The following is a 64,243-nucleotide window of genomic DNA, read 5'->3' on the forward strand; positions in this document are numbered from 1 at the left end:
CATTCATTCATTCATTCATTATCCAAACCGCTTATCATACACAGGGTCGCGGGGATGCTGGATCCTATCCCAGCAGTCATTGGGCGGCAGGCGGGGAGACACCCTGGACAGGCCGCCAGACCATCACAGGGCCCACACACACACACACACACACACACACACACATTCACACCTAGGGACAGTTTTTCAGTATGGCTGATTCACCTGACCTACATGTCTTTGGACTGTGGGAGGAAACCGGAGCACCTGCAGGAAACCCACGCAGACACGGGGAGAACATGCAAACTCCACACAGAGGACGACCCGGGATGACCTCCAAGGTTGGACTACCCCGGGGCTCGAACCCAGGACTCATCTAAGTGACCTCTTCAGACTGAAGAGGTCACTTAGATGAGTGAAAAAACATCTGTCAATAAACGTTGTATCCAGATGAACTGATTCAACCTTTGATAGTGTTTAGTAGCTTCGAGCTTAGCCTAGTTTAGCAGTTAGCTTTATTGCATTTGCAGTCAAAGCAGCCTTGTTAAAATGTTGGAGTGCGGTGACTGTTCCGTAGTTACAGATAGGTTGTCTCTACCAGACAGACGTGTTCGTGAGTTAGAGAAGCTTCTTTCGGCTAGGATTACATTAGACATGATGGGCACTACAGATAGTCCCGGGGCCTGACAGCAGACGTGCTAGTATTAGTACTAGCTCAACCTCATTGGCAGATGCAGTGGAGTTTGTCCGTTTGCCAGGAAGGCTCACAAGCCACCGGTCATGTGGTCTTGTCTGCAGTTACCTCTCCTGACTGCAAACTGGGGTTTTTTGCCCCTCACCAGTGCTGTTGGTAGTCCAACCAGCCAGCATGTCTCTCCCACTCCTGTCGACAGGGTAAAGCAACACATGCTAACGATAGGAGACTTCAATACCCAAAATATCAGACTAGATTTGCCAGCCTGGTTCACTGTTTACCCAGGGCCAGTGTCTCTAACATAACGGATCATCTTAGGGTGCTGGCATCATGTAGGGAGAATCAGAGAACCCAGGCACACAGTACGACTACTTTCAGTAACATTGTTATTCATGTCAGCACCAATAATCCTAGGATGAAGTGAACGGAGATCACAACAGCTAGCCTAGTCAGGACGCTTGAGCTGGCCATAAAGGTGTGTCAGCAGTGATTATTCACCCAGCTCACTGAAAACTCACCCATCTCACTCTACGAGCTCCAACCTGTCAGCGGGTAAAAACTTCCTGACAGACAGGAGACAGCCGGTGAAGCTGGGGAAAATCACATCCAGCACCTGGACAATCAGCACTGGCACTCCCCAGGGATACGTGCTCTCCCCTCTGCTCTTCCCCCTCTACACAAATGAATGCATCTCAGGAGACTCATCTGTTAAACTCCGGCCTTCATCTGGGATAGTGATGAGTCTGCATACAGATAGGAGGTTGAACAGCTGGCCCTCTGGTGCAGTCATAACAACCTGGATCTGAACACACTCAAAACTGTGGAGATGACAGTAGACTTCAGGAGGAGCCCCCAAACATTGCCCCCCCACCACCACCATACTTAACAGCACTGTGTCTAATGTGGAAACCTTCAGGTTTCTGGGATCCATAATCTCCCAGGACCTAAGGTGAGCGTCCAACACAAACAAAATCATCAAAAAGGCTCAGCAGAGAATATACTTTCTTTGTCTGTTCAGGAAGTTCAACTTGCCTCAAGAACTGTTGATTCAGTTCTACTCTGCAATAATACAGTTTGTTCTCTGCATATCAATCACTGTCTGGTTTGGATCAGCCACAAAACAGGACAAGAACAGACTACAATGGACAGTCGGGATAGCAGAGAAAATCATTGGTGCCAACCTGCCCTCCATTTAGGACTTATACATCTCCAGAGTCAGAAAACGGGCAGGCAATATCACTGCAGACCCATCACACCATGGTCACTACCAGTGGTGGATCTAGAGATTTTTTCCTGGGGTGGCAAAGGGGTGGCAAGACTCCCCTGTGGTAGGCACTGCAGTGCACTGTACACCAAAACAACCAGAAACAAGAACACTTTCTTTCTGCAGGCTGTCACTCTGATGAAAACTTAACATTGTCATAATAAAGCTGACCACACTGTATATACTGTATGTTGTACATGTACATGCATATTCTGTCATGTCCACCTACTACCTCATGCATATAAGTCATCTGCAAACGTATTTATTCCAACATATTTGTATTCTCCACCACTGCACTACTGCCTTCCCGTTTCACCTGTATATAGTCGTTCCTTGTATATTCTTGAAGATTGTTGTGCTGTTATTATATGTATGTATGTATATGTAGAGCCGCTAAATCAGAGTCAAATTCCATGTATGTTCAAAAATACATGTACAAATAAAGATGATTTTGATTCTGATTCCAATTCTGATTAATTATCTCTCATCGCTTACCCATGAGGGTAGGCTCACCTAAATTAACCACTGGCTGGTTCACTACTGTAATGAGCAGGGATTCAGTTTTGCTGATAACTGTTCTTCTTTCTGGGGCCACCCTTATTTCTCTAAAGTGGACAGCATTCATCCTACTGGGGATGGTGCCGCTTTTTTTGTCTAGCAATATAGATAGCTGTCTATGTTTAGTCTGACACTAGAGCCTTGTCTTTCAGCAGGTCGCAGGTGATTAGAGGGCCTGCTAGGTTAAAACCTATTGCAGATGTGGAGTCAACTAGTTTAATGTGTCTAGTCAGGGAATTTCTCAGACTGACAGCTTGGTCTATAACATTGACACCATCTCCCTTACCTACTGTATTGCTCCCAAGCTCTCTCTCTCTCCTAAATGTGTGAATCACCAACGGGGGTGCCCAACCCTTTTTGAACCAAGATCTACTTTTACATTTTTCAGCCAGCCGAGATCTACCAGCCCAAATATGGAACCACATTACTGTAATACCCATTCAATACACACGACAAACAGAAAATAGTACAGCCACTACACTGTATAGTTATCTGTTAAAAAAGTAGAAATAAATGTCATTCTCTACCTTAGTGGGACCGTTGGCACTGGGAGGAGGAGGATAGTCTTTCGTAGTCAGGGTTGTAGCAGCTGGTTGCAAGCCTTAGGCAGGCCAGAAGGCAGTCATCTATCATTGTGGCTCTGTACTTCAACTTGATGATCTTCATGTGAGAAAAAGCAGATTCACACAGGTACTACTACTACTTTCGGCTGCTCCCGTTAGGGGTCGCCACAGCGGATCATCCGTTTCCATTTTGATTCACACAGGTAGGTTGATCCAAAAAGTGCTGCGAAGTTCATGGCACATCTCCTGAGGATGGGGTACTTTTCCTGCAGCAGTAGCTCCCAGAATACTCCCTTCATCTCTTGTGTCGCCCTGGATTTAATCTCAATGTCAGTTTGAAGAGTGAGGATCTCATTCTCCACAGCAGGGCTGTCCAGGTGAAACAGTGATGCCACTTGGGAGGCAATGTCATCCACATCAATACTTCCAAATGGAAAACACAGACAGCTGGCAACAGGTCCAATGGATGCAAAGTCAGTAAAGCGCCTATCAATCTCTGACAAGATGCTCTGAACTTGCTCCTCATAATGTGCATTACCACGTTGTTCTGTGTCGTTACCCTGACGTTTAAGTTCTGCCTGCATGTAGGCAGTTTCGCAGGTCACTGCATTGCAGCCTACTTGACAGCAGTCGGAGCTTGTTTTAAAACGCGTTCACTGAGCTGATCGTGTTTATTACGCATTTATCCTTTCCCTGTAGTTCTAAATTCAGCTCATTCAGCATGCTGGTGAGATCGGTTAGGAATGCCAAATCCAAAAGCCACTTGTTGTCCTCTAGCTGTGTATATTCGGCATGTTTAGTGAGCTTGAGAAAATCTCTGATTTCAAGCAACAACTCACTGAATCTCTCCACAAAATGTGCCTCTGCTCAGCCACCTTACATCCGTATGCAGCAACAGATCTGTGTGTTCTGCCCCCGTCTCCTCCACGTGTGCACGAAATAGCCTCCTATGCAGGCTCCTTGCCCTAACCGAGCGCTCAATCTTCATAGCAATATCCATTACTTCTTTCATGTTTAAGATCTTCCCACACAGCGCTTAATGGTGAGTTATGCAATGATAATTAAGGAAGTCGGGGAAAGAATCACTTCGTTTGCACAATCCAACGAACCCATTAGTACGGCCTACCATCAGTTGTAATGCAGATGGGTTTAAAAGGGGGCCAGTTTATTCTGGTTAACGAATTCCATGGACGCTTGAAACATATCTTCGCCTCTAGTCTGTCCTTTAAGTCGCAAAATGGCGAGCAGCTCTTCTTCTGCGCCCATGATATCGTCAAAGGCCATTCTAATGAAAATGCAGAACTGCGCCACGTCCGCCATATTGGTTGACTCGTCGAACTGGCGCCACGTCCGCCATATTGGTTGACTCGTCGAACTGGCGCCACGTCCGCCATATTGGTTGACTCGTCGAACTGGCGCCACATCCGCCATATTGGTTGACTCGTCGAACTGGCGCCACATCCGCCACATTGGTTGACTCGTCGAACTGGCGCCACGTCCGCCATATTGGTTGACTCGTCGAACTGGAGGAGAAAACACTCGCAGGCCTCAACGTCCTTCTTCAGTTGCTCATGAAGACTCCCGCCATTTCCTCGCAGCGCCGTGTGACAGTATTCCGGGGCAGTTGGACGTCTTTGATGGCATTCACGATGTCCGTTTTGTTCTTGAACTCACCGAAGAGTCCATCCGCAGCCACAGCAAACGCCTCTTCCACAGCTTAGCAAGAACATGACTGACGCGATGCGACGCTGTCGTTGCAGCCTCACCCTCGGCGCCGGGTCTCGTAAGAGTAGACTGCTGCGTTGCTAGCCGAGGCTTCAACCCCTGCAGTTTTCTGGTAGGTAGAGTTGTTTTCACTGGGGAATCTGTATCACGGCTTCTGGGCACCGTTTTAAAATGGCGCTCCCAATGACCCTTCTTCGGTAGAGCCACACTAGCGCTTGCAGATCAGACGGATGGATTTTGCGTTGGAATAAACGAAAAAAATAAGCTTCCTCCCATTCACTGTGGAAATGATAAGGTTTCGATCTTTTGGCTTCTGCCACTTTTGTTGTTTGTCGCTGAACACACACAATAAAGTTAAAGAGAAGTCGGTCCTGTTGCCGTTAGCCGCGTCTCTCGTCTCTCCTCGTTGACGCTGATAAGTTGACGTCAGAGCTCGCGAGTGAGAGACCAATAATATCTTGAGTGATGTTGAATCTGACTAATACAGGACCAGTGCTGACCATGAAGAGGCAAGGTCAGCACTGGTCCTGTATTAGTCAGATTCAACATCTGACCTTGCCTCTTCATGGTTGGTCAGATTCGATGTCAATCAAGATGTGAACACGAGGGACTGCCGTTTTTGTTTTGTTTTTTCAAAATCTAACTCAATTTTTCAAAATCATCTCGCGATCGACTGGTTGGGCACCCCAGCGCATAATCTAATAATCATTCCTACCATTGGTGGTGTTGAAATGTGCAAAGAAGCACCTACAGAACCAAACATCTAATGTTATCAAAGGTGTGACAGCACATCACCCAAAGCATTGGTCTTCAAAATTGCCAACTAATAATACAAGTTGTCTGATTCCAATTAATTTTTAATCTAGTGGTAGCTCTAAAGTTCTGCCCACTACTGGTCATGGCAACAAGACCCTTACACTTGGTTTTCTAAATATCAGATCACTGTCTACCAAAGCCTTACTACTACATGATCTGATTCTTCAACATAGTAGTTTTGATATAATTGGGTTATGTGAAACATATGTGAAATCAAATGTTTTCTTTCCCTTAAATGATGCTTCCCCGCCCATGAAGCTCGGGGCAAATTAACAAGGTGGAGGTGTCATCTTAATATATAAGTGTATTTTCAATTTAACGTCTAAACTTGAAACTAAATTCAAATCTTTTGAGGCTCTTACTGTTTGTCCATCTCTGTCAGCCACGAGCACTCGGCTCAGTCCACATTATGATACGACCTCCTGGCCCTTACTCAGTATTTCTTGAAAATTTTGGAAAATTTATCGCAGATCTTGTTACCCCTTCTGATGATATTCTAATTCTTGGTTATTTCAATATTCATCTAAATCAGGCTGGTGATCCTCTAAGTAAAGCCTTTCTGGCACTTGTCGATACTTGCGTGTTCGCTGAGTTTGTTCAAGAGTCGACTCATTGCAGTGGTAACACCCTTGATTTAGTTTTATCTGAAGCGATAGCTGTTTCTGATCTGACTGCTTGCCAACAACATCCGCTGTGTCAGATCCTTTTCTCATTAAATTTCAAGCATCATTGGCCTGCCCTGTCAATGTCGGCAAAGACGTAATTACCACTCATCACATTGGTCCCTCCACTGTAGCTGCATTTGGCCAGCAGCTGCCTGAAGATTGGGTCTTTTCACTGTAGAGACAGACTGTTGAAAATCTCACTAGTGACTTAAATGTGGCCTCAATGTCTCCTCAATTCAGTTGCACCTTTCACTAAAGAGGCCTACACCCTGGTTTAATGATTAGACACGTGCTCTTAAGCGGGCCTACAGGAGACTGGGATGTAAATGGTGAAAGTCAAAATTGGAAGTTTTTTTTTTACCTATCTTGGCATGAGTGTTTATTGAAATAAAAGTGTGCTTTATCTGCTGCGAAAGCAGCGTATCTCTCTTGCTTAATCAATATTGACAAAACAATCTCTCTCTTTGTCTTTGACACTGTAGCTAAACTTACTAAAACGAAGCCGTCTATTAGCTGCTCACCATTCACAGTCCATGAGTTTCTAGACTTTTTCTGCAATAAGGTTGACAAGATCAGAAACTAAATCAGTTCTTGAACTCCAGCTACTCCTGCAAATCCTGATCAAATTTATATCTATACAGTGAGTCACGGATAGTCCCTGTTATTACAGCTTTTGAGACTATCTCTCTTGATACTTTGTCTAAGCTCATGTCAGCTTCTAAACCAACTACTTGTCTGCTTGACCCTTTGCCAGCAAAACTTTTTAAAGGTCTCTGGCCTTTTCTGGGACCTACAGTACTAGACACTGTTAATTTATCACTTACTACTGGCACTGTTCCCAACAGTTTTAAGACAGCTGTGGTCAAACCTCCATTTAAGAAACCACATCTCAATCCAGAGTCTCTTAATAACTATCAACCAGTTTCTAATCTTCCATTCTTTTCTAAAATACTAGACAGAGTTGTGTATCAAAGACCCATATAGAAGAAAACTATCTATATGAACCTTTTCAGTCAGCATTAGGGCCTGTCATGCCACTGAAATGGTTCTAACTAGAGTGGTAAATGATCTTCTACTTGCTCTGGACTCTGATTTCACCTCTGTGTTTCTATTACTGGACCTCAGTGCAGCATTTGACAACATTGATCACCGTATATTATTAGACCTAATTAATTGTAATTTTGGTGTCTCTGGCCTAGCTGTCTCTTGGCTCAAGTCCTACTTATTTGGAAGAACACGGTGTGTTTACTATAATAATATTAAATCAAAATTCTCTATTAAATATGGTGTACTGCAGAGCTTGATTCTTGGCCCTCTACTTTAGTCTGTTTACATTTCACCCCTTGGTCAAGTTATATGCAGTCATGGAATAAATGTCCATTGCTATGTGGATGATACTCAGCTGTATGTACCTATGAGGGCTAATGATCATACTCAAATTGCTCATTTAGAGGCCTGCTTGGCTGCTGTGAAATTTTGGATGTCACTAAATTCCCTGCTTTTAAATTCAGATAAAACTGAGATGCTGGTGTTTGGCCCTGCTAGACAAAGACAACAATCTATAATAATAACAACAACAACAAAACGACAACAACAATAATAATAATAATAATCAAGTGAACATAATAAAATAATAATAATGTCAATCAAGTGACATCTGCCGTATAGTGCCGCAGGTCCATAGTTTGGACCTGGCTCTACAGGATCTAAAGCAGGAAATTTAAATAAGTATAATCATAATAAGAATAACAACAACAACAATATTATTATTATTATTAAACATTTTATTTAAAGGTGCCTTTCATGACACTTTTTTCTCACTTAAGTTTTATTGAGTTTTCAAAAAGATATAAACAGAGCAGTACAACAACATCAACACAAAAAGAATACAGTAAGATATAAAAATAGATAAAAATGTTAAAAAAATCATAAATAGTTGTCTGGAAATATTTCAATATTCACAAAAATATTTCAATTAGGCATTCGATTAGTCAGTGTCATTTCCCATATAAATGTTCCATATGTCCCAGTTCTTTTTAAATATTTTCTCTTGGACTCTCAAAATGTATGTCAACTTTTCCATAACAAAAACGTCTTGGACGGTTTCCATCCACTTTTCCTTATTTGGGGTGTTAACATTAAGCCAAATTTTGGTAACGGCTTTCTTACTTGCTGCAAGTAAAACTTTAGTCAAGTAGAGATCTTCTCTCATCACAACATCATCAGTGTTACCAAGATACATCACAGGGCAGGTATCTGGGATTTCATATCCCAAAATATTGTTGATACCTACGTTTACATTCTCCCAATTATAACCTTATCTTTGTGCATTTCCAGTAAATATGCGAGTGGTCAGCCTCCATGCTCCCACACAGCCTCCAACACTGTTGTTGTGCAGCAAGCTGCCTGTTTTTTATTTTGGGTGTTATGAAAAAGCGAGTTAAATTCTTCCAGCAGAATTCCCTCCATATTTGTGAGTTTGTGGGTGTACGTTGTGTCTCACACATTTGATACCATCATTCCTCTGTTATCTGAATCTTTAGCTCTACTTCCCATTTTGCTTTTATGTAGAGCATTGAACCCCCCCCCCGTTTCCCCCCAAAGCTTGGCACAAAGCAGAGATGACCCTAAGCCACATCTGTTTGTATGCATCCCCAAGCACCCCAATCACATTATTTGAAGTTTCATCTGGTTCCGACCTTATCTGTTTTGTAAAGTCGTCTCTTAGCTGCACGTATGTAAAAAAAAAAAACAAATCTGTTTTCGGTGCCATATTTTGCCTTTAAATCTTGGAAGCTCATAAATTCACCATTTTCTAGAACTGTACACATTGCCGTAATGCCTTTTTGTGCCCATTCCTTGAATATTGGGTCATACACACCTGCCTTCTTTAAGGGTCCATTTAAAACAGGGCAGAAGCAGAGGTGTTAGCTCCTTCTTAAAGGCCTTATACCGTTCTAATGGAAATCCATCGCTGCCTAGTGATTTATTGGACTTTAGTCTACTAATTGAAGCTTCCAGCTCCTCGACTGTAAATTGTGACATAATGGGGTCATTCTGTATCTTACCAATAGATGGCAGGTCGAGTGAGTTAAGAAAACTTCTTATTGTTTTTTTTTTCTCAGCTGACGGCGGTTTGGAATAGAGTTTCTTATGGTACCCTTCAAATATTTTTTCTATCTCGTCTGGCTCATGTAATAATTGGTTTGTTTGAGGGTCCCTTATTTTATTAATTGTGTTAGAGGTCTGCTGTTTACGCAGGTGTCTGGCCAGGAGTCTAGCTGCTTTTGGACCTGCTTCATAATAAGTCTGCTTTACAAATCTTGCCCATTTTTTCTATATCTCCCCTGAGGGTCTCATCTATCCCCTCCCTGGTTTCCTTAATTTGTGTAATACCGTCTGGTCCTCCGTGTTTTATGGTTTTTTTTCTCCAGTTCTTTCAATTTTTCTACATTGCGTTTGTAGGTGGCTAGCTGGGCCTTTTTCTTTTTTTTTTGTGGTGATGATGTCAGGGCGATCAGCTTTCCACGAATAACTGCCTTCATAGCATCCCACGATATTACAGGGTCCACTTCCCCGTTATCATTCTCTTCTATATACCTTTTTATCTCTGCCCTTATCTGTTCCACATTTGCCTTATTATTCAAAATACCCACATTGATCCTCCATACCGTATTTATTTTGCTACTGTTCAGGTGAATTGTCAAGCTGATCGCGTTATGATCTGATACATCTGCCACCCCAGTTTTACACTCTTTGACCATGTGACTCTCACTGGTACTCATTAAAAAGTAGTCAATTCTGGAGTAGACAGAATAAGGTATGAGTAATGTGTATAGTCCCTTTCCAGAGGGTGACGTTCTCTCCAAACATCAGTTAGACCCATTTCCTGTATTGATATGTTGATAAACTACGTCAAATGCATCTTGTTTTTCTTGAGACTTGTTGCATCAAAATTATGATTCATGACCACATTAGTTAAGTCCCCTCCACATAACAAAATACCTTCAGCCTCTGCCTTTCATGACACATAAGGTCACCTTATGTCAAATACAATAAAACAATGCAGTAAAAAAGAAAAATTAGTGCAAGCAACAATAAAACACACAATAAGCAATAAAGCATATACCAGCAGGAGTTAAAAAAAAGAATTTGATGCTGTTAATGCTATTAAAATGAGTATGCTAGTTTAGAAAGGTGGGTTTTAAGAGCAGTTTTGAATTCTGTAATGGAGTCCAATTAGCGGATGTGACAACGAATGGAGCTCCAGAGTTTGGGTGCAGAAAAGCAGATAGCCCTGGCACACATTGTGCTGAGGTTGATGGCTGGTAGTGCCAAAAGACCTGCTGGGGAAGATTGCAGGGAGTGAAATAGAGTATAAGTGTGAAGGAGGTCTGTGAGATAAGCAGGGGATAGATTGTGAAGAGCTTTGAATGTTAATAATAATTTTTTATAATTAATCTGCTGTGACACAGGAAGCCAGTGTAATTGAATCAGCAGGGGAGAGACATGGTCCATGGAATCGGAACGCGTAATAAGCCATGCTGCAGAATTCTGGAAGAGTTGAAGTTGGTGAAAAAGTTTGCTGGGGATGCCAGTCAGGGTGGCATTGCCGTAGTCAATGTGTGATGTGACCAAAGCATTGACTAAGACTTCCGGGGAGTGTTGTGTTAAAGCAGGGCGTAGTCTGGACATGTTTGGCAGATGGAAAAGGGCAATCCGGGTGACCTTGTTTATATAACTGGAAAAGGAAAGGGTACTATCTAGGATAACACTAAGGCACTTAGTCTGAGCAGAGACAGGTATGGTGGCTCCAGCAATGGGGAATAAACAAATATTAGTTTTTGGGAGTGTAGATTTAGTGCCAATGAGAAGTAGCTCAGTTTACTACTGTTGATTTTCAGATAATTATCTCAACTATACAGATGACTAACAATTATAATTGTTAGTTATCCATATATGTATATCATGGAGACAAGCAGTGAGGGTAATGAAGGGAAGAGTGGAGGTGGGCTTAGTGGACACATAAAGCTGTGTATTATCGGCACAGCAGTGGAAATTGATATCATAGAGCCAGAAGATGTTGCCAAGAGGGAGGAGGTAAATAATAAACAGGAGTGGCCCCAACACTGAACCCTGTGGAACTCCATGAGGAACTATCAAACTTTATGACTGGCAATTCTGAATTTGTACAAAATGGGTCCTGTGTGTAAGGTAGGGAGCAAACCACTGATACACAGTGGTTTGATCAAGTAATGGTAACACTTGACAACTCTGATTTCACAAAGAGTGGCAGCCAAAAATCTTGGTTTTATGTTTGATCCCAGCCTTTGCTTTGATAAGCACATTAAAGAAATCAACAAGACTGCCTTTTCCCCCCTTACGTATCATAGCTAAAATTTGGTCTTTCCTGTCTATGGCTGATGCAGAGACTCTAATACAGAGGTAGCTAACCATGTGCCTTGGAGAGCCACGTGTATGCAGGTTTTCATTCCAACCCGACTCCACACAAGGTGATTTCACTGATACATTCTTCCTCTGGTTGAAGGGTTGCTAATCAGTGAAGGTTGATGCTAGATCCAACGGGGTGTAGGTATGGAAGTAGATGTGATTGGTTGTTGGTTAGGGTTAAGGTTTAAACTCTTTTTGAATTTCCATTCTTAGCAAGCATTAACGTTAGCTATCATTACAGTATGATCTGGCAATGTTAAGGTCAGTTGTAAGCTAGCTAGCTAAATGTTTCAGTGTGCATCGTTTGTTTCAAGTCAGTGTGCTCCCAAGGTTCCGCAATGTCTATTGGCCGATGCAACAGCCAATCATGGCTGGTTGGCTGTTGCGTCTAGCGTCAACCATCAGTGAAATCACCTGGTGTGGATGTCTGTGAATGTTCTCATTCATCCAGGTCATAATTATCCAAAGGATTTGAATCAAGTGCAATTGGACTTGGTTATATATCCGTGAAGACGTTTTGCCTCTCATCCAAGAGGCTTCATCACGACTCCAAAGAGGCTAAATATCTGAGTTTCATCACCAGCCAGTCAGACTAGCTTGGTCTAGTCAGAAAGGCACGAACTGATGAAGCCTCTTGGATGAGAGGCGAAACGTCTTCGTGGATATATAACCAAGTCCAGTTGCACTTGATTCAATTCCTTTGGATCACCTGGTGTGGAGTCTGGCTGGAATGAAAACCTGCATACACATGGCTCTCCATGGTACATGGTTAGCCACCCCTGCTCTAATACATTTATTTGTTTCATCCAGACTTGATTATTGTATTCTGTTTTCAGGTCTGTCACGTGATAGAACTAAAAGTCTTCAGATGGTACAAAATGCTGCAGCTAGAATCCTAACTAAAATTGGAAAATTTGACCATATTACACCAATTCTTGCCTCCCTTCATTGGCTTCCTATCCATGTTAGATCAGTCTTCAAGGTGCTTCTGCTGACTTTTAAAATCCTAAATGGGCTTGCCCCATCATACCTATCTGATCTCCTTAAACCCTATTTTCCATCTCGAGCTCTCTGCTCTCAAAATACAGGGCTCTTGTGTATACCCAAAGTTAAAAAGAAGTCAGCTGGTGGTAGGGCCTTTTCCTATTGGGCCCCGTTCTTATGGAATAGCCTGACTGCAGCCATCAGACAATCAGATTCTGTTGAGTCCTTTAAATTCAAAGTTAAAATTCGTATTTGCCTTAACCTACAATTTGCTGCCTTTATATTGAGTACTTCACGACCTGTACTGCATGGCAGTTCAGTTTCTGTCTCAATAAATTTACAAAGCACTGTTCTGCCCACGACATTATAGATTATTGATTATTGCAACTGTTCTACTCTCTCTCACATTGCTTTTCTCCCTCTGAATTATGGCTACCCATCTGTTCTCCCATGTGTGTGAATGGTGTGATGCGAGTCTCCCCTGTGTGCACGTGTAGACTGTACTCCTGCTAGGTCTCCATGGTGATAGTGGTCGCCACCTGGACACTGCTTGGCATCCTCCTCATCATATTTTTTTATATCTTATAAATCCATATAATCTTTTTTTATCCTGTTTCGCTGTTATATCACTCTGTCTCTCATATATGAGGGATGCGTTTTCTTGTCTCGTCTCCTGTGTATGTGAATGGTGTGATGTGAGTCTCACCTGTGTTCATGTGTAGTCTGTCCTCCTTTCATGTCTACATGGTGATGGTGATCATGTCGCTCAGGTCCTGGGCTGTTCCGTTGGCATCTGGACACTGCTTGGCATCCTCCTCGTCATATTCTTCATATATCTTATAATCCCCATTATAATTCTGTAATCCCCTTTCAGTGTTGTATTGTGTAAATTGTGTAAACACAACATCCATTGCACGCTGTCCGTCTCGGGAGAGAGATCCCTCCTCTGTTGCCCTCCCTGAGGTTTCTTCCTAGTTTTTCTCCCTGCTAAAGAGGGTTTGTTTTTTTTAGGGAGTTGTTCCTTATCCGATGCGAGGGTCTAAGGACAGGATGTTGTGTTGCTGTAAAGGCCGCTGAGGAAAATTTGTAATTTGTGATATTGGGCTATACAAATAAAATTGACTTGACTTCATAGAACAAAGTAAAAAGTCAGCTTATTGGGTTTGTTTTATGTGAAAAACGCCCTTCATGGAAAATCAGCTGACATATTGACATAGAGTAGCGACATTGCCTCACAAGATAATGCAAACAATACTGTACGGTCCTTATGGTACATAACAATGTAAACATGTATGGTACAACAGCACTGTCCTTATGGTACTATCAATGACACAGTTCATCACTTCAAATCGAGAATGAAAAATTCCCCGTCTAAAATGTGAGAACTGCAGTAATCAGCAGCTAAACCTGAGAGAAGAAGAAAGAAATAAAGTCATTCAAATGAGACTGGCTACAGTCACAAAAATGACTCAAAGTGAAAGATGTTTCCGGCAAGGGAGGTTTATCTACTTCAGAGATCGCATCACACCAGCGTGTTGCTGTACGTGCATGCATAAGCATATCTGTGGCTGAGTTTATGTATGCCCATGCATCCCCGTGTGTGTGTGTGTGTGTGTGTGTGTGTGTATCTATGGTGTGAAATACATCCTAAAATACATACTTTCGAAGTTGTAAATGTCCGAGTCCCCACAATGTTTTCAGAAAGGGTGGACAACCTGCACTTAAATACTTCAGCAGAATAATTAACACAATAACACAAAAGACAAACAAATCACATTCATATTTAAAAACAAGCTGAAATGAAAATAGCAATTTGTAGTCATTTGTTTTGCCACCAAGAGAATCCAAATAGACGACAGGTTGAGCCGGTGGCACACTGCATCTGTTTTGAATGACGTGTGTGTCGGATTGCGATCATTCATTGTCTACCGCAGTGTGACAGTGGAACATATTATCTCATTCATTTTTCCTCAAGTGACAGTGCTCTTTTGATCTTTCTCGTGATGACATGAAAGAACAGAGCCGTCATTCATAGCTGCACCATTCATGAATATTTTGGGACGGCTATTGATCCTGTCCGTCAAACTCTCCCCATGTGTCATCACACACACTAGAAGTTAACATGGAAAATGAACGCCAGCTCATCGCTCTCAACCCTACGTGGTGAGGTGTGGCTGTGAGTTGTCTCTAGAGGTCTACTTCTGTTCAAAACACAGCAGTTTCCATCTCAACACATACTGGGATGTTTATTCCTCAGTCGGATTCAGAATGCGAAACAGATTGTCGTTTCATTTTATGTGTGCAAGTGCATGAAATGAAACGAAACATCGTTTCCCCCCAGCCCACAGCAGTGCCACACAAAGACAAAAACACATCCAAAAACCACAAGAACACATATATCCAAACTAACACATATACGTACATCTAAACTAAACTAAAAAATAATCACTGTCCAAGAGAGCGAACGCCAGCCAGGATGACTGTCGGTCTGCATGAGCTAACAGTTAGCTTAGCCTGCCCCGCTTCCGGGTCCTGTCAGACCGCCCTCGGCCCTCCTCTTCGGGCGCAGCTCCGGTCAGGGCCGTGGTGCTTGGGCCCACCAGACACACAGCAGACCTGGCTTCCTCAGCCGATCCAACGCCAGCTAGTTTTATTGTTTGTTTTCTGTAACAGCCAGCACCTCTAGCTGTGGTACCGAGCACAGATATATGGGTAACAACCAGTTCTTATCAGTCCTCTCTATGTTATAAATAATAGAAGAATAAAGAATTTCAATGTGGACCAGAGTCTCAGGAATTCTTGGTCGCTCGGGAGAAAATGGGTACCGGCAGCAAAGGTGAAACAAGACACAAACTCAGCAGTCACGTTAGAAAGGTAAAAAAAATAAAATATTCATTTTCTGCTCTCTTTCTGTTCTCTTTTCCTCCTCTTTTTAAACTCAACTCAAATCAAATAAACATACACATTCAAGAATAATTCAATTTATGTTGTATGTGTCTTCAAGCATCTCCCCCTTTCTTTCGATCCAGCTCATGGGTTTGGCTCGCCACTCCAGGACCAACGGCACTTCTCTCCAACGGAAGCAAGCCGGGCTGAAGAATCCATGGAGCTATATGCAACTTTTTTGTTCATAAAGTGTTCTTGCGTTTATGCAGAAAAAATGGCACCCACTGGTGAGTCAAGTAGTTTCACTTCTGGAGGCCTCAAGTAGTCTGGGGAAACCAGTCTTCTCACATACCACGTATATTATATACACATCTGGTCTCACAAGTGAGGGATCATCCATGACAAGGTTTGAATTAAAGGATTTTAATGCGCTATGTGGAGGCAACGAACCAATGCAAAGTGGATGTTGCCTCTGCAGAAAATCCCTTATCTGACACCTTGGAGTGGATTATCCAGTTTGTACCATGGTCATTTGCCAAGGGAGTAAAATGAAAATGTTCACTTATTTTTGTTTTGGACTCGGAATTAAAAGGCTATGAAGCAAAAGTTAGCCACTAAGCTAACTTGAATGTTCAGTGTGTGACTATGGTTGCATTAAACTTGAGCCAAACTACATGTGCATTATACGGTTTTAACGTACACCCTCCAGCCAATCAGGGATGAGTTTTCTCTGTGACTATGGTGTAATACTGTTAATCACAAAGAAGGCTCTCGCACACTAAGAGAGGACAAGCGCTAACCTGTCTTCACAATAGTTTTGAATAGGTTAATAAATGGCGGTAGAAAACAAAAAAGATGTTTCCGTGTCAAGCCACCAATACTGTTTATACTGTATATTAAGGACCCGTGAAGTGTGACATAAATGTCATGCCCAAGAGAGGGATTCCAGGCCCAACCCAGTTTAAATCCTATTCAAAAATATGAAGGGGGTGTAAAATAATAGCCTGTAACAATACTGATTCTTTTTTGCTTTTGAAGACTGCTCTCTTATGCGTTTCTAGATAGGTTGAGGGGCATCTTGACCAGTTTTTAAGCTGCAATAAGAAATCACTTGCAACTGTTAGCTTAGTATAAGCTGTAAAAGTCCCTGACATCTACCAGCAGCACATGCATGACACTACTAGTGTTCCCTCTCCTAGTCCAGTGATGTAACATCCCACAATGGCATATATATAGACCGTGCAGACAGCGTGGTTGCACTGGGACCCGTGGGGGGGGGGCACCAACAATGTGTTGGGCGGAGAATGGGCCCTTGCAAGTGATTCAGATTGCCGCCTCGGAAATACGCCTGTGTTCAAAGAACTCTACTGTACCATTTGCTATATATGCCATCTAAAAAGCAAACCCATCTCCGTCATGGGTTTCTTTTTTTTTTCTTTTTTTTTTTGGTAAAATTGCTACAGTCTGTAGCAATGTATAATAGAATTATATGCTTATTCTGCATAAAATATAAAGGAATCAGGAAGCAGGAAATATAATTTCCCCCAACCCACAGCAGTGCAACACAAAGACAAAAACACATCCAAAAACTACAAGAACACATATATCCACACTAGAACACATATATCTAAATTAAGAACACATATATCCAAACTAGAACACATATATCCAACCTAAGAACACATTTATCCAAATTAAGAACACATTTATCCAAACTAGAACACATATATCCAGACTAAGACATATATCCAAACTAAGAACACATATATCCAAACTAAGACACATATATCCAAACTAAGAACACATATATCCAAACTAAGAACATATATATCCAAACTAAACACATATATCCAACACATATATCCAAACTAAACACATATAACCAAACCAAGAACACATATATCCAAACTAAGAACACATATATCCAAACTAAGAACTTATATATCCAAACTAAACACATATATCCAACACATAGTTCCAAACTAAACACATATATCCAACACATAGTTCCAAACTAAACACATATATCCAAACTAAGCAACAACAACAAAAAATACTGTCCAAGAGAACAAACGCCAGCCAGGATGACTGTCGGAACCGCCAGTCTGCATGGGCTAGCAGTTAGCTTAGCCTGCCCCACTTTCACATCCTGTCAGACCACCCTCAGTGTTTCCTCATCGGGTGCAGCTCTGGGCAGGGCCATGGTCCCTGGGCCCACAGGATGCAGCAGACCAAGCTCTCCCAGCCAATCCAGCACCAGCTCTCCCAGCCTTCAAACAAAAACACAAACCTAGACACAAATGTGGACAAAGACACTGCATAGACAGTACTGGGTGAGGCCGCAGCAGGTGTAAGTTCGTCATGCCAACTTCCCGCACCGGTACTGGGTGAGGGCCTTCGAGGCCGCTGCAAACGTGAGTTCAATCATCCGCTCCCATGGCTTCTTATACCATTGCTATGCTGACGATACCCAGCTCTTCCTATCATTCCTGCCAGATGACCTCACAGTCTCGGCATGGATATCATTATGCCTTGCTGATATCTCTGCATGGATGAAAGGACACCACCTTCAGCTTAACCTATCTAAGATTGAGCTCCTTGTCATCTCAGCCAGTCCATCCTTACAACAACAGATCAATATCCAGCTTGGATCATCAACCTAACTCATGCCCACAAAGTCTTCCCGAATCCTGGGTGTCATAACTGATGACCAACTAACCTTTAAGGTTCACGTGGCCTCAATTGTTCGGTCGTGCCGATTTGCCCTGTACAACATCAGGAAAATTAGACCCTACCTGTGTGAGCATGCAGCACAACTCCTGGTACAGACTCTTGTTATATCACGCATTGACTACTGCAACTCCTTACTGGGAGGTATCCCTGCATGCACTTTCAAACCTCTACAAATGACCCAGAATGGCATGTCTGGTCTTCAACCAAGCCAAAACAGCACATGTCACTCCACTGTTCATATCCTTCCACTGGCTCCTAGTTGCTGCCAGCATCAAATTCAAAACCTTAATGCTCACTTACAAAACAGCAACTCAAATGGCCCCCGTCTACCTGAACGTCCTCATTCAGGTATACACTCAGTCAAACTCACTAAGCTCTGCCAATGAAAGGTGTCTGGCACTTCCGTCACAATGTGTCCCTAAGTCACTAGTCAGACTCTTCTCTTCTGTGGTTCCCCGGTGGTGGAACGAATTACCAAACTCCATTCGATCCACTGAGTCCCTCTCCATCTTTAAGAAGAAGCTAAAGACCCAGCTCTTTATTGAACACCTCCACACCTGATTGTATTAATATTGGAAAAAAAATCACTTCTAAGCACCTTATGCATTGCCTTTGTGCACTGCGTGTTGACGCCTATGTGCTGTCGGATTTGAACCTAGTTTTTTGGCACTTACTTGCAATGCCGCCTCCTGACTAGATCCTTGCTTGTGTTGTATTAACTTCCAGATGTACATCGCTCGGGATAAAAGTGTCTGCTAAATGAAATTGTAATTATAAAAAATATGCAATAACCCTGTTGTATGCCATTTTTACTTTTATTTCTGAAAATATTCTAAAAGCAGAACCACTGGCAAAGAGGATCTGAAAACCTTATTCGTTTTTGCCATAGGTGAAAAATCTGAGAGCCCCAAAATTATGAGTACACTCTGGAAAGCATCAAGGAAATAACGCTCAGAGCCAACAAGGGCTGTCGCAGTGCCAAACTTGCATGTGTAGCTTTAATAACCCACTATCTTATCCACGATGTTAATTTTATCGAATGGGCTCCATCTCACAGGATCCACAAAGTGTATTAAGATTAGTGAGAACAAGGCCTCAGACACCCCCCAGCCTTCTGTAGTGTGTGCAGATTTCCAATTTGAAAAGCTGAACATCAACCACTAAAATGAACAACCACAAAAGTATTCATGGTTCAGACATTGGCGGATTCATTATTGTCTTAAATTTCCCAGTGATAGAAAGTATCAACAAGCACATTTGTTAGCAAATAAATCTGCAAGACTGACGCTTTAATAGGCTGAAAGAAATTCACGGCTGAATCACTTCTGAACACTTATGTTCCTAACCATTTAAAAACAACTTTAATGTTAACACACATTGGTGAAGATAACACCGAGCATCGTTGTTACTGACTTTGCATGACATGAAACATCAAGATGAGACAAGATCTCCATTAACCAGAATGTAAGCGTACATGTAATGTGGAAAATGCATCTTAAGGTATGAGATTTGGCAAGCCCTGTTTATCAAATCTCATACCTATGCCGTGTCCGCTATACTAAGTATACAGAGTCTCTTCATGAACTGATTAACTTGCTGGCACCACCCAGGGGTCATTTACTTCACTTTATTCTAGTCATCAAGGTGTGAGATGAGGTTAGCCTGTTGGTGCTGGTAGAAGTGGGTTTCTTTCTTTCTCGCAGTGTAAAAAGTGATTCAATGTCTAATTTATTGGGCAAAGTTTTGATGGACATGCCAACTGTACCACCTGTAAATATTTCAACGATGATGACACATGCCAGACAAGGACAGAAACTGTGGCAGGCAAAATGCTGTTTTCCAATACACCAATAGTTACTCAAAGAAAGTTGAATCAGTTCATCTGGATACAACGTTTATTGACCGATACGTTTCATCACTCAGCTAAATCTAATTTTACCCGGATTATTGGGCATGCATCAAGACCAATAGTTGTATTATAGCAATTGCTTTATTAACTTTATCCTTACATTCAGCACAGCAAGCATGAAAAAAGTAAAACATTGCTGTGCCTTGGTTGTTGACTTGTCTAAAACATATGGAAATGAAGCCATGGCGTGTCAGGCCAGGACTCCGCAGCCTACACCCATCTACAGGCCAGTGGCCACTCTTTCTAGGATGAGGATGTGCACATCCTAGGGAGGAACGCTGGTTTGAACGGGGAGTCACAGAGGCCATCTATGTTAAGAGGGAATGGCCATCCTTGAACCGGGGGAGGGGGGGGGGGCTAAGCGTACATCTGTCACCATCTTCCAATGCTGTGATTGCAAACATACCCGAATCCTCTGTGAATAGTACACATGGCCATTGAAGCGCTAGTTAATGCTCACGCCCATATTTGCACATGAAACTGGTTGTTGTTTTCAGTCGCTATGCCACTGTATTGTTTATAAGGGTGGGGATTCCTGCAGTCGGTTGAGACTGAAGATGTGATGAAACGTTTCTCTCAATAAACGTTGTATCCAGATTGATTCACCTTTCCGTGCTTTCCTTACCTGGATTATTGAGCATGCATAAAGACAAATAAAAGCCATGATTTACTAAACACCAACATCCCCATTTGCCACAACAAAATGTTTCTATGAGTTGATGCGGTTTCATTCTCATACGTGAGGAAGTCATTAGTGGATCACATTCCCAAACATCAAAGGAGATTGAATCAGTTCATCTGGATACAATGTTTATTGACAGAGAAATCTCTCAATAAACATTGTATCCAGATGAACTGATTCAACCTTCTCTGATTTTGCCACCTGGATTATCATTGGGCACGCATCAAGACACATTCCCAAACAGTTTTCGGGGCTAAGCTCTTTTTTTAAGTCAAAACCTTCACATCACCTTCGGGCCGAGTGGTCGGGTTAGACAGTGTGGTGACGCATTTAGAATCGCGGCACTGACTGAGAGCATTTAACGGCAACACTTAGCCATAATGAAATGAGTCAAAATAGAAAAGTGGACACGGGTGTGCAGGAACTTCAGCACAACGTCACCACAGAAGCACGATATGTCATGAAGCAGAAGTCAACTCAGTTTTATTTGTGTAGCCCAATATCACAAATTTGCCTCGTGGGGTTTTAAAGCAACACAACATCCTGTCCTTAGACCCTCGCATCAGATAAGGAACAACTCGCTAAAAAACAAAACAAAACCCTTTAACGGGGAGAAACTCCAGGGAGAGCAACAGAGGAGGGATCTCTCTCTCCTGAGACGGACAACGCGCAATGGAAAATGAAGTAAACGTTACAATGTACAGTAAAGCATCGGTGAAGCCTCTCCACACGCGGCATGAAGATACGTTCACGTTATTTACTGTACACCGGGTTACGGCATCTAACATTATGTCTCACACTCTCAGCACGATGAACCGGGCCTGCAAAACAAAGCCGGGTTTACTTCCGTGGAATCGCACAGAAACGAGAGACCAGCAGAACCGGGGGGGGGGGGGCTGATCAAAACCTTTCCCGTAAATGAAAAGAAAGTTGGGCAACAGTGACAGAGCAGCTGCATTTTAAACCATGTGTTCAGGGTTTCTTTAGAATACGGCAGGTTTATTTACGGGCCTCCCTGAGATAAATCCAACCGTCCTTGTCACATGAAAGAAAGGCGTAAATGTGACGCTGTGATATTTTCATTTGTTAAACAAAAAGTAGGGGAGTAAAAAGGAAGAAAAAAAAAAGTGCAACCGTCCCATTTAAGCCGTCTGTGAAAGCATCATTTGATTTGTGTTGCCGTGGAAAAGAAGCTCTGGGATGCCAGCCGCCCCGCTTCCCTCCGCGGCCTTGGCCGTGACTGGCCAGGATATCGTGCAGACGGCAGAAGTGTTCAATAGTTGGGGTTATTTATACCATTTGGCTGCGCGTATCTGAGGAATCGGGGGGGAATTCTGGCTCGTCAGCGTGAGTAATGGTATCTGGGAACGGGGGGCCCCCGCCGGAAAGGTTTTGACGGTGTGAGTGGGTTCGCGCCGTAATCGCTCGGACAACGTGAATCGGGGAAAGGGACGTAAATTCCCGTGTTGTTTTTGGGCCTTGTTGTGGATGTGCAACTCTCGTCACGTCGGCGCCGTGAGTCGGCGCCGTGAGCCGTGCCACATTAGAGGTACGCACAGCAGATGCGCTGCTGAAGGGCTGCCCGCGACACACGCATTTACAGCATCCGCGGTGGAAAGTTTTATTCTTAGGACGGGGCTTTTTTCTTTTTTTCCCCTTCTCTCTCTCTCTCTCTAGTCCCTCCGACAGCGGATGTACAGTGACTACAAACAATAGTGAAAGCCTTGAGGGCATCTTCAGAAATACCACACACACACACACGCACACGCACACACACAATCACTGGGTTGACACTTCTTCTGGTTCCAGCTGCTATTTCTATCTGTCTGCTGTCTGTGAGGTCACAGGCTTTGATGCAATAACCGGGTTGTGGTGTGCTGATTTAAAAACCATACATCATGGAATGTGTGTGTGTTTGTGTTTGTGTGTGTGTGTGTGTGTGTGTGGGTCTAGCCTTGGAGCCTTGGTTTCTGAGTGTGTGTGTGTGTGTGTGTAGGAGCCCGGACGTCCTGACTTCCGATGTCGGATTCTGCTGAAGACTTAAGTGTTGACTGTCTTCATGCTTGCTCAACAATCCAGGTAAGGAAATGACAGGAAGTTGAACCGGTTCACCCGGACGCAACGTTCGGCGGGAGAAACGTTTCATCAGTCATCTGAGTGACCTCTCCAGTCTCATCTGACAGCACGTACCCCCCCCCCCAAAAAAATAAATTTTTTAAATACAGTGGTATCTACCAACAGGGGGATCGCTGGTTCGAATCCCCACGTTACCTCCGGCTTGATCGGGCGTCCCTACAGACACAGTTGGCCGTGTCTGCGGGGGTGGGAGGCCGGACGTGGTTGTGTGTCCTGGTCGCTGCTCTAGCGCCTCCTCTGGTAGGGGGTAGCGTGATCCTCCCATGCGTTACACCCCCCCTGGTGAAACTCCTCACCGTCAGGTGAAAAGAAGCGGCTGGCGACTCCACATGTATGGGAGGAGGCATGTGGTAGTCTGCAGCCCCCCCCCCCCGGCTCTGAGGAGGGGGTGGAGCAGCGACCGGGACAGCTCGGGAGAGTGGGGTAATTGGCCGGATACAACTGGGGAGAAAAAGGGGGTGAAAAAAATACAGTGGCATTACAACGCAAACCAACGATTGGCTTCATGTGCAAACTGCCGCGACCATTAACCATTAACCATTAACTATTAACCATTAGCCATTAACGGTTAACCATTAACCATTAACTAGAGCTAGTGGCCATGAACACTACTGACAGATGACTGGGGAGGAGTTGCAATCACAGCACGGTAAGATGGAGACAGATGCACTCTTAGTCCCCCCCCCCCCCCCGGGGTAGTGTTTAATTCATAGTTTATATTGTTTAATTTACATTAACATTGTGCATGTGTGTGTGTGTGTGTTAGTAGGCATCAAACAACCAATGACTGAGACATTATGACAGGGAGCATCGTCATGGAGCCGTCCTAAGAGATTTATTTTCCGGATGACTGGCTGCAAACCACACCCTTTACCTTTATAAAAAAAATATCCCAAGTCCCAAGATAGTCCACATCTCACTTAACGACAATTCATTTAGACTAATTAGTTTTCTGTGTGTGCATGTGTGTATGCATGTGTGTACACTTTTATTGACATGGTTAGCCTCCCTACATCTGAGAGAACTGTTTGCTCGTTTTAGACCGCGAACATGTAGGAAATTATATGATTTTGAACATTAAACAAAACTACCCAGGTCAAAAAGTAGTATACTGCACTGTATTAGAGATATAATCTATGTATACTAAAGTTAGCACAAGTACACTTTTGCTTTTTGTGCTTAGGGTTAGCTGTACTCAAGGAGTAGTTGAGTACACTTTAGTATACTTGAAGGGGACAAAAAAGAAAGTACGAAGAAGATGAAAGTGTACTTCGTACATTCTTTAAAAGGTATAATGTAAGTATGGTATGTTTTCACCTGGGTAGGTAGTGTTACATATTGATAAGCTCCAAGTTTCCTGTTGGTCAAAGATGGGTTCTGTCTGTTTCAACTGAAACAAGTTCATTTTGAATCATGTCGTTCTGTGTTGTGGTCCTGTTACTTCTTCTCTCTGTTACATGAAGCTATAGACACACAGACACACAGACAGGCAGGCAGACAGACAGACAGACACACAGACACACAGACAGACACACAGATACACAGACAGATAGATAGATAGATAGATAGATAGATAGATAGATAGATAGATAGATAGATAGATAGATAGATAGACAGACAGGCAGACAGACAGACAGATCCTGGTACATCTTCTCTCTGTAATATGAAGCTATAGACAGACAGACAGACAGACAGACAGACAGACAGATCCTGGTACATCTTCTCTCTGTAATATGAAGCTACAGACAGACAGACAGATAGATACGTAGATAGATAGACAGACAGACAGACAGACAGATCCTGTTACATCTCTCTGTAATATGAAGGTACAGACAGACAGACAGACAGATAGATACATAGATAGATAGACAGACAGACAGACAGATCCTGTTACATCTTCTCTGTTATATGAAGGGATAGATAGATAGATAGATAGATAGATAGATAGATAGATAGATAGATAGATAGATAGATAGATAGATAAACAGACAGACAGACAGATAGATAGGTATGTGATTTTGTAAAGCGTGTAGCACATTGCATTTGAATGTGGGGGATGTGCTATATTAATACAGTTTGATTGATTGAACAGTTTGATTTCTCCATATCATCTTTAATAAGAACGTTTTGGTGGTAACTTTGGTGAAAATCTTCAGGTCGAGACGTGCATTAATTGCAATGCTTCAGCGATTAACAAATATACCAAGGCTCACCATTATACAAGCTACATACTGTGCAGAACCCATACCCCAGACTGAAAACAAATAAAGTTTTTTCCCTCTCTGACTATTGGAGAAACCAGATACCTGAAGGAGAATTTCCCAGTAGTGGGCCAATGCCAACAGCAACTGAGTCAAAGGTGCGTTCAGGGGTGTTCATGTGGGCCTGGTATTTAAAACCTGCAGCAGCATGCCCTCAGCGTCACAGGGTCACACCTCGGCTGAAACTCGTGCAGGCTGGATAGATGCTCTGGAATATTTACAAAGACCCTAACACGGGAAAACTTGCAACAGTTTGAAGGACTTTTACAGCAATGCCGACATGCCCAAACTTTTGTTTTCAAAGATTTGCCGCTACGAGTTTAAGGATCTGATTGATAATGTGAATCAACGCAGAAGGTGAGCCCACTCCCAGGACAATATCTGAATAGTTTTAGCACTGTGATACTAGTCAAAACAGCCATAGGGACAATCAAATTTAAATGCTGTTTAAATTTGGTGGACTTGCAACGCTGAAACAACTTGGTCTCGGGCCTGTTATTAAGTAGTATTCACAATTTCAATGGTGTTTAAAGTCAGATCTGATTTAGTGAATCGGCTCAGGTTCTGCGATTCTTTATTTTCACGGTCATTTCCTGCGGTGGATAGGCGACTAGCTTTCACCTTGTTTTCTTCTGCAGGATTGATATTGTTCTGAGCCGGAGGCAAGGTGAGAAGAACGTCAGGTTAAACTTGGTGCAGAGGACAAAGAATGACATTCATCCCTCGAAGCTCAGGTACGCCGCAGCGCTGACTGGGATATTGATGAATTGCACCACGAAATTATTCAGTGTGTAAATCAATTATTGTTATTTTTTTCTTCTGTATTTATTTCAGTTCGGAAGATGACAAACTCCGGCCCTCTCTCGAACATCTGTTAAGAGACAAAAGTAGGAACCACCGCTCACTTTGTCACAGATGACAACTCATATACGGTTATAGAATTATATTGCAATGATGGTTATTGATTTGTGGTCTCACTCAGTGTCTCCGTGGAACATGTGAAATCTTGCCGGGATCGTTCATGATAGCCAACCAGAAATAGTTGGCATGTGATTGTTATCTAAAACGTTCAATTCTACTGTTTGTGAATGTGCACAAATGTCAGATTTGAATGACTAATGCTTCTCCGCTCTGACTTCAAATTCTTGCCCCATATGCAGGGTGCTTAGCAGCATTTCGTTCCTTCCTGCGGTCGGAGTTCAGCGAAGAAAATGTCGAGTTCTGGCTGGCGTGTGAGGACTTCAAGCGGATCGCCTCACCTGGCGATCTGTGTTTGAAAGCTGAGGAGATCTACCAGGAGTTCCTCCACCCTACGGCACTCCGGGAGGTCGGTATACATTTGGGAATTAGAAAACCGGAAAAAAAAGGAGCAACCCGCTCTTCTTCACACACAGAATGTCTGAGTACAACGTATTCGCGGCTGCCAAAACTCATGGTCTACCAGCGTTCTGTCACATGAATGCGAAGCATGTCACGTTAGATATGATTAGATATGGTTCAGCTCATGAAGGTGTCTGGCCTGGTTAAGGTCAGGGTAAGGGCCGTTTCACGTGACAAGTGTCAGAGGCGTTATCTCAGTATCTCACCACAGAGTGCTGCACACAATGAGCGGTGTGGTAATACAATCTAGTAGTTACATAATCATGGACGTGCAGGAATGGAAGTATAGAAGGAGAGAGTGGTGAAAATAAAGGAAAACGTGAAAAAATACAACTTGGCGCTAATCTACTCTCTTTTTTCTGCCACCGATGCCCTATTTAGTTCTGTCGCCCACATATCATTCAAATATACCACAGTTCACTTGCAGTTACACTACTGCACTGTAAGCTACAGCAGGGTCAGACTTCGGCAACGTTGAACTTTTAGTGGAGCTCTGCAATGCCAGATTTGGGCGGTGAACTCCACCGAGGTCCCGCATCGCGGTGAGCTGAGCATCAGTGCTCTCTTCATTGGAAAGCAATGGTTCCATCTGCGCTATGCCATATTGCCGCCACTTGTCATGTGAAACGCCGTATCTGGAAGGCCACAAGCGACGGAATCCGTGTTGAAAATCAGGGCTTACAGAGGATCTGAGCAGATGTCCTCAATTATATCCTCATTCAGCAATACATTGCCAAGCCATGTATTTTGGGACTTGAAAAAACATTGTATATGAATAGCGTGTTTGTGAAACTGGACTGGAAAAGAGATGACAGTCTCGAAAACCTTTTTATATTTTACATTAGTAGTGTCATCTGTTCAACCTTCAGCATCGTGAAAGAAAATATTTGTTCGGGTAAAGTTGACTGGGCCCACTTGTGCGTTATACACCATATTCAACAATGTGCCGCTTCACACCTCTGGAGCAGTGTGTGGTTGACCTCCTCGCTCAAGGTCATGTCAGCAGGAGATGACAGACATTTTCATGGGTGGATTTAAGATTTAAAACCAACAAACCTCTGTTCACAAGCCCAGATATGTACCCATGTTTACCTGGTAATTGTTAGTTGATGAAAATAATGATCATGGGTGGCATGGTGTTGCTAAACGTGTTGCTAACCATGTTGCTAACCACTGCAAGAGGCAGAGGTTAGCAACAGTGCTAACCACTGTTGCCTCTTGCTCTGTGGTTAGCGCTGTTGCCGCAGAGCAAGAAAGTCCTGGGTTCGAACCCCAGGCTGTCCCAGGTCCTTGCTGTGTGGACTTTGCACGTTCTCTGTGTGTCTGTGTGGGTTTCCTCCGGGTACTCCGGTTTCCTCCCACCATCAAAAAGACATGCGTGTTAGGGTTAATACTCCTGTCTGTGCCCCTGAGCAAGGCAATGGAAAGAAGAACTGGAGTTGGTCCCCCGGGTGCTGCAGCTGCCCACTGCTCCAGTACAATAGGATGGGTTACATGCAGAGGACTAATTTCGTTGTGACCGTACAATGACAAAATAAAGTGGCTTTCTTTCTTTCCTTTTTTATTTATGTTGCACTCCTGTTATCAGGATTTACAAAGTGCATTGCAAGCCACAAACATAGCGAAGACAAAATAGATGAAATGTCGTAGAATAATGTACAGTACAATACATGAGACAAGAGTAAGATATTATGGGTCGAATAACAAAATAGACACGAAGAGAGACAGATGAGTAAAATGAAGTGTAATACTATCTTTAAAACTAGATGAATATATGTACTTGCTCAATATGCCGCCCGGCATTAGCATTTTAAAAGTTGGTACCGAGTTCGACAGACTGACTTCCAAAAGTAGGCCATTGCACAAACTTGATGCCGCCCTTTGATTTTATTTTTTATTCTTTGGAACAAACTTAAAGATCCAGTCCAAAGAAAGTTATACTTTGCAATTTCGTCATTTTTACATGAAGGTTTTAAATTTAAAGTCAACAGCTGTTAATAATATTAAAAATAACGTTAAACATGTTAACTGCTGTTGTTGTGAAAATATGACCGCAGCCCCTTGAGAAACTAGTTGTCAGCATATTTAAACTGGTTCAGAAAACCAGTCAGGTTATACATTACATAAACTAATACCCTGATTTGATGACAATGAATTTTCAGGGTGTCAGCTGGTCAGTTTTCAAAAGGTCACCCAGCAGCAATATATGCATGCTAGCAAGCTAGCTAGCAAGCAAGCTAGCTTTCAATAAAGAGTCTCAGGGCCGCACCCCATCTACCGCCTGAGAGTTGGCTCTGTTCATACAGGGTGTGTTAAAACAGTTATGACAAATCAAACAACACCTCTGACACTGAACAGATAACTCACCACAAGTGTGTGTGTGTGTGTGTGTGTGTGTGTGTGTGTGTGTGTGTGTGTGTGTGTGTGTGTGTGTGTGTGTGTGTGTGAAGGTGTGTGTGTGAAGGTGTGTGTGTGAAGGTGTAGAGAAGCCTTTTGTCCGGTTTTATGAAGTTTATTTATTTTGCATGTTCAGAAATTCTTTTTTTTTCTTTTTGTCGCTGATAAGGGGAGGAGGAAGCAGGGGCCCACGGCTCCCATCCCTAACCAGGAAGTCCCCTTAGACAAGTATTACTTCACACTAGCAGATAACATGACAAGAACGGAAGATGCAGGGTTCCTGGGTGCGAAGGAACACCCAAAGTGATGTGCAAGAAGTGTAATGTACACCTCTGTTTCACAGCACAGAACTGCTTTTAGAAGTGGATCAGGAAGGCTCCAGCAAGGCTGGATCGTTGCAGCGGGTCGTTGGGGAGCGCAGCCGGAAAAGACACTCGGTGTGCAGCTACAAGCAGAGCTCGAGCGGTCTGGAGCCTCAGAACAGATGTTCAGTAGTGCGAGGTCGCCTTTCAGTGTGTGTCCCCTAACAATTGTAGTATGCCCCGGTGATGGAGGGGCAAAGACACCATCGTCCAAAAAAAAAGTTTTATCAATAAAATGTCACAAAATGGACCAAGAAATTATGTAGAATGATTTCTATCATGGTCCAAACATGTGTGCATTAGAGGGTTAAGAAAAATTCGGGCCAGTATTCCCTGTTGGCATTTCATAGTGTTTAATTTACATTAACTTTGTGTGTGTGTGTGTGTTTGTGCATGCGTAAGTACCAAGATGCACCAAGGCTCCTACCATGCCTCCCTGTGGGCAGCCCACAGTAACTTGGGTTTCGCGACCCCTGGCTAAATCAGTAGTAGGGGCTGTCGGTGCTGCAGTGGTCTCTAGAGGTGTTTTCACCAACCACTGCCCCACTGCCACGTGGGTAAACCTTGGGAGGGACGATGGCTAGGGTAGTAATCCCTGAGCTCAAATCTGCAGCCGGGGATAGACACAGGCGGAGTCCAGCAGAACGGACCACCGGCGGTCCCTTGCAGCTCCAGCCAGACATAGGCCGTCATGAGCTCCTCATGCCACTGGAAGTCTGTCTGGCGGAGCAAAAGTGGTGGGAGTAAGGACTGTGCACCCACACTCTCACCCTAATCCTTTTCTTGTGCAAGCCCCTTGCTTCCTCCCTGTGGTGTTATGGAATGGTGGCAGTTACAGGCCAAGGATGTGGCTGGGAGTGCCTAGCCAAACCATGTACACAGGTGGCAACAGAGTGATGGCGGTTGAGATTGCGAGATGGAGCAACGTGTCCCCTCGGTCGGCAGCTTGCGTTGCATCTGAGCAGCACCATACTGCTGACTCCCCACGGGGAATGACCTGGTAAAGGTGGTCCAAAATTGTCTGCTCCTTCAACTCCGGACGGTAAGCCGCAACCATCAAAGCACCCCTCTCTGTGGTCCAAGAACCTTCTGGGCTCCCCTTACCCCACCTGTGGACTAGTGGCTCACGCATTGGCCTCCGTAGCCAATGTATTGGCTAACTGTGTCACGTGACTTGAATCGAATTTTCCCACACCAACGCTGCTCCCTTCATGAAGTTAATATTAAACCGCCACTTCGTTCTTTGGTTATCTAGTTAGTTTTTAGTGAAAAAATAACAGATTTTTTTCAGGTCAATGCCAACAAAAGTTGGTAAGGGGACTGCCGTGAGGAAGTTTTTTTGGTAAAAGTAGATGTTTGGGGGATTGCCAGGGACTTCATCCAGCAAGACAGAGACAGTTCTTCCGCAATATTTAAAGGGCAGTGGTGGGTTTGACGTTTCTTTTTAAATTCTATATGATAGGATTTATTCTTTAGTGCAGGGGTGTCAAACTCCAGGCCTCGAGGGCCGCAGTGTCTGCAGGTATTTATTGCAACCATGCAGTACACCACCTGATTAAACTAGTTCCTTTCCCTCCTTGATCCAGGAGGTGAGCTAATTAGTTAAATCAGGTGGTGTAGTGCACGGTTGCAACAAATACTTGCAGACACTGCAGCCCTCGAGGCCTGGAGTTTGACACCCCTGCTTTATTGTCTTAATTATGTGTTAGCTGTAATATCGTAATGATCATAAAAGTGGCTGCAGAAGTCAAGTCGGTTCAAAGTCGGGGAGCGAGGGGGTGGGGGTGGTGGCTTTGTGTGTGCGTGGGGGGGGGGGGCTGATGGGCCCCACCAACTCGAAATGTGTTCTGCAGTCCATGCACAGTTCAGCTGTATACTAGGTTTTGACCTCGTCTTATAATTTCTTTATTCTCTCTTATCTGCTGAGGTGGCTGGTTCCTACTGGCCACATGGTGTGAACAAGAAACTGTGCCGCAGAACAAACTAAGAAAAGGAACAGGGTTGAAAATCCACTCCCGTGTCACCCTCAGTAATCTGTACAGCTAATAAGAGTGTGTTTTATGTGTTTCATCCCTCCAGATTAATGTTGACCACCATGTAAGAGAGAAGATAAAGAAGTCCTTGGTGAAGCCAAGTAGCTCCTGCTTTGATGAAGCCCAGAGACATGTTTACCAGCTCATGGAAAGAGACTCCTGTCCCAGGTTCCTCCACTCCGACAACTATTTGAGTCTGACACGCAAAACCAGGAGCATGTGGCACATGTAGCCATGACATGATGACTGAGTCCACTAAAATATATTTGTATAACAACCTGCTGGTAGATGGTTGCTTGTACTTCCTCAAAATTTTCCTTTTTTTCTTTTGTGGTACTAACCAAACATTTGCATATGTCAAAAGTCCAATACCCGAAAGTGATAGACTGCATTCATAACAGACTTTAGGCCCAAGACAAATCCTCAATTTCACCATTTCATCTTGTTATAATAGGATCTCAGTGGGGTATAAAGTGGGCACATTCGGGTATTAGACTTTAACAGCCTGCATCAGGACCATGATCACTTTTTGGCAAGTCTTGTGCTTCAGAAAGTTGCTGAATAAGCAAAATGTGTTGTACTGTGTAAGAGGTAAAGCCCAGGGTTTTACTTGACTTTTCCCCACGCCAAGTATAGATGATGACCAGATCTGGCCGTACATAGCTTTGCTATTGTTGTTCTGCTTAAAAGCGTTATTTTATTTCTGTTGTTGATGTTTATCATCACAGTGAAACACTGAGAACGCTGAGACTGAGAAAATTTGTTCTTCCCCTCCAACGGAAAAAAAAAAATTCCTTCATGTGTTTTTTTTTTGTGGGTTCGGGGGTGGGGGGTATTTGTAAATGTGATAAAATGGTAAAGAGTACATTGGAGCAGTGATTAATGAATGTGATAGTCATGCTGAAGAATTGAGAAGTCATGTGGAAAAGTAAAGTCACTTGGTGAACTGGGCTGTGTTACTTGGATGGTTGTGGATGAGGGTAGACGTGGTTGATAGACTGGAGTTTTCCGGTAAGGTGCAGTATGTCCGCAAGTGGCGTTCAGAGGGATAAGAGATGTGACCCCCCCCCCCCCCCCGCCTGCATGTTTCGTAGCCATCACTGTCAAAATTAAAAGTACTGTGGGAACGTTTTCCATCTCTCTTTCTTCACAACTTTACAACACATGCATCACAGTACACACACTGTTGTTGTTACGACTTCCACTGGAGTTGTCTTGATGCACGCTCAATAATCCAGGTAAGGAAATCAGTTCATCTGTGCACAATGTTTGCTTATTTATTTATTTAGTTGGTTATTTAGTTAGTCAGTTAGTTGTTTGTTTGTTTGTTTGTTTGTTTGTTTATTTTTTTCTCATTTCCCCCCCTAGTCGTACTTGGCCAATTACCCTATTTTCTGAGCAGTCCCGGTCCCTGCTCCACCCCCTCTGCCGATCCGGGGAGGGCTGCAGACTACCACATGCCTCCTCCGATACATGAGGGGTCGCCAGCCGCTTCTTTTCACCTGACAAGTGAGGAGTTTCGCCAGGGGGACGTAGCGCGTGGGAGGATCACGCTATTCCCTCCTCCAGCCCGCACAGGCGCCCCGACTGCCCAGGAGAGGCGCTAGTGCAGCGACCAGGACACATACCCACATCCGGCTTCCCAACCGCAGACACGGCCAGTTGTGTCTGTAGGGACGCCCTGACCAAGGTGGAGGTAACACAGGGATTTGAATCGCCGATCCCCATGTTTTCCTCATCCGGGTCTGCACGGAAAGGGGTGTGTGGCACGCTCGATGGTGTTTTAAGGCCCCAACGTACTCTTCAAGGCAGCGCTGCATGGAAGGCACTCCCCGCCCCCTACAGTTTCAGCCAATCACAGCACTGGCGCTAACCCTAACCCTAACCCTAACCAGTGCTGTGATTGGAGGAAACTGTTGGGGGCGGGGAGTGCTGCCTGGAAGAGTACGTTGGGGCCTTAAAACACCATCGAAGGTGTGGCACATTGGCACCTATCATATCTTTATCTATCGGATAATGCATGTGACGGAAAAGCCCTCTGGGACTGAATTGCGATTTAAGGCTGTATAAAATGTGCCCTGACTTGGACCTGACTTGACAGCTTTAGGCTTTCACAACTACTTTATTCCCAACTGGATAAATTATCACTGAGATATACGTCTGTGGTGGGCAATACGTCAAAACGGTGTGCTTATATTTATACTTTCCTGTGGAGGACAGGCATTAGTCAAAGGTTTCCACGGTCTGACCACGCAGGGCGTCTGCTCAGTGTGATGGATGTAAGTACTCCACTAATTAGGTGGGGGAGATGAGTCCCCCGAGCCAGTGAGAAGGGTCACAACGTAGGGGAAAAAAAAAAAAAACGACGGCTGCCACCCATGACTCGATTCTGTAAATGGCCTTATTCCTGAAATTGTTCCTTAAAAAGGCATACCGAGGAAGCTAAGAATATCTCCGTGGTCTGACCTAGAACACTGGCTGGTGGATTGGAGTCATCAGACAACCTGATGCGTGACAAATCAGACTGAATGTGGGCTCTTGTCCGGAGAATAATCTCATCACCCACACACAGATATTTTAGTGAAATACAATTAGATATGCCCTGCTAAAGTATTACTTTGATAAAAGTCCCTCCTGTATTTTGCTACTCACGTAAAAGACATTACGTAGAAAAAGTGGATGATGGGGGGATAACCACTCCAACACCCATAAGCGGCATCATAAACAAGAAGAAGAAAAAAAAAACAGTAGGTTCCCCTCATATATCACCTCACCCGACCCTAAACGTATGAGCGTGCAGTTAAACGGGCTGATGGTCAACCCATTTCTTAGTAAACTTGTTCCATACTTCTGTGAAGACTTCCTTTTATCAAACTAGTACATGTGATGGCGCAAAAACAGTGAGATTTTATCTTTGAAAGATGTTTAAAAGTATCTATAGAATGGAAATGGTTGCAGAGGAGCAGCTCACATTGGTACCCCAGTACGGTACTTGTGTTTACTTACTTTGTTCTTAGGTACTCTCAACCCGAGGCCATGGACAAACAGTGCAAAGTTGATATCTAGCCTTACCCTTCACTTCAAACACAGGGTCAAATTTAGATGTGCCCACGGTAAATGCTAATTACCATTTAAATCAAATTTCCATGGAGAACAGATCAAAGACATGTTGATGTCAACTTTTGGAAAAATATGAAAACCGCCCAAACCTCTTGTCTTGACGCATGCTCAATAATAAGCCAGGTGAGAAAATCAAAGAAGGTTGAATGAGTTCATCTGGACACAACGTTAATTGCTGTATCCAGTTCAACTGGATAACGTTGTATCCAGTTCATCTGGATAGAATGTTAAACGTTGTGTCCAGATGAACTGATTCAACCTTCTTTGATGCTCAAACCTCTTCCGTTGACAACGTCTAGCGCCGCAGGATGTAAGACAAAAACTCAGCCTATTGTTATTATTGTTATGCTATTATTACATTCCGCACAAAGTGTCTTAAATGGAAAGCTATCCGAGGGTGATACGAGGTTTTGGACTCGAGCAGAACCTATGGGGCCGACATCTGTTCTCCGACTTTCATGCGCACACATCAACGCGGGTTAGGCACAGGCCTCCCAGAGGGGTTTATTTGAAGAGTAACTCCAGAATTTACTCTGGTAAATGTACTTCTGTTACCGCCGAGTACCACTCACGGTACCACTGGGGAGTTATTTTGATGACGAACGTCACTGTGGATCTGCCGGGTGCAACGGCAATGTTCCCGATAGCTGACAGAGGTCACACCTCTTCTGCATCGCATGGCCGGCTTTTCCTCGCACACAATCTGTGGCTGTTTTCTCGTGGCCCAACACAGTTGCCACGGCAACAAACGGGAAGTGAGTAATGTATGGTGCATTACTCCTTGTGGCACGGTGTTACTCAAGAGTCATACATGAGGAACTTTGTTCATACGCTTTGTCCATGCTTGTTAACGTCTCCCTGAAGCTCCCGGGCCGTCTCGGCCTTTAGATAAAACCTAACCCAGAGAAACAGTTTTTTGAAAGCGAGAGTGAGGATCCTCATGTTTAAGTCCTGTTTGCTCACCGCCACGGTTCACTGCTTACACCCGTCTTTGGGCAAAACTTGGGAGAGCTGCATCAGTGCAGCCAAGCAAAAGGGCAGCGGCGGGGCAGCCCGGGCCACCAAGTGGTATGTGGTGTTAAAAGAGCTGACCATTTTCAGATACTAAAAGTGCTCCTGTAGAGAATCTTAAATTACCACCTAAATCTCCCCCCTTGCAGACCCCCCCCCCGTCCCACCGGTAAGGAAAGTATGATTGTTAAGGGGTGTGTACAGCCCATACTGGGTACAGCGGCAAAAAAAAAGAAAAAAGAAGCTGAAAAGTTGGTACTTTCTCTAGCACACACGAGGTCCATAGATGATCAGGTCAAGACAGCGACACCGAGACTACCGCGTTTCCTCGATGAAAGTAAAACCTGTACCGAAACCAGGATTTATCTCTCTCGCACCAACGCTGTAATCTCGTGGCGGCTTAGGAGTTGCCGAGCTTACTTCTGCAAACATTTCCAGGGACATCTGCAATTGGCCGACCCTGGTCAGGCAGTAGTAAGAAAGGGTTTTTAAATGAAGACTAAAAAAAAAAAATGATTAAAGTGTTATCAAAAACGCACAGATATAAGTTCTCATGAATTAGAACGGATGCTTGATTCTCTCTATCTCTTCCTCTTGCTTCCACACACACACACACATGGACACACACACACACACATGCACACACAGGCTTTGCATCTATTATATAACTGTGTGTGGGAGGTGTTGGTCAATAAAGTAATAGTTTCGCAGCTGAAACAAGGGAATGGTCACAATGTGATAAATCCTGACAATCTTGCTCATTTCCTGCAGCCACGCTGAGCTGTTGCAATCCATTTGCCGCTTCCCCTTTCTCAAAGAGCTGCAGTGTCACGTCAGAGAGGATTCGCACACAACTGGCGGGAAGGAAAAACCCGAGCGTCTCTCTCTCTCTCTCTCTCTCTCCGACTGTAGGAGGCAAGCTCTCGGTTCGGGTCCGAGAGCTCCGGCATCACGGCCGCCGTGTGTCAACAGGGTGCCCGTGCACGGCTGAGCAGAGGTCACAATTTGCCTATGACGGTCACCGTTACTGTCATTTGCATCTGTGCGTCCCGGCACTAAAAATAATTTTAACACAGCAGGCTTTCAGCCGGGCAGAGCTCACCAGCGCTGCAGACAGACAAAAGAAGGAAGGGAGGTAAGGAGCCCGGAAAGAGGGGGGGGGGGGGGGAAAGAAAACAAACAAAGAAAGAAAGGAGGGATATGGCAGACGTAGTGGGGTAAATACGCTTTGCATGGTCCTTCCTAACAAAGAGGCAGCTGAAGAGGAAAGAGAAGGAGGGGTGGAAGAGGAGGAGGTGGAGGAGGAGGGGTCCCTTCCTTTCTCAGCTCTCTCTCTCTCTCTCTCTCTCTCTCTCTCTCTCTCTCTCTCTCTCTCTCTCTCTCTCTCTCTCTCTGGGTTGATGTATTCCAGCAGCCCTGAGCAGCAGAAGACCTGCGTATATAAAAAGGCCCGTGGTGGAGGGGAACCTCCTGAGTGTCTCTCAGCCACAGCATGTCCAGGACGGGCAGCCGGAGCGCCGTGGACTTAACAAAACCATGCCCAGCCTAACCGTGGAGCCGCCCAACACACAGCAGCGCTCCATCATGGACAGAGATGACAGGAAGAGAAACAGGAACATGTGAGTCAAAGTTTCATCGTTAACGGTCTTTAAACAATTAAACAAACTTTAAACAATTGAGCGAACTGATCTTAGTTGACATCTCAGCAAGCCTTTTAGACCAGTGAAAGGTGAAAACGCCACAGGGGCGCTCATGCAGAATGCATCATTTCAGTGGATACTGTATGTACTGTAAATAGAGTGACTACATGTGGATGCTTCATGGTAATATCTTCTGAAAATAGGGCGAAGGCGACGTTATCTGGCGCTCCGTAGCCGCCACACGCCCTCTTTTCTAATTACTTAATACCCGACATACTTCACTTGAAACTAAATATACAGCAGTAAATCCAGGACGGATGTATTAATATAATTCTTATCTCTGCACAGTGGAAAGAACTTCATGTGCCGACTCCAGTGCATGTTCTCCCACTCCTCGAGCTCGGAGAGGTAAATAGAGACTTATTGAGTGTTTTGCATACATTTCAGTGTTGGAAAAAGCCAGCCTGCTCCAATCATTTCCATCTATGGCATTTTGAGAGGATTCAAATGAACTTGGGACACCATGTTTGCTTTGGCGCAGCACACGCATGCCCAAATTTTGACCCTCTTTCTTTTTCTTTTTTTTCTGAGGATAGTTCAAGAATTTGCTAACAACATCTGCAAGAGCTTCGTGATTAAAAACCGTTCTTGCATCGCCGCATCACACTGCTCGCTGGTTTCTGTTTTACCCGAATTTGATGTGGGTTGAGTAATCCGCGTTGCATTCTCTCCCAGCAGGCTAAGTTTAGAAGACACCCAACAATGGTCACAGTCACTGGAGAGGCTACTGGAGTCTAAATGTAGGTACCTCATCCTCAGGGAGGACGATACTAGGAGAAAAAAAAACACTAATGGTGCTTTTGAAGAATAACCAAACGGAGCTTCTTGTGGGGTTTACCGGTGTTATCTTTCACGCTTTGCACAGATGGCCTGGCCACCTTCCGCACTTTTCTGAAATCTGAGTTCAGCGATGAGAACATAGAGTTTTGGCTAACCTGTGAGGACTACAAGAAAATAAAGTCGTCCTTCCGGATGTCGTCGAGGGCCAAGAAGATATACGAGCAGTTCATCAAGGCGGAATCTCCCAAAGAGGTATTCTGAATAGGGATGAAAACAGCTACCTTCCCAAAATACGCTCTCTCTCCAACACATGCACCCAGATGCACACTCCTCCTTTCTTTTCTCCTCAGTCTCGCTTGACATGAACACACACACACACACTAACACATATAGTATACACACACACACAAACACACGTGTGTGCACTGTTTTCTCAGATGGTACAGTAACATTTCCATGGAGGACTGCTGAAAAGCTAGTCTAATGTAGACTTAGTGTGGAGAAAAACCCATTTACCCAAACATCTGTGTGGCCTAACAACACGGCTCCAGACTCCGGCACCCATCCTGTTATCTATCGTGTCATTCCAGATCAACATCGACTACCACACCAGAGAGCAGATCAAGAGGAACGTCAAAACGCCCACTCTGCACTCCTTCGACGACGCCCAGAAGATAGTCTACGGGCTGATGGAGAGAGACTCGTACCCGCGGTTCCTCCGCTCGGACATTTACAGGACCCTCCTAGAAAACCTCGCCGCCGACGCCACGAAAGGATGAAAACACAACCGGGGATGGACGGACGGACTGTAGGAAAACACACACGCACGAAAAAATCCTAACTGGAACGTTTGGGCTCCTCCATCGCGGAGGAGCGCACACCGAGGGCCCCGGGACAGGATGGGAACGTTTGGCCTGCCTGGCACACAAACAGACACGGAGATTCCTCCCCTCCGGCTTACCCCGCAGACACAGTACCAGACCGTGCCACGGGGCCCGCGAGGGCAGGACCTCCACACTGAGCACTGTGCACCTGAGGACAAGAAGAGGAGTAGAAGAGAAAACAAAACAACAACCACATCAATTACGATATTGACTCAAGCGTGAGTGTTTGAATAAGGGCGATAAAGTTTGTGTACGTAGAGGAAGCGGATGTCTTCGACACTGAATGAATGAATCACCGGGTTGGCTGGCGCCTGTCTTCAGACGATGGAGCTATGTCAGCAAACCATATAGCCGCCCCCCCCCCCCGCCCCGCCCCCCCCCCCCGTCCTTCTTTCTGCCAGTGTTTCCTGTGAAGATAAAGATAGAGGATGTAAAAATGCAACGCTTACACTGTATCAGTGTGTGTGTGTGTGTGTGTGTGTGTGTGTGTGTGTGTGTGTGTGTGTGTGTGTGTGTGTGTGTATGCAAAAAGAGACAGGAGAGAAAAAGATGGACATGCACGACGGGGAGAATAATTCAAATCGAGATGTTTTCTTCAGCTGCCACCGTCACGGCATGAACAACCCTGACAGGAGTGTTTATCTGTTAAATCTTGTCCGAGGGTTTGTACGGAGAACCACGTTACATCCACAGTGGATGGAGGACTCGACAGCGTCATGTAATCCTTATTATAAAGGGTTGCAGAAGGCCACTACACATACGAGGGGCATTCTGGGACACTTTCCATAAGAGATTCCTGCAATTCACAGTAAAATCCTGAGTGTTAATTTAACTCCGAGAGTGTTAATTTAACTCCGAGAGTGTTAATTTAACTCCGAGAGCGTTAATTTAACTCCGAGAGCGTTAGTTTAACTCCCGAGGGTGTACAAATGGATCCCTTCGGGTCCACATGTACACTCTCAGGGTTAAATTACCACCCGGGATACACAGGAGATGGAGGTTTATTTTAGGTGATGAACTGTTTGAGTGGTATTGTAGAAATAAGACATTTCACATTGCATGGAAAGACTTAGGTCTCCTTGTATATCCAGAGTTTGTTGTTGCTTCCAAAGCATGTTGGTTGAATGTACGACTCGGGCCTTAGCACTAAAGTTGATCCGAGAATCAAGACGTTTTATTTATTTGGTCAGTTTGAGTACAAAGTTTGTCGTAGATTTTTGCAGTGCTTGTAAAAACGATACCGATCAGAATGCCATTAAATTATTGAAATACGTAGAAGTAAGTGGTATTTCTCAGCAACGGTTCCCCAAATGTGACTCTCTCGCCTCTCGATTCCCTCTCCTGACTTGCATCGATGATTGAGGAAACCCCCCCATTACAGCTGTTCTGAGTGCTTTTTTATATTTTTGCACAAAGGCACTATTTAGTGGTCGAGAGCGCAGTGCGTTTCCAGACCCCGAAGTGACCGAGGGATTTGTGAAAACAGGTCAAGTGATGTGATTTTCAGTTTACGCGTTAAAAGTAAGACCCTCCACAAGAAGCAAGTGAATATGAAAGGTTGTGGGAGGTTGTGGTCAGACAAATAAAAGTTAAAAACAGCAGTCAGACTAAGGTTAGTAAAAGGGATATGGTGCCTTGCAGGGCCTAACTCTTCACCTTCCTTCATTGAGAAGCGCATCTGAAATAAGGGTGCCGATGTAGCCAACACTTTAAACGGTATCAATATTCGCTTAGACGATATAGATTCGACTACCACAGAAAATTGTGCAAAACTGCTCTATCGCTATCGGCGAAGCCTCGTCATTCATATTCTTACATCCACCTTTAGACTTTCTACAGTCACAATGATCATGACAGAAGTCTAAAACCCCACTTGAAATTCCTCTGCATTTCATATGACTGGTTTACTGGTATACAGGATATGATGTAAGTCCTCTTTGTGTCAAACTCACAAGCATTCACACAGAGACCCGATTGTGGCAAAAAGTGATGCGACACCCGCGGCCTGGGGAAAACCGAGACGTAACCTAAAAAGAGACTGCAGTCATCAATACAGAAATCTATTACGACACTCTTTCTGAGGCATCAGATTAGGCACCGCCAGAAAAACGGACAAAAGAGAACTGAATCAGGCGAACCAAACGTCCCCATCAAAATGAAATAAACCAACAGAAGAAGAAAAAAAGGGAGCTGGATACACGTCCACTTGTCTAGCTCCAAACCCAACCCAACCCAGGAGATCAAAACAAACAGGCCGACCCACCCATATATCCCCCCCCCCCGAGCGGCTACGTTACAGATTTTTCCAATATAACAGCATCACATTGTCTTACTAAACAACCCACGTGTCCCCTGAGACCACTTGGACACAAACAAACAGAAGTAAGGCAGGGTGGGAGACGGGAAGGGACACCAGCCCTGCATGGACTGCTGACAGATGTCCTTAAATCTGACTTCCTTAAATCTGACTTCCTTAAAGCCAACTTCCCCTGAGCCAGTCAGCCACCAGGAGACACCTGTAGATTCGCACAACTCCGCCAAACAAAAATCCCCACCTCAAACTCAACAGACACAACCGCACTAAAGTCAAAAGCAGTTTTAGAATTGTTAGTACGTTTATAATATAGTGCATACTCTTAGGGTATACTATTCCTTCATTCATTCGTCCATTATCCAAACCGCTTATCCTTACTTAGGGTTACAGGGATGCTGGAGCCTATTCCAGCAGTCATTGGGCGGCAGGCGGGGAGACACCCTGGACAGGCTGCCAGTCCATCACAGGGCCCACACACACACACACATTCACACACGCATTCACACCTATGGACAATTTAGTACAACCGATTCACCTGACCTACATGTCTTTGGACTGTGGGATGAGACCGGAGCACCCGGAGGAAACCCACGCAGACACAGAGAGAACATGCAAACTCCACCCAGGATGACCCCCAAGGTTGGACTACCCCGGGGCTCGAACCCAGGACCTTCTTATTGTGAGGCGACTGCGCTAACCATTACGCCACCATGCCGCCTACGGAGTCTTGGCAGACTCGCGTCCAAGTGGAAGTGATCCTCTGTAACACCAGTATGTGAAATATAGTATACACCATACACTACGGACCTTAGAGTCAAGTCAAGTCAATTTTATTTGTATAGCCCATAATCACAAATTACAACTTTGCCTTAGGGTGCTTTACAGTAACACAACACCCTGTCCTTAGACCCTCACGTTAGATAAGGAACAACTCCCTAAAAAAATCCTTTCACAGGGAGAAAAACTAGGAACAAACCTCAGGGAGAGGAACAGAGGAGGGGTCTCTCCCCCGAGACGGGCAGACGTGCAATGAATGTTGTGTTTACACAATTTACAGAATACAGCATTGAAAGAGGATAACGAAATTATGAGATATATGAAGAATATGATGAGGAAGATGCCAAGCAGTGTCCAGACACCACCTCAACAGCCCAGGCCGCAACCACGCAACCACAATCACCGTGTAAAAAATAGAAAATTAAAAAAAAAATAGTCACAGTTATTAACATTATATATAACATTATAACATTAGTCACACTTGGCAGATTCACATCCAAGTGGAAATGACCTTCCGTATCACCAGAAGAACACTGTTGCTTTCGAATTTGAAGAACTGGGTCATTTGCGCGTCGTCTGTTTCGAATTAGCCTTGACAGTTTATTTATAATAAAAACCTATTTTATTGCAAATGGTGAAAAATACATTTGAATTTGTCACTGCTGGCTGCTGCTCCTTTGTTTTGTTGCTCGCAATGTTCTTTCAATGGCGAAAAAAAATCCTCTGGCTGACGGTTACCATGGAAACAACAGAGGTGCAAAGAATTATGGGGCCGTTTTGATCATCTGAGTGACCATAAGCTCTATACTGACTATTTTCATCCTACCTCCGGCTTGGTCGGGCGCCCCTACAGACACAATTGACCTTTCGCAAAGTAGCGCCCCAGAACGGTGCTTGTCCAACCCGACCTTAGCAACGGTCCGTCAAGCTTTCAAACACACAGCAAAATGCTGAAACAGTGTGCCTATGGGATCTGCAAATCGGATACTAGATATGTGGAAAGTTTGGAGGGGGTGTCATTTTCTTTCCCTTCCCGAAACCCAGAACGCAAGAAGCGCAATGTGGGCAGTAGATTTGGCAGTATAGCAGACCCCATGGCCAGCTTAATCCATCCAAAATCAATAAAAATACCTGTCTGCTCCAAGCTAAGCTTGCTACTAGCTATTATTGCTAGCTAATACAGCAAACGTATTATTACTGTTACTTTTCCCCACACAATGCGCTGATTTCTTCCTTCATGTTTTCCGGCTACTTCCTGGATAGTTCTGAAATACTTGACGGGCATAGCAACAGTAACTAAGGGGGGCGGGACTTTGCGAAAGGTCAATTGGCTGGGTCTGAGGGTGGGAAGCCGGATGTGGGTATGTGTCCTGGTCCCTGCACTAGCGCCTCCTCTGGTCGGTCGGGGCGCCTTTTCGTGGGGGAGGGGGAACTGGGGGGGGGTGGAATAGCGTGACCCTCCCACGTGGTACGTCCCCCTGGCGAAACTCCACACTGTCAGGCGTAGGGTTGGGCATCGAGGACCGAAAATTCCGATTCCAAAGGAATCGTTCAGAAATTCAACTTTCCATTCTGCCTATCGGTCCCTAAATGCGTTTCACTCGCGCTAAAGTTAGTTTCAGCTTCCGTGGTGGCGGCACGCAGCTTCCGTACTTTCCGCCTCCGCAAGTTAAACGCGCGCCATCACGGACCAGAGCGAGCGGCGGCCGGAGGCGTGGCTTGATTTTGGCCGTGGAAAAAATGAGGGGGTGGCACCGCGCAAGGCCTGTGGCCAACATGGTTTCCCGCAAGGGAGGACGCACACTACGGCCCAACACCGTCGCCTACACGGTGTCCAGATGAACCAGCGTGCCGCGTTTGACACGTCGCGCCGGTCTCCATCTCCCGCCTCGGCGTCCTCCTCAGCCAACCCCGAGCAAACGGCAAGCAGCACCTCGTCGCGACTGGGTAAGTGGAAAATTACTACCACTTTTTAGCCCAGTTTATGCTCCAAATGTCGGCTAGCAGACAAAAAGGTGTCTCGCATTTAGGCTTGTCGCAATGTCGCTGACCGTACATACAGCCAGCCTGAGAAGGCAGACATGCTAATGTAAACTACTAATAAAACACGTTAGCCCCTAGCTAGCGGGTCTGGCCCTTTAGCCGAGCGGTTAGTGATGTCGCCTTGTGGTGCAGTACACCCCGTATCGAATCCCGCACCGGGCAAGAAAATAACCGGTTACATTGGTGGCAGCGGTGGGATCCGGAAGTGTGCAGATCCTCAGAAGTCTCTTCGGAGCGCGGGAAGAACAAAGCGCGAGGGCGCGCTTCCGGGGAGGGTGACGACTGTAAACTACTAATAAGACACATTAGCCCCTAGCTAACGGTTCTGAACCTTTAGCCGAGCGGTTAGTAACGTCGCCTTGTGGTGCAGTTCACCCCGTATCGAATCCCGCACCGGGCAAGAAAATAACCGGTTACACTAATCTTTCTAAACAAGAGCTGTTTCTAATTTAAGGAGTTTAATACCTGGTAGTCCGGTGTCGGTACTTGATCCACTCGCCCTACCGGATGTGCTGGGGGGTCCTGCGACTACAGATGACGTCACTACTCCATGCGTTATGATTGGGTAGGGGCTAGTTCAGTTTAGGAACGGCGGGAAACAGTAGATCGACGGTTAGACGCAGCTCGCACCCTTACCAACCAACTCTATGTCGACGTGGGTTGTAAAAAAAAACCACACAGCTAAATAACTATAAAGCTTGCAACATAATCCGTGACGTCATATGTAGTCGAAGGACCCCGAGTCGATATTGTACCTGAGCAGAAATGGAACCCACACCGGACCAGGGTGTGACTGTGTCTTTTGTTCAAGTCAATTCAAAACTTGACTGCAGACTCAGGGTCCATAACAGACAAAGACAAATAGGTAAAAGACAAACCCCAGACAATACACAGAGGAAACACAATAAAATAACATAAATGGAACAAGTCATTGTGTTATAAGAAGGCAGCTATACATACCAGTGGTCCCACTGCCGGGATTGGTAGCGTGTGGCACTGAATCTTGTATTAGTTAAACTCTTGATGATTACATTATCAGAGTCATTGAGCCGGCAAATAAATGTATACATGAGCCTTCTTAGAAGAGCCTGAAAGGTACCGACTCCTGCAGCCACAAACATTTCACCTGCACTACACCATCTAGGTCTTGTTAGTAGTATTCTCATGGCATCATTATAAGCTACTCGAAGCCTCTGTAAGCGTGCTTTTTTACAGTTTGACCACAGGGGGCAGTATAGAGTGGTGTACAATATGCTCTGAACGGACATCTTCACACTAACTGAACACACACCAAACTTGCGTGACAGAGTGTTTGCTTGTGCATAGATCATGCGGCATTGCCTATAAATATCATCATCGTCTGTCATTTACTACTACTACTTTCGGCTGCTCCCGTTAGGGGTCGCCACAGCGGATCATCCGTTTCCATTTCTTCCTGTCTTCTGCGTCTTCCTCTCTCATCGTCTGTCATTTGTTCAGTAATATAGTGCCCAAGATATTTCCCCTTATTACATACCACAAGATTATTATCAGACAATTTAAAATCAGGACATTTTAGATGATTGACCTCTTTGGTTCTGCAGATCATGACAACACTCTTACTAGCGTTGTATTTGATATCATGCTCCACACCATACACACAACATATATCAAGGAGCTGCTGGAGACCAGCGCTACAGGGACTAAGAATGACAAGGTCATCTGCATACATAATATGGTTCACCAAGGTATTACCAGTCATGCACCCAGTGTTACAGGCTTTCAGCTGCTTGGACAAATCATCTGTATATAAATCGTAGAGAACTGGACGCAGAATTCCCCCTTGTCTGACACCATTGCTAACCCCAAATGGGGCTGAAACACCATAACCCCATTGCACTTGCATAGTGTGATGGGCATACCAATAAGCCAGAATTCTCACAATGTATTTAGGCCCCCCTCTTTGACTCAATTTAACAAACAACTTTCTATGATTAACACGATCAAAAGCTTTAGAAGCATCAATAAAACACATAAGAACCGATCAGTTTTGGCCTCTATATTTGTTTACAATTTCCTTTAAGGCATACCTACATTCCTTTAAGGCATATATACATGTCTTTATTTCTTCATCTTCATGTATGAAGACAGTTGTTGTAAATGGAAATGTAAGAACGAGACATTCACGTGAATGATCTGTTCTTAAAACAGAATGGCTTGTATGAAGTTTCTTTTAATAAAAATGTCTTCTGTGAAAGAAGCATGCGACCTGTTTTGACGCTGCCTCTCAAAGAACCGGAATTGAAAAGCAGAATCGGAATCGTTAAAATCCAAACGATGCCCTACCCTAGTCAGGTGAAAAGAATCGGCCGGCGACTCCACATGTATCGGAGGAGGTATGTGGTAGTCGTAGCCCTCCCCGGATCGGCAGAGGGGGTGGAGCAGCGACCAGGGCGGCTTGGAGAGTTGAGTAATTGGCCAGATACAATTGGGGAGGAAAGGGGGGGGGTTATATATATGTATATAAAATTGTTTCATCCAAGTTCCGGGCATACACATACCTTTCTCATACTAGATTTGCATACTATCCTCACGCATACAAGATTTTTCATAATGTACCATGCAGCATGAACATTATTGACACCACTAGAGAGAAAAAGAGAGAAAACCAGCACAACACATAGCAATCCTATAATAGGACCCCATGGTAATAACAGTTAAAGCTTAACGCTGTGTCCTGACACATTGTACTCATCAGCAGTCATCATAGAGGAGATCAGAGCGCACTATTGAAGCTCTTCCGGCTCATTTCACATGCAGCAGCACTCACTTGACTACCTAAACTAGTTACATTCAGTTGCATTGAGTGACTGGAGTGTGTGAGTGAGTGAGTGCAGTATCAAGTGGGTAACCTCTTATACAGACAGATCTTTCACTGAAATGGATTCACCACGCCTCAAGAGGGCTCAACAGGCTGTTCTGGTGTCTCCCATTGTCAGCAGACTCAACAAAGAGATGTCATTGTTGACAAAGGCATGCATTTCCACTCTGCATGCCAACTAATGTGAATCCAATATTCATCTCAGTATCCATTCATGCCATCAATCTAATAACCACCCCTTAAATGCACTTGCACAATACAGCTACAACTTCGTCGCGCACAAAGTTCAAACTCCTGTCTCGATGACCAAGCATAGGTGTGGATGTATGCATGTTGAACTTGCTAACCCCACTAACACAGAACACTAGCTAACACACCAAAGAAAATTTGGAAAATTAAGTCCAAAAAGGAAACTATCAAGTCAAAACTTTGTTAACAAATGCTCTTACACGTCACGTTGGGCAATACATAGCAGAAGGGGATTTTTCCTCCTCCACCAAGATTTCTGTGTTAAAGAATTATCTCAGTTGGAGTCTATTTATATGGCAGTGGCAAAGTTTATTTCATGAATAGTATGTGAGCAAAAAACAAAAAAACAAAACTCTAATCTCTAAAATGAAAGAAGCGACCAAAGAGAAACGTCCTTGCAAGTTGTCAACACGGAAAATTACAGACTAGAGAAAGACAAGATCTTAGGAAGTTAACCGGAGATACCAAACCATGAAAAAAAAGAGATGCATCAAATCAAGGCTTTGGAAGTGTTAGATTTTGGGGTTTTCAATCTATTCCCTGGTCTAATATAAGGTGTTTGGCTTTGAGTTTTTGGTCTACTTTCAAATTTGAAATTCATTCATTCATTCATCATCAGCCGCTTCTCCGGGGTCGGGTGGCGGTGGCTGCAAGCTAAGTAGGCCACTCCAGACGTCCCTCTCCCCCAGCAACGCCCTCCAGCTCCTCCTGGGGGATCCCAAAGCGTTCCCTGGCCAGATTGGACATGTAGTCCCTCCAGCGAGTTCTGGATCTACCCCGGGGTCTCCTCCCAGTTGGCCGTGCCCGGTAAACCTCCAAAGGAAGGTGCCCAGGAGGCATCCTAATCAGATGCCCGAACCACCTCAACTGGTTCCTTTCGACGTGAAGGAGCGGCGGCTCTACTCCGAGCTCCCTCCGTATGTCCAAGCTCCTCACCCTATCTCTAAGGCATGAAACAAAATTCCCTTTAAATAATAATTTTCTCTGCGACATTGGAAAAAGTATATCGGTCAGTTGTCTTTCCCGTGATTCCTTTATTATGGAAAATAGACACATCTGTTGACTTAAAAGTGTACTTAACATATTTATGGTGTCTTAGACGTAGGGAGACCTGGAGATCCAGTTCCTCGATTCTGGAAGAAGTATGGTTTGCACAGGCTTTTGGATTTAAACAAGTGACGTCTGTTTTTTTTAAGCATTGAGTTATGTGCCCAAATTCTGTGAGGAACACCACTCACTGCGTAATGAAAACATGAATAGATGTACTATAGGAACGTAAATAACAGTCACTGACATGTTCCTAAGCATCACATATATCTTGTGTAGGCTTGCTCATATCCCATTAAATAAAATGAGTCATTTGATCCATGCAAGTAATTCATAAGTAGTGGTCAAACTGAGGTTAACAAAATGACCCACAGTGTTGGAGTTCAGTTTTCACTTGGACATGAAGGAACAGAGACATGGACGCCTATATGATGATCATGCCTATATCACGGATAAGGAAACCATTTGGACTTTGCTCTCTCAGCTGGCTATAAACAACAGCAATGATTTTTTGAAAGCACAAGCTCAAATGGCCCATGCATAAAAATAACATTTGCAAATAAGAAAATAAACCAGTCACATATTTTATCAGAATAATCCATTTTGTTACGGTTAAAAGAGCCAGAACATAAACTCTATATATAGTTTCCCACTGTGATACTGTACAACTGAACTGTTTTGAAATATTAGCATAGCTGACATGTAATGTGTTTTCAGTGTGAAAAATCCATTTCAGAGTTTATTACTGCCCTGCGGTACAGGGACACTGGTGGAGATGTGAACCACGCACTATTCAGCCTGGGCAAATTTATATGCAGACACTAAATCGTTTTTTAATAGTTGTTCTGAAAGGATGCAATGGTTGCAAGCCTTTGCAGGCAATCTATCAAATTCTCAGTTTGCAGTACTGCTGTTTGTTGACACAAAAACTATACCAACACCCCTGTAAAATGTCCAACTGGTGCCTTCGTCTGTTAGGAAGTCAATGTATTGACCATGAGGACGAGCTCGGTCTGGATGTCTAAACAGCATGTTAATAGATTTAGATATATCAAGTCCTGTCAAGTTTATTTGTGCAGCCCTAAATCACATCTACAGGGGACTTTACATTCACACAGTGAAAATCGGGTAGATAACAGTAAACCGAGGGTTCCCAAATATTTCCATGCCATGACTCACCCATGCAGACACCCATCAAATATTTTTATAGTAAAATAAGCAATAACTTCTCATTACCTGTCAAAAAGCAAAATAATCAACAATCCTCTCTCTATGCTGTCCGCAAATACAGTATTCGCCATTTCAGTCTTCAACCATGGCCTACTAATGATCTAACGAGACGGACAAAGTGTGTCAGCAATATACAGTAGAAATTTTGGACTACATTTAGATCATTGCATTGTTTGCACTGACTCAAAAAGTATAAAAAAATAAAAAAATTCTCTGTTTATATATGCAAATTAAAATCAGATATTTGATGATTAAAAAAGAAGAACGTAAATGGGCATTTTTCGGGCGTCCGGGTGGCATAGCGGTCTATTCCATTGCCTACCAACATAGGGATTGCTGGTTCGCATCCCCCTGTTACTTCTGGCTTCGTTGGGCCTCCCTACAGACACAATTGGCCGTGTCCATGGGTGGAATGCCGAATGTGGGTATGTGTCCTGGTCGCTGCACTAGCACCTCCTCTGGTCAGTCGGGGCACCTGTTTGGGGGGGGGGGGCGATGGGGATGGCGTGATCCTCCCATGCGCTACGTCCTCCTGGCGAAACTCCTCACTGTCAGGTGAAAGAGAAGCGGCTGGCAACTCCACATGTATCGGATGATGTGGTAGTCTGCAGCCCTCCCCGGATCGGCAGAGGGGCTGGAGTAGTGACCAGGACGGCTCAGAAGTAAGGCTGGATTAGTACCCCCAGGGGCCCCTGGGCACTAAAGCTCAACCCCCCCACCCACCTACCCCCCCCACACACACACACACCCTACGCCCCTGCCATTAAACCCAACTTTAATTATTTTGAGCTTCCGCTCAAGCTGGCATGTCAAATCCATCAGACCATAACCACAAACCTATTTGTGAAAGGCTGAATAACCAGTCCAGTTGAGCAGGTATGCCTATACAGTTCAATAGACCAAGTCCTGCCATTTGACAAAACAATCTAATCTAATCTAATTTCACTCACAAATCACAAGACAAGTAAACAATGGATTGAATCATCCCAAGGCAGTGTATGACTCTAGACTGTGACAATATCTGTGTTCATGGAAAACCACCCAAGCAGACAGCACCCCGGTTATTACTAATACAAAATAATATGATTGGCTAGGAATAGGCTTACAACAAGGCCATCCTAAGGCAATCGCACAGCACAGCTGAATGCAGGCTTCAAAATAAGGCTCCCTGAGCGAGCTAGGCAACTTCACACAGAACTGCAAAAACCAACATATAATGAACTTGACAAACTGACTCCGATACAATATAGCAGCATCACACTACAGTGATGCAATACGCGTGTTATACAAACAGCACATCAAATATACACAACCACAAAATATACAGCAACACACAATCACAACAGCTAATACTGCTCAATGCACAGACAACATAATCAACTGGTTCTTACCTTTAGGAGGTCTTCTCCCTTGACTTTTCCTTCGCAAACTCCGTGATCAAGTCCTCCGAATCCTGCCACTGTAAATGAGCTTGAAGTAACGTCACTTCCCACTGTTTGCTCACCCCGTCTTTGTGCGTTTTGTTGTCCGGTTTTCTCGTCGTTCCCCTTATCTTGTTGCACCCCTAGCAGAGGCGGGTGTGTCGCTGCTGGAGCTAAAGACTTCCGGGCTAACGTTTTCGTTGCTAGCTAGCTGAGGCTGTGCACCGCTGCAACCGACGGTAGACGCCGCCAGGCTATCGTTGCTACTTGCTAGCTCGACGTCCTGCGTCGGAATGCCCTATACTTCACTTTATTTAGCTTTTTTTTAAAAAAAAAAACCTACTTATTAGCGGGACTCTTTTTTTGTGGCCGCTTCTTTCATCTCCTTTTCCTTTCTTTTCTTTCTTTTGGTAGCCCCGCCGGGCTTTCGGTTTACGCCCCCCATTTTCTGCGGCTTGGCGTTTTTTCCCGCACTCTTCCCGCTGATACAACCTAACAGCAGTGTTTCTCAACCGGGGGTCCGCGGACCCCTAGTGGTCCGTGGTGTAATTGCAAGGGGTCCGTGAAAATAAAATATCTTTTAAAAAAAAGATCCTATGACATTTATAGAAATAGGATTATTTTACTCAAATGTGACTGAGACCTTTATCTACCTAAACTATAGAGGGTAACAGGACTTTTTTCTCTAATTACATCTGTTTCACGAGTGTAATTTATTGTATTTTAATAAGAGATCTCGCTCCCGTTTGCATTGTTAAAAGTTACTGCATAAAAATGCTGTTGTTACATATATCTGAAAGTTACTGAATACATATTCTGTTTTGTTACATATATCTGAAAGTTACTGAATACATATTCTGTTTTGTTACATATATCTGAAAGTTACTGCATAAGAATTCTGTTTTGTTACATATATCTGAAAGTTACTGCATAAGAATTCTGTTTTGTTAACTATATCTAAGTTACAACTGAAAGCTCTTATTTTTGCCCCAAAGAGTGAATAAATGCTATAATGCAATTTAAAATGCAGTTTCTACGGTTTCTATCAAATTGCAACCCCCCTCCCCCAAGATCAGGTGGAGGGGTCCTCAGGGTAGATCAGAAATACGCAGGGGGTCCAGGACCCCAAAAAGGTTGAGAACCACTGACCTAACTGATAGTGGATCAGTTGAAAATCACTTCCACTGTTTTTAACCTTGACTTGGTTTAAGAAAAACTGATCTTGAATCTGCGCAGTGTAAGCCAGCTGCTCTCTATGCCCACCCACCTTGTCCGTTAGCCAATCCATACAGCGTAGCTGGCCCACCAGTCGCCACTTGGCCAGCCTCTCGCTAATATAACAATCAATCATGAGACTTATTTTCATGAAAACAACTTTTATTTCATTCTGATTGGATGATTATCAAGAGAATGGGTCGAGCTTTGTGTCATATATCTGTGGAGCTCGACATAAAAAAATAAAATTAAAAAAAAGCAGACATTTTTTTGCCTCCCATCGCAGGAGCGCAGGCGCGGATCTACAGGGTGGCAACAGGGGTGGCAGCTGCCCCCTCTGGGGCACAGTCTTGCCACTCCATTTATAAATCAGATAATATGTTTTTAAAGTATATTTCGTGTACATGCATGGTGAAGGTCGATGAGACCCCGCACCAAACTCATCTCAAACAGTAGAGAACAAAATACATTCGATGAAATCCGAGTTTTGAATAATAACACGTTTAGAATAATGTCCATCGCCCCCCCCCCTTGAACCTCATGCCACCCCTTTGCCACCCCAGGAAAAAATCTCTAGATCCGCCACTGGCAGGAGGGCCCTTTTACGCTTAGGGGGCCCCCGGGCACATGGCCAGTTGCCCATATGGTAGATCCGGCGTGGCTCGGAAGAGTGTGGTAATTAGCCGGATACAACTGGGGAGGGGAAAAAAAGAGGGAGGGGGGGGTCCAAAAAAAAAAAGCAAATGGGTTTTTTTTCGTCGCTTTCGCCGGACAAAACTGGAAGTCTTGTGACTCACCGTGGCTTGCAAACCAGTGCGGTAGGACAGGATGGATGACACGCTCAGACACTTAAACCCGGAGGGAAATACACACTGTATAACGTGTTATCAAAAACATGTCTTCTCTGGGGCCCCGAGTTTGGTAAGGCTGCGTAAATGTTTTTACAAATCCGGGGAGCCGCTGAATTATTTGGAGCAGCTCATTTGTAGTCGTGAAAACAAATGCATTGTATTTGCTTTTTTTGTGTTTTATTACTCTTTTTTTTTCTTACAAGCCCACCAGAAGATTAAGGGGTGCGGTGACTCCCTTTTAGCGTTTACAGGAAACGGACTCGGCGCTGGTGCTGGGAACCACCGTTTGCGTAAGGTGTTTTGCATGGGTCGCCTCCTTCAGCGGAAACTTGGCCCCTCTCCTCGTCCACGTCTAAACAGATAGCGGCTTTACACATTGCACATCATAATAAACACACGAGGCGGACGCCATGCTTTCTCCTCGCCGTGGGTCGAGGGGGGAGCTGGTCTAGCAGGCCGAAGGATCCCAGTGGTTATCACAACACAGACACGCCGTTTGACGTAGGTTCAATGTACCACTGATAATGCAAAGCATTAAAGTGCATCATGTGTCCTCTTCTCTCCACCACCCCCCCACCACCCACCCCCCCCCCCCGGTTAGGCCGTTGGTGTTTCTGAGATGGAGTGGAACTGACTGGAAACGGGTGTTGGAGGCGCTTGCATTTCGGTCTCGTGGAAAGGACGCCGATGGTAAATATTTTTGCAGAAAAGAAAAGGGGGGGGGGGGGGAAGAAATCCTTTCAATGTTTGTGGGAGTGGAGGTGCGGCTCGTTTCTACCGAGCAGACAACGGAGCGGCCGCAGGAAAGGGAGCCTCACATCTGAAAAATGTAAACCGTGAACGATTCACGTGTTGTCAGATATTCGGAGCAGTCCGGGCGATTTTCTAGAGCCGGCGCAGACCGCTTCGTCGTCGCCGTCACGGTGATAATCAGAATCATCATTCTTTATTTGCATAAAAAATAAATTAGGGCACCCCCGTAGCTAAGGTGTGCGGTTTCTCTAGCAGTCTATCAGCCACCTGATTGTTCCTGCAGAGTCATGAGAGACGTGCTGAACACAGAAACGCATGTTGCAACAGCGGAATAGGGGGAAACAAATGGCTGGTCAGATGCCAAACCAAGACAATTAAGGGCAGGGCTTTTTTTTTTTTGTCAATGTGAAACAGGTCCTGCAGGTTTGATCTAAGCAGAGACCGATTACACATTTCCACCCACTTGTGTGCCTGCTGCTCCACGTGTGAGAGGGTGGCCAGCGAGTATGTCTGTAATGTCCACATGACTGGCTGGCTGGGTGTGTGCATGACAGGTCATAAAGTGAATTATCTGTGTTTGAATCAGCTGGCACGGCTACGTGGGCCATTTGGCAAGGCACCGTTCCACCTCTTACGGTATTTTGACGTCTTCAGGACCGTCTTTTGGCAGATAGACTCTGTGACAGAGAACAGAGCCGTTTGTCCCGTCACCATCGTGTCAGTTGGCACCAGTTGCTGGCGTCCCTCGCCACAGTGGTGCAGCCTAAACCCAGGTGCTGCTGATCAACCCAAGGGGAGGGTTTAAGCAGGGGTTTTGGAGTTGGTGGGGGGTGGGGGGTTGTAGGATGTCAGGGCGTAGGCGTGTGCACGAGATGTTGCAGTTGATATGAAGTGAGTTCAGCTTATTTATTCGTTACTGTAAAGCTCAGTTGTTGGCAGCCGAGTTTGTGCAGTTCATACGTAGCTACGCCCTGTAAATACAAGCCGTTTTGAGTCTGCCTCCTACCGCTCAGGCCAGACTTCCCCGCAGACCCTCATGCAACAACAACAAAAAATGAATCAGATCAGTACACAAAAGGTTTGTCCAATTTATGAGAAGAAGAGAGAATTGTTGTCCATGTGTAATTCATGAGCATCATGTGCATACAGCACACACATCCTCATGTAGTATACCAGGTTTCCTTTGAAACCTGTAGTGCATCCATCCGTCCAGGAGCCGAACCGCTTATCCTTACCCAGGGTGGCGGGGATGCCGGAGCCTATCCCAGCAGTCATCGAGCCGGTCCATCACAGGGACGACGCACACATAGGGACAGTTTGGTTCGGCCGATATAAAGCTTCTCACGGTTGATGGATAATCTGTTGAAATTTGCCCGGCAGCACTTTTTCTTAAAATCTGGATGATGCATCGGGCTAACCTGTTCTGTCTTAAAGGTTGGTCATCAAAAAATAAACACTCCTTAGACACACCCCGTGTGCGTCACTCATCAAATAGTAGCGATCTATACCACACTATTGCAGGCGTACCGCAGCTTCCTGTACACGTCGTAATACAGATGTTGCTTAAAACAGTGAGTTACATAATGACCAAGGTGGGATTGTTTTCTGGGGGGGGGGTCTTAATTATGATTATACGGTAGCGTATAGCTTACCTGCTGGCCTTTGCATGTTCAGTGGTCATTGCCTAATAAGGACACTTTCATGGTAGGTGCACAGTGTTGGGTAAATTTCCTGTTTCTCAAAGACATGCGTACCGGTTTTGCCCAATATCGATCGTAATCTAAAATCTTCCAGATTGAATTGCTTCATAAGTACTTTCCAGAGGGTGCTGTGAGTACGACGGGGCCGAGGGAACAGCATGTGCTATGTGTCCGAACATAAAAGTGCATTCACCGCCCCCCCTCCCCCCCCTCCCCGTTATTTTGCCAGACAACCACGCTGAACAGAACAAAAAAAAAAACACAACCTTATTTTCGGAGGAGAAAATCCAGCGTCCTCCTACGTCATTGTCTCCTGACCTTAGATGTAAAAATGGAAGCACACAGGATACTCGGGGAGGAAATGTTTACGTAATAACAGCCTATCGGTGCCTTGGACTCTGGAGTCATAATGGGTGAATGGTTGTTTACACAAGCAGGGCCAATCACGTTAAAGAGCTCCGGTCTGGGCCCGCCCCCCGGCTGGATCACAGTCAGTAGGAAACTATAAAGCTGTCTGACGGGTCAAGAGGGAGAAGGAGACTAGTGCCGAGTCTGAGGTTAAAGCATGTCAGAGAAGCTGCTTTTAATGTCCTCCACGAATATGGCATCGACAGACTGTGTGAAAGCTCCCGGCCTGTCCGCGGGGAAACCAGGAATAAGGTGAGCCCGACTCTGCAGCATTTGATCCCTCAAGTTGCTGGTTGTGATGGTCTATGAGAAAAAAAAAAACTATTTCAGAAGTCATGTTTTTATAAAAAACTCTTGCAAATAATTTTTTTTTTTTTTCCAGGAGGGGAAACTTGAGAATGAGACTGAGGCTCTTTTTGAAGATGGGCTTTTCCCAGGCAAAACCCAAAGTGAAGAAGAACAGATCCTATAGGTAAGTGGAGATGGCCTGGTTAATGGAATATTATGACTGTTTTATACCACACGTGCACACACACACACACACACAGCATAATTTCATTTCAAAATGATATTCACCATCGAAAGACTCCTTGCATGGTAGCACGCACACAGCAGAGTAGGAATGGATAAATATTAGCTATTTGAAGGGATCAGCTCTGTCATCCATAAACGTTGGTTTTGGGGCTTTTGCTGCATATCTTGTGTGGGAAAGTTCAAGATGAATGTGAAGCAGAATCTGTCACTTGCTTTTCTTCCAAAGGAAAGCGCACACTGGTTGCTATCTTTTTAAAACAAACAGCATGGGTTGCTATGTTTCACTCATTTATCAGAGCAGCAGACCGCGCCGGTATTTCTACTGTGATTGATTTGGGGTTGTGTTTTTTTTTTTTTTTTTTCCATCTCTGCTCGCAGGCCAACCGCCGATGACGTGAGCCAATGGGCGCAGTCGCTTGACAAACTACTCGGTCACAAATGTAAGCATCACTCGCTGCGCCGCGGGGGCGTGATTACATGAAACAGCCTCGGACGCCGCACGGTAACCGGGCCGTGCGTGGCGTCGGCGTATGACACACAGTAAAACCAATGGGTTTGGCCTCGCGTCGCCTTGTCTGACCGATGACCGCTTGTGCTTCCTCTTCTCCAAATGTCCCGCCTGCAGACGGGAAGGCCGCCTTTGCCGTCTTCCTGAAATCCGAGTTCTGCGAGGAGAACATCGAGTTTTGGAGCGCCTGCGAGGACTTCAGGGGCAGCGCGTCCAAGAAGGAGCTTTCGGCGAAGGCCAGCAGCATTTATGAGGACTTCATCAAAAGCGCCGCTCCAAAAGAGGTCAGTACAGACACGCACGTGTGAACTAAAAAGCATCGCCGGTGTGTCACTGCACAGGTCAAAATAAGTGATGGGGGGCATTACCTCAAATAATTCACGTTTGAGGGTGTCCGGGTGGCGTAGGGGGATCGCCGGTTCAAATCCCCGTGTCGCCTCCGGCTTGGTCGGGCGTCCCTACAGACACAATTGGCCGTTTCTGCGGGTGGGAAGCGCCTCCTCTGATCAATTTGGGGGGGGGGGGACTGGGGGGGAATAGCGTGATCCTCCCACGCGCTACGTCCCCCTGGTGAAACTCCTCGCTGTCAGGTGGAAAGAAGCGGCTGGTGACTCCACATGTATGGGAGGAGGCGTGTGGTAGTGTGCAGCCCTCCCCGGATCGGCAGAGGGGGTGGAACAGAGACCGGCACGGCTCGGAAGAGTGGGGTAATTGGCCAAGTGCAATTGGGGAGAAAAAGGGGGGAACCCCCCCCCCAAAAAAATCATGTTTGCAAACAAAGATCATGTCCAATTATTAGGGCGAAGTCTCAATTTGGCATGTTTCTCTTCGGTCACAGATCAACCTCGATTTTCACACCAAGAACACCATCGTCCAGAGCCTCGGCGAGCCCGACGTCAGCAGTTTCCTGGCAGCTCAGAAGAAGGTTTACACCCTGATGGAGAACGACTCCTACCCCAGGTTCATTAACTCCGACCTCTACAAAGAGCTGTGCGCAGCCGCCAAGAAGAGGGCGAACACGGTAGCGCCTGGTCAGCCCACACTGGCGCTCTGAACTGGCCCGTTTACCGGTGACGGTGTGACTGTACACGCGATGCCGCTGAGCCAGGCTACGGCTGTGGACGACGGGCCCGTATGCTAATCCCTGGCATAAACACCGCCGGTAAATTGGCGGGGGCGGAAGCAAAACTTGAAGCCGTCGCGGACTCCCGTGCGGCCTTCCGCGTCTCCCCTCGAGGCCCGCCAGCGGCGTTGGGATCCTGAAGCTGAATGTGACAGGACGCCGCCTGCAGCACACGAGGCGTCGCCGCCAGAGGATCCAGGTCACGTGGTCTTCGGCGACTCACGATCTGCCCTCTCTTTCCTGTGTTTTACTGTAAACGTGTCACTTTCTGTGGCGTAATCCGGGGCGGGGTACTTACCCTCATTGTGTTCGGGACAACATTGAGCGGTGCTACTTGATGCCAGCGCTGCATGACGCACTATTCTGAAAACTACTCATTTATACTGCAGTGTGTGTGTGGGTGTGCATTTGACTGTAGTTGCACCAACACTTTTTATTTTTTATTTTTATTCATGCCACGGCAGAGGAATGTTTTTTTTTTCTTCTTCTTTTTTTGCTGTCACAGCAAATTTTTGACATTGAATGCCGACTTTTCAACAGCGTGGCAGCTTACTTTATGGTTACGGTTTTCAGCAAGGCGTTGCCTTGTTGCATGGCAGGAGGTGTAATAGTTACACATTTCTGGGCGCCATGTTGTCGAGTATTACATACACGACATATTTAATTGTAAGTATTGTGAGATTGTGTGTATTTAAGTGGAGGGCAGCTGGATTGCTCTATAGAAATACAGTTTTTTTTGGGGTTTTTTTTTTTCCTGACCGCTTCAGCAGTGATTCTTGAAGCACTACCTGTGAAACGTTTTATAACACACTTTTTGCAAAACTTTAAACACAACCCACTGATTTGTACACCCGGTTTGCAATTAGATGAGATTTAGCTTAATTTTTTTTTTCTTCTAACACAAATGTTTTTGTTTTCTTCTTCTGCGCTTTTGTTGTTCGAGGAGTATTTCTTTGGAGAAAAATGTGAGAAATTTATGAGAAAAAATAAATTGTATTGACAGTGTGTTATGTTCGGAATACACAGCCATACTTTACACATTTGCATACCTGTGTGTGTGTGTGTGTGTGTGTGTGTGTGTGTTCCCTCAGAAATAAAGTGACTTAGTTCTTGTGTGTGAAGTGTGGGGTTAACAAAGAGCTGCTATGATGCTGTATGTCTCCAGACACAAGCTAATAACCTCTTTATACAACCTACACACACACACACACACACACACACACACACACACACACACACCTATTTATTCGTTAGTTGTTTGGAAGTGTGAGCAGAATTATTTTATTGGCTTCAGCAACACTGATGGAAATGAAGTCCATCTGAGATAGAGACAAACATCCTCATCTGATGTATTGCTATTGACTTGTTTTATTGATTTATCTTTATTGATCTGTTTGATATCACTGATAGACTTTCACCACCCAAACATTGTTTCACTGATTTATTTATTTATTTACTTATTTTACTTACTCAGTCCCATTCTGCTTCTCTATTTCAAATCTTTTTTAAACTGAACTGAGTTGAGACAGACAGACTGAGAGACAGACAGATGGAGGCAGAGACAGACAGACAGATGGAGACAGAGACTGAGAGACAGACAGATGAAGAGAGTTGGAGAGAAAGACAGATGGAGAGACAGACAGAGACAGATCAAGAGACAGACAGATGGAGCGACAGACAGATGGAGACAGAGACTGAGAGACAGACAGACTGATGAAGAGAGTTGGAGAGACAGACAGACTGACAGACTGATGGAGAGACAGACAGACAGAGAAAGACAGATGGAGAGACAGACAGACTGAGAGACAGACATATGGAGCGACAGACAGACAGACTGAGACAGTGTTTGGTACATGTATGACAAAACTGTATTGCAAACTGCTACGCCCTGCACACAGAAAAAGCAAAAGCCACACGTGTTTTTCGTTTACACCATCAGTGCTCCATGTGTGCTCCATGTGCTTATGTAAATGAGGGTTTGTGTGACCGTGTGACGGTGTGTGTGTGTGTGCTGTATTGACGCAAAAACCAAATGTGTGACGGTGTGTGTGTGTGCTGTATTGACGCAAAAACCTTTGTTTGTTTGTTTGAAGAGTTTTGCAAGAGTTTTTTTCCTTTTGCAAGCGATGTGCAATGTTTTGCTGGTTTGGCAGCTGCTGGTTAGATAGCGCCTAATCAACCAGGGGGAAAAAAGAACTAAAATGTCTTATAACGTGTGTTGGTGACACCAAATAAAGTGATGTTCTGCTTCCCAGACAAGACGCGTTTTCATTGGCGTGGCTCTTTAAGAGAGACGGAGGACGAGAGAGAAGGACTTTATTTGTCACGTTTCACACCGTGAAACAAATGTAACCGGTTAATTTCTTGCCCGGTGCGGGATTCGATCCTGGATGTACTGCGCCGCAAGGCGACATCGCGAACTGCTCGGCTAAAGGGTCAGACCCGTTAGCTAGCGGCTAACGTGTCTTATTAGTAGTTTACACAAATACTACACAAGTCCGCAACGCTGACGTCACGCTGGACTCCACCCTCCCATTCCAGCCACGCGCCAAATCCGTCACCAAACCCGCTTTCTTTCGCCCCGAAACCATCGGTAGAGGCTAGTTCCCGTCGATGCAGAGAACGGTCAACTGAGCATGCGCAAGCACTCGTTGCCTCCGTTGTTTTGGTAGGTTAGGGTTAAAGTTAGCTAATCAGACGCAGAGTAGGGGCGGGTCTTCCTAGAATCCTAGCGCCTGGATGCTAGGATACGAATAGGCCTCTGGTAGAGGCATTTCGCGCATGCTCAGTTGACCGTTCTCTACTCCCATTTCCGTTCTCTGCATCGACGGGAACTAGCCTCTACCCAAAAGCGTCTCCAGACTCCGGCCGTTACGCGCAGACTCCGTGGCGGAGGCCCTCGTCCGCGCCTTCATGACGTCACGCACAGCAAGTACCGTTTCCCGCTGCCAAAACGCGCATACGAAACCACGTGGTCACTTAAACGGGTCCGTAAAACGGCTGGACTGGACCGGAGACGACGTGGAAAAACGCGCGCCTACGCGGCGGCCATTTTACATCGGGTAAGTTCATTTCTGTTTTTGTTCAACTTAAAATTGTGTCGCTTAAACTGAACGTTAGACGCCTTTATGGCCCACGTCACGCAATGGTGTGCGCGCGTTTTGGCAGCAAAACCACATGATCGCCGTTTACGACTGTGAAAGGGTCCATTGCAACGGAGTCCTGGCTGGGGTACCCAGCGGAGCCCCAGACCGGCTCCGGTATGTGCAGCATTGAGCCGCTATAGGGTGCTCACCCGCACCGAGCCCCGGGCAACACATCGCACCCACCCTAGTCCGCCTTCACCGGCTCCCGGTCAAATCCCGCACTTCTTAGGAAATCCACCTCCTCGCCTATAAACCCCTCCATGCCTGTAACACGTAGGATTGTTCTTCCTAGTGTAAACTACTAATAAGACACGTTAGCCCCCTAGCTAACGGGTCTGACCCTTTAGCCGAGCGGTTAGTGACGTCGCCTTGTGGTGCAGTATACCTCGTCTCGAATCCCGCACCGGGCAAGAAAATAACCGGTTACATTGGTGGCAGCGGTGGGATCCGGAAGTGTGCAGATCCTCAGAAGTCTCTTCGGAGCGCGGGAAGAACAAAGCGCGAGGGTCACCCTTCCGGGGAGGGTGACGACTGTAAACTACTAATAAGACACGTTAGCCCCCTAGCTAACGGGTCTGACCCTTTAGCCGAGCGGTTAGTGATGTCGCCTTGTGGCGCAGTACACCCCGTATCGAATCCCGCACCGGGCAAGAAAATAACCGGTTACATTAGTTTGTGGTTCCGAGGAGCAATTAGAGTGTGACACAGGCCGCGAGTGACGTGGGCTAGAGATGGAAGTAGCGGAACTGTTCGGCCTGAGGATTCCTGTAGACAACTAAAGCTTTAACCGTCCATTCTGTAGGGTTACAATGCCCCCCCCCCCCAGTACCTACCAGACCTCCTCAACCCCGATATTCCGTCCCGGAATCTGCGGTCCACAGGCACGGGCCTGCTTCCCATCCCCCACACCAGCCTGCGGACTTCTGGGGAGAGAGCCCTTAGTGCGGCAGCCCCCCACCCTCTGGAGCTGTATAGAGATCCGCAGCGCTGCTTCTTTGGTCAGATTTTAAAAGACTACTGAAGACCTACCTTCTTACCAAGGCCTACGGTCCGCAGTCTTCTGGTCTTTGTTTTTCTTGTCTAGTGTAAAGCATCCTTGGACAAAACTAAGTTGTTGTTGTAACAGGAATTTCACTTGGTCCCCCCCCCCCCCATTTTTCCTCTGTCTAACACACACACACACACACACACACACACACACACACACATCCTAAAGCGGGTCAGAGTTCAGGCTCGTCTGCAGTGTACAGCGCTGCCACTTCAGCAGTGGCGTTGAGTTTTTAGATTCAGACACCATCTCCCTCCCCCCCCACACACACACACCCACCCCATCCCATTTCCGGTCAGCATTCATCAGCGTTATCATTCAAACCTGTGTTTTCCCAGTTGTGGGTTACGCTTTCTATCCTCGGGCCCTCTGAAAGGCCACAATGACCTTTTCTCTCCTTCTGCAGCCCAAAATAAGTCGTGATGTATAAACAGCCACCGTGCACTTGGCAGTTTAACATGAATGAATGAGTGTTTTGCCGTAGTTCGCACAAACCGCTGACACACGCAGAGGCCGTGCACGTGATATTCAGCAGTTTCTAAACAAGGAAAATATTTCATATTTTGGCAGACGTCACGTCACGTTCCTTTTCATGAGGGGATAAAGTTGTACTCGTTTCCAGTAAGAGTAGTCCAAATGTGCTGTAGTCACAGTGCAGAGGAAAACAGAGCGGCGTGTCAACAGTGTCTGTTGTTTCGTCTCTGATGCAGGGGCTGCACCAAACCGTGAGCTCATTGTGGGGGCTGACAGTGACCAAACACTTCTCCAGATGGTCTGATGATCCCAGCTGTGGCCCACTGCTGGGACATTAACCAGGTGATGGGACCGTATCCTGCACTGTATGCGCCGCACTGCATCTCCTGACAGTCAGCAGGGCCGGGGAATGTCGTAAGGAGAAACACATTCCCCCCCTTCTCCCCAATTGTACCCGTTCAGGGTGGCATGGTGGTGGCAGTGGTTAACGCGGTCGCCTCACAGCGAGAAGGTCCTGGGTTCGAGCCCCAGGGGAGTCCAGCCTTGGGGGTCGTCCCGGGTCGTTCTCTCTGTGGGGTTTGCATGTTCTCCCCGGGTCTGTGTGGGTTTCCTGCGGGGCCTCCGGTGTCCTTCCACAGTCCAAAGACATGTAGGTCAGGTGACTCGGCCATACTAACTTGTCCCTAGGTGTGTGTGGGCCCTGTGATGGCCTGGCGACCTATCCAGGGTGTCTCCCCACCTGCCGCCCAATGACTGCTAGGATAGGCTCCAACATCCCAGTAGGCAACGGAATAGACCGCTACGCCACCCGAACACCCAGGAGAAACCATTTTTAACATCATCTGCCTATATGTGTAGAAGGAATAATGCTCCATTTGCAGCCATAATCCTGAGCAGTCTTCTGTAAGTCTCGGAAACGCCACTGAAAACTGTGCGGAAAAGTTTCCACCATTGACACGTGGCTGGTCGAACAGTCAGCGGATGTGAAAACCTACTTCCTGGTTTGCCATGTGACCATGCTGACATCTTGCTGTCTGGTGACGGTAGAGGCTAGTTCCCATCGATGCAGAGAAAGGGAAATGGAGTCGAGAACGGTCAACTGAGCATGCGCGAAATGCCTCTACCGCACCTCCACACGCCCCGCGTAGCATCCAGGCGCTAGGATTCTGGGAAGACCCGCCCCTACTCTGCGTCTGATTAGCTAACTTTAACCCTAACCCCGCCCTAACCTTAACCTACCCAAACAACGGAGGCAACGAGTACTTGCGCATGCTCAGTTGACCGTTCTCTGCATCGATGGGAACTAGCCTCTACCGTCTTGTGACGCTCAGGATGGGAGACCAGAAGTGAACCGCTGCGTCTCACCATGCCTCGCCGCTGCGTCTCACCATGCCTCGCCGCCATTGGTTGTATTTTGTCAGTTGGAAACCGGTGACATGAGAGGTCTTTTTGCCCGACTCTTTACATTTATATGAGTTACAACCTGGCACACAGCACCAAGGTTATGTTTATACGGCAGGTCTCGATGCCCATTTTGAATGTTTGGGCAAGAGTGTGACAGCGTCACGT

The 64,243-nt window shown here is 45.3% G+C and overlaps 3 protein-coding genes across 7 annotated transcripts; all 3 read left to right on the forward strand.

Moving 5' to 3' along the window:
• Positions 1-25,495: 25,495 nt before the first annotated feature.
• Positions 25,496-32,609, forward strand: si:ch211-117l17.6 (regulator of G-protein signaling 21). Of its 2 annotated transcripts, XM_056277304.1 has the most exons (5): positions 25,496-25,663; positions 25,945-26,040; positions 26,141-26,193; positions 26,467-26,633; positions 31,525-32,609. In XM_056277304.1, the coding sequence occupies exons 1-5, from the start codon at positions 25,587-25,589 to the stop codon at positions 31,708-31,710; spliced, it is 579 nt and encodes a 192-aa protein (XP_056133279.1). In that variant the 5' UTR covers positions 25,496-25,586; the 3' UTR covers positions 31,711-32,609. The 2 variants fall into 2 exon arrangements, with proteins under 2 accessions (XP_056133279.1, XP_056133280.1); XM_056277305.1 differs by lacking the exon at positions 26,141-26,193 and having other exon boundaries at positions 25,945-26,093.
• A 3,851-nt stretch (positions 32,610-36,460) lies between these two features.
• Positions 36,461-40,249, forward strand: LOC130109182 (regulator of G-protein signaling 21-like). Of its 4 annotated transcripts, XM_056275942.1 has the most exons (6): positions 36,461-36,744; positions 37,021-37,228; positions 37,598-37,657; positions 37,988-38,049; positions 38,175-38,341; positions 38,680-40,249. In XM_056275942.1, exons 2-6 carry the CDS (start codon positions 37,146-37,148, stop codon positions 38,866-38,868), a joined length of 561 nt encoding a protein of 186 aa, XP_056131917.1. In that variant the 5' UTR covers positions 36,461-36,744; positions 37,021-37,145; the 3' UTR covers positions 38,869-40,249. The 4 variants fall into 4 exon arrangements, with proteins under 4 accessions (XP_056131917.1, XP_056131918.1, XP_056131919.1 ...); XM_056275943.1 differs by lacking the exon at positions 37,598-37,657 and having other exon boundaries at positions 37,985-38,049; XM_056275944.1 differs by lacking the exon at positions 37,598-37,657.
• Positions 40,250-55,945: 15,696 nt separating this feature from the next.
• Positions 55,946-60,265, forward strand: LOC130109144 (regulator of G-protein signaling 21-like). The gene is made up of 5 exons (XM_056275899.1): positions 55,946-56,093; positions 56,224-56,313; positions 56,754-56,815; positions 57,001-57,167; positions 57,722-60,265. The coding sequence occupies exons 1-5, from the start codon at positions 55,999-56,001 to the stop codon at positions 57,935-57,937; spliced, it is 630 nt and encodes a 209-aa protein (XP_056131874.1). The 5' UTR covers positions 55,946-55,998; the 3' UTR covers positions 57,938-60,265.
• Positions 60,266-64,243: the final 3,978 nt, after the last annotated feature.

Source organism: Lampris incognitus, chromosome 3 (genome assembly GCF_029633865.1).
Source record: "Lampris incognitus isolate fLamInc1 chromosome 3, fLamInc1.hap2, whole genome shotgun sequence".
NCBI classification, from domain to species: Eukaryota; Metazoa; Chordata; class Actinopteri; order Lampriformes; family Lampridae; genus Lampris; species Lampris incognitus.

What these genes read in the sequence shown, in the direction of transcription:
- si:ch211-117l17.6 (XM_056277305.1), top strand. Translation starts at nt 25,587, where the DNA reads ATGCCCAAACTTTTGTTTTCAAAGATTTGCCGCTACGAGTTTAAGGAT. An exon ending in AATGTGAATCAACGCAGAAG is followed by an intron (nt 25,664 to 25,944) that starts GTGAGCCCACTC and finishes TTTCTTCTGCAG; the next exon opens with GATTGATATTGTTCTGAGCC. An exon ending in TTGCACCACGAAATTATTCA is followed by an intron (nt 26,094 to 26,466) that starts GTGTGTAAATCA and finishes CCCCATATGCAG; the next exon opens with GGTGCTTAGCAGCATTTCGT.
- LOC130109182 (XM_056275941.1), top strand. Translation starts at nt 37,146, where the DNA reads ATGCCCAGCCTAACCGTGGAGCCGCCCAACACACAGCAGCGCTCCATC. An exon ending in CACTCCTCGAGCTCGGAGAG is followed by an intron (nt 37,658 to 37,984) that starts GTAAATAGAGAC and finishes ATTCTCTCCCAG; the next exon opens with CAGGCTAAGTTTAGAAGACA. An exon ending in AGGCGGAATCTCCCAAAGAG is followed by an intron (nt 38,342 to 38,679) that starts GTATTCTGAATA and finishes GTGTCATTCCAG; the next exon opens with ATCAACATCGACTACCACAC.
- LOC130109144 (XM_056275899.1), top strand. Translation starts at nt 55,999, where the DNA reads ATGTCAGAGAAGCTGCTTTTAATGTCCTCCACGAATATGGCATCGACA. An exon ending in GCGGGGAAACCAGGAATAAG is followed by an intron (nt 56,094 to 56,223) that starts GTGAGCCCGACT and finishes TTTTTTTTCCAG; the next exon opens with GAGGGGAAACTTGAGAATGA. An exon ending in CAAACTACTCGGTCACAAAT is followed by an intron (nt 56,816 to 57,000) that starts GTAAGCATCACT and finishes TCCCGCCTGCAG; the next exon opens with ACGGGAAGGCCGCCTTTGCC.